Source organism: Aethalodelphis obliquidens, unplaced genomic scaffold (genome assembly GCF_003676395.1).
Source record: "Aethalodelphis obliquidens isolate GAN/ISIS:26980383/991018 unplaced genomic scaffold, ASM367639v1 scaffold79, whole genome shotgun sequence".
In the NCBI taxonomy this organism is placed as follows: Eukaryota; Metazoa; Chordata; class Mammalia; order Artiodactyla; family Delphinidae; genus Aethalodelphis; species Aethalodelphis obliquidens.
Window position 1 is genome coordinate 6,887,264 of NW_020838023.1, and position 72,089 is coordinate 6,959,352.

The following is a 72,089-nucleotide window of genomic DNA, read 5'->3' on the forward strand; positions in this document are numbered from 1 at the left end:
GAAAAGAATATGAAAAAGAATATATATGTATAACTGAGTCACTTGTCTGTATAGCAGAAATTAACACAATGTTGTAAATCTACTATACTTCAATAAAATATTAAAAAAAGTGATATGCAAAAACAACAAAAATAATTTTCTTCTCTTGATTCTCCAAGTCTTTCTAGCTACTATATTAATGCTCTGTTGATCTTCACAGCAAAACTTCTTTAAAAATTTCTATACGTTTATCCCACATATTCATCTCTCAATTATTTTTCATATCATTCTAATGTAGTTTTCATTTCACCACTATTTAAAAAATCTTCTCTTGTAAAGGTCACCAACTATCTCTGTTTCCAAACCTAATGACACTTTTCAATCTACAGTTTATTCAACTTCTCAGTAGTTTTCAACACAGCTGACTCTTCCCTCCTTGAAACATTGTCTTCTTGCTTATGAGACTTTTAGTCCATCTACCTCACCGGTCATTCCTTCCCAGCCTCTGCAGCAGACTCCTCCACTTATGTCACAATCCCAGGCATTCTTTCCAATTTTCATTCTCTCTCTAGGTATCCTCATAGCCTTGGCTATAAGCTATATTTTAACATTCCGAAAATGTGTACGTCTTCTGCCCAGACCATTCCTCTCATATCCAGACTCATGTAACCAACTATCTGCTTGGTATGTCCCTGTAGATGTCTAAGAGGCAACTCAAAGTTGACAAGGCCAAACAGAACTATTGATTTTTGTCCCTACCCAAATCCTCTTTTTTCTCCAGCCTTCCCAGGTAAATGGCTCTACCATCTGCTTAGATACTCAGATCATCTTTGACCTTGATTTCTCTTTTCCTGTCACCTACCAGACACATGCTAATAATCAATAAATCCTGTCAACACAACCTCTAAATTATATCTTGCATCTACCCCCTCCTTTTCATTTCCACTGTGTAGCTCTCATCCAAGTCACCACCTCACTTAACTAAATTATTGCAATTACCTCTCCGCATCTCCCTTCTGCACCCCTGCCCCTCTACCTTCTCTCTACACAGAATTGAAAGTCATCTTTCTGATATGTGAATTACATCACGTTGCTCATCCACTTTAAAGCCTCCTATGGCATCCCATTGCCCTTGGGTTAAAATGCAAACGGCCTCCCACAGTCTGCAACATCTTGCAAGACCTGCTCTGTTCTCATTTCATGCGTTCTTTTCCCTTTGATCACCACCTCCCAGCCACAGCCACTTTCTTTCAGGTCCTCAATTATAGCAAGCTCTTTCTGACATCAAGGCCCTTACATATGCAGTCTTCTCTACTAGGGACATTCTTTCTCTGGCAATTCAGTGTTTGTCTTGAACTTGAGGCCCTCCATGGACCAGACCCAAAAGAACCTTCTACCCGTGACATTTACTTTCTAACCCAGCTTAGCTCCTATTACTAGTCATATTATCTACCTATTATAGATAAAGCTTCATAAGTTATCTACTTATTGTTTATTTCTTGTCTCTCTGCATTCCATGAGGTCAGGATCATACCTGTCTTGTTCAGCATTGTATGCACAACGTCTTGCACAATACCTGATGCATAGCGGATGGTTAATAAATGAATGTCTGCTCATTTCTTTTTTTAAAAAAGGTAAGTCTTAGAATGTTAAATTTGACAAAGACTATTAGAGATACTACATATCATCCAATTCCTTCATTTTGCAGATAAATAAACTGAACCCCAGAGTGTTGTTAATGAAGTGAATAAAGTCATTACTTAAATAGGACTACATAGGACTAGAATCCAGTTCTTTCATTTCCAGCCCAGGGCTGTTGTTTCTACATCACAGAGGGCAAGGCCAAGATCATGGGAGTAATCCTTGTTCTATATTTTATTCCTTTTTCTTTATTAAAGTTAATGTTTTTAACCTTTCAATAAGTTCCCAGAGGACGGGGACAGTCCTTTTAATTTGCCTGACGCAGCAAAAAGGGAGATAGCTGCATAAACTTTTCCAGACATTTTGTTTATAGCCCTTAAGTTGGTATCCAATAGAATTTAAATTGAATTTAACCTATTTTTAATATTTCAAACCATAGTTGGTTCATGTTTTCCATATAAAATCTGCAGTTCTGTCTTCGCATTCTGCATTTCCATCGTCTTTTTCCACCGTCAAGTGGTCTGGCTCTCCCATGAGTGTGGCAGCCAGATGACAAGTGCTCTTCCAAATAACCTCAGGAGCGCTTTCGCCTTCTGCACCAGGGTCAGGCAGCCAGCTCGGGGAGTGGAAAGAGCAGGGCTTAGAAAGCGGCGCCCCACTTTACAATCCTGGCTCTGCCACTAATTCCCCTGTGTCACTCTGGACAATTTGCTTAAACAGCCTGGTCAAGGCCCCCTGATTTGTAGAATGGAGGATTCAGAATCAAATCTTCCCTAAGTTTCCAGCCAGCTCTAACCTATGTGTAATTTTCTATCTGTATTTCCACACATAAAATAAAACTTTGCACCATACGATTAATTCATCTCATCTGCTTCCCTCTCTCCTATTTATATCTCATTTATTTTCTTCCTTTATAATGTGACCTTCTTAAGGAATCTTAGGATTCCTAAAAATCTCAGGAATCCTTAGAACCTAAGGGTTCTAAGATTCTAATCTTAAGGAATCTTCTCAAACTCCAGATCACTCCTAAGAATGTTCAATTGCTTTTCACAGTTTGCTTCAGTTTCCTTAAGTTGATGCCCTGAGCAAGAAAATGCTTGATGCATCATGGGAATTCATCACCCAATAGGCAGCCTCGGAACATGCTCCTGGCACCACTGAGGTCAGGCTTTCTCCTCAGGAATTGCAATGTCTGCATATTTCTGGAAAATGCCTAAGAAAATTTCCAAACCCCTGTAATCTATTCTTCCACTGCTGAGGGCAGACATACACTCAAAAGTCCAAGAAGGATGAACACTTTTCCCTAAACTATTCCACTCCCTGCTTAAACTGATACTAAAATTACATAATCATCCTCCTTACCTATGCCAGGACCACTCTATAGACAGGCTGCCATTCGTTCTCTCAGTCATTTACATATTTAACAATTTTTTTCCATAATTACTATGTGCCAAGCATTGTGTTAAGTACTGGGGACACAGACATGGATAAAACACTAATCAATGCCCTCAGAAAACTTGGTCTCCTGGCAATGCTGGATAGGTAAATATGTAAGTTCAAGGTAATAACTACTACAATGTCCTTTTACAGACTCCATGGCTATTTTGAATGATGTACTGGGGGGTCAGTGGGTCTGGATGGCATCATGGTATTTTCAGTACCCAAAAGCTATAAAAGACTTAATCCGGCTGTGTGTTTTGTGCAAATTATCAATACAAGAAGGGTGTAAGATAGGAAGGTGAGGGAGTGGTGATTTCTTCCTTATGGTACTGGGGAGTCTTTGAAGATGCTAACCATATTTGGACAGAGTCCAAGACCCCACAGTCTTATTTTAAAGTGTCAGGCCAATGGCACAAATTCTATCCAGTAGAGCTTTACTGAAAAGCTACTGCCTGCTCTTCTCATATTAACTCTTGAAGTCCTGCTGGAATAGATTCATGCTTTTCCATAGTGGAAATTCTCATCAAATCCAGAGGAGTTCCACTGCTTGGTAGTCCAGCTCCCAAAAGGAGCCAGAGAGATGGGGTACCACACCAGGTCTTCCCACCAACTGACACAACGTTGCATGACACCACTGAGAGTTTGTGTGAAATTATCATCTCCGTAGGTAATTTGGGAAAGGAGGCTGTTTTTGGTAGAGTTTATATTTCAGTCTACAATGCTTTCCAGTTGCCTTCGTTCTTTTTTTTTTAATAAATTTATTTATTTTATTTATTTATTTTTGGCTGTTTTGGATCATTGTTGCTGCACGCGGCTTTCTCTAGTTGCGGCGAGTGGGGGCTGCTCTTCGTTGTGGTGTGTGGACTTCTCATTGCGGTGGCTTCTCTTGTTGCGGAGCATGGGCTCTAGGTGCACCGGCTTCAGTAGTTGTGACATGTGGGCTCTAGAGCACAGGGTCAGTAGTTGTGGCGCACGGGCTTAGTTATTCTGCGGCATGTGGGATCTTCCCAGATCAGGTATCAGACCCGTGTCCCCTACATTGGCAGGCAGATTCTTCACAATTGCGCCACCAGGGAAGTCCCTCATTCTTTCACTATAGTACAGAGCCAAAAGGTATGCTAAACTTTGGGATAACAATAAGAGTAACACAATTAACATTTGTTGAGCATTTACTATGTGCAAAACATGGTTTTTAGTTCTTCAAGTGCCTCTTCTCCTTTAACCCTCCCAACATCCCTATGAGGTAGGTACTAACATAATCATCCTCACTTTTCAGATAAAAATCTGAGGCATAAAGAGAAGTTAAATAATTTGCTTTATGTGCACAGCTATAAAGTGGTAATGCTGAGATTTTAACTGGAAGTCCATCTAGTCATAGCTTGCATGTTTGCCTGCTAAGCTAAATTGCATCAAATTTTTTTTAAATGTATATTCCTGAGATATCAATTACTGTAGATGCTAACAAATTTGATACATAATGGTTATGTTAAAAAATGGAATTTAAAAAAATGAACAAAACAGAAATTTCGGATGAAATCTAATGATGAAATAGATTTCAAATATGCTGTATTTTACTGTTAGCTACGGAGTTTTTCCTATCCCAGCGCTCTGCAGCCCACTCCTATGGGTATGAATATACTTTTCCTTGCTCTTAGAAGAAGAAAAAAACTTTCGATGAGACAGAGTAAATGAATCAAATCTAAGTGCCTCATCCAGTTTTTCCATCTCAAACATCATTTCTTGCTCTGTTCCAATGAGCTGGTTATTTGGGGAGGCAGGTCTATTGAAGTTAGTTCCAGGACTTCCATCCCACTTTTCCAACTGCTTAGAATGCCCTCCACGGCTATGTGAATCACGACTGGTAAGTTCCATTTCTGGCAGCAACACCTCTGAACCAACATGTGAGGGTTGCTTAATTTGAAGATTAATAGAATTGGGCAGTTAGATGGGTGGCGGTATCAGAGTCAACATGTACACTAATCCTGTCTAGATTGACACAAGAGTTTAACTAGCTTGCATGCAACATCTTTTAGGAAGGGAATGAATAGTGATAACCTTAGGGCAACCAATCACAGAAACTGAGTTCCCCACGATAAAAGATAAGAACCCTAAGCTCTCATGATCAATGACACTCGCTCCCGCTGTAGTGGTCCATGGTCTCTTCACACCCTCCTAACATTTGAAGGTTTAACCTCTGGATGGAAACTCTGGACCTCAAAGCAACTGTATATCTTGTTCTTGGTTCTATCCAGACTATCAATCTATCCAGCCACTGGAGAGAGAAACGGAGTACGTTTACATCTACAAGACTATTAAAGAATCATCACAGCCATCCGTCTAGAGCTTTAGGCACTGAGACATTTTACTCCTACAGAAGGATGTGTGTGTGTGTGTGTGTGCGTGTGTGTGTGTGTGTGTGTGTGTGTGTGTGTGAGATATGTGTATTGTTAGAGAATTTTGGCTTAAACTGAATTAATTTTATATTGAATATGGTTATCCACTTGAATATAAATATAATGTAAATGATTTGAAATGGCTACCTGTGTTTGGTTTTTGCTTATTGTATCAAAGACAGCAGTCAATACAAAATGATTCACTGAAGGGCTTAGACTGCCTGTAGCTTTTCCATTCACCCATCTCCTTTCTGCCTGTTCATTTACGCTACTTTTTCCAAGCCCATTCTTTAGCATTTACGCTTACAGTTTATTCCACATTCAAGGTTTTCTGCACTTGTTTAAATTTTATAATTATGTTGCATGGGAATTTCTAGCTTGCCCTTTCAGAGCACAAGGCAGACATTTTATTGAATATTTACTGAAGGAATAGATACTGGCCAAATGTTCAGTGAGTTGAGTGAGAGATTGACCGAATGCTTAGAATGAAGAGAACACAACCACAAAACTTTGACGTGTGTCGATAAAATTGAACTCAACATTCAGCACATGCAAAACAAATACATGAATGTAACCTAATGTTATAAAGGCCCATTAACTTGTACATTTCAAATTTTAAAATTACATAGTAGGATAAGAGGAGATTGGCTCTTCCCAACTTGTAGATGAGAAACACGAAGCAGAATGCAATGATTTGACTGAGCTTTTTTCCACTTAATTTCATTGCCTGTTAAAAATGACGGAAAAAAAATAAATGACGGAAACATTAGTGGAACAACTTGGTGCTGATTCACTCAAAAACTCATCCTCAAGCCATTGTGATTTCTCATTTCTCTTTTGGATCAAGTATTTTTGTGTCTGCAAGTGAAGCAGAAGTGTAAAAGCAATTAAGAAAGACGGAGACTACTGCAAGTCTGGATCAGAGAGAATTTTTTCACCCTGACTTGCAAGGGAAACTCATTATTCCTTGATGAGGTGCTTTCCTTTGTTTCAAGCTTCAAATTTAACACTTACAAAAAAAAAAAGAAAGAAAACGGTTTGGGGTATAAAATAATATTTCACACAGTATTAAAGTTGAGAGATGAGAAAGGAGACAAAAAATTAATATTTATTGTTACTTAATAGAGGTTTTTAAAAGTTCAGAATCAACATTTTGAAAGACTGACTTCTAAGTTACAGAAAATAAATGGAAAAGATTGGGGTGCTGTTGCCAGGCCCAAGCTACTCAAACGCTAGGCAAACTGACACTGCAAGTTGCTGACTAGTATGGTTTTTGACTGCTATGGGTATTCGTGTTCTCACCCAGAGCACAGGGGTATGAGAAATCTATATAAAAGTCAATAAGTTTTAACCTCCTGTGGTAGACACAATAATGACCCCCAAATGTGTCTATGTCACAATCCTTAGGACCTGAGAACATGTTACTTTGTATAACAAAAGGGACTTTGCAGGTTTTTTTTTTAATTGAAGTATAGTTTATTTACAATGTTGTGTTCCTTTCAGATGTATAACAAAGTGATTCATATATATATATATATATATATATATATGTCTGAATATATATATATATTCTTTCCATATTCTTTTCCATTATAGATTATTACAAAATATTCTATATAGTTCCCTGTGCTATACAGTAGGTCATTGTTGTTTATATTTCTTTGTTTTAACTGACAATTTTTTTTTTTTTTGCGGTACACTGGCCTCTCACTGTTGTGGCGTCTCTCGTTGCGGAGCACAGGCTCCGGACGTGCAGGCTCAGTGGCCATGGCTCACGGGCCCAGCCGCTCCGCGGCATGTGGGATCCTCCCGGACCGGGGCATGAACCCGTGTCCCCTGCATCGGCAGGCGGACTCTCAACCACTGCGCCACCAGGGAAGCCCAACTGACAATTTTTAAACTATTAAGAGGGAGTATTTTTTTCATATTCTTATTGGCCATTTCTCTTTCTTCTTTTTTGAAATGGCTGTTCATGATCTTTGTACATTTTTCTATTGATTTGTTTACATTTTTCATACTAGTTTATTGGAATCTCTCACAGGTTAACAATATTAACAGTCATATAATTTGCAAATATCAGTACAATTTGTTCTTTCCCTCCTTAGTTCATTAAGATTTTTAAATGGAAAATTTTTTTTCTTATTTGTGTGAGATTAAAATTTTGTTAAGTCTTTCTTTGGTGACGTATTTAGAAAATGTTGTTCCAAGGTCACGTATACATCCCTACCTATTTTCCTCCAAAATTTATTGGCTTTACTTTTTCATTTAAATGTTTTATCCACCTGGAATTCATTTTACCATATGATGATGTCAGCTAGAGATATAGCTCAATTTTTTCTCAATTGTTAGCCAGTTGTACCAATACCATTTACAGAATAAATCAAAAACTTCTTGTGATATAACATCATAGAATTCATGCAGTAAATATTTGAGTATTTCCCCCAGTGGTGGCGCCTCCTTCATTCTCATGTGCTCAGTATCCTCGTAACTTCTCTCTTCTCCTACTAGAAACTGCTCTCAGGAAACAGTCTCATAAACTCATTTTCAATACCATCTCCAAGTACTGAACACCCTCTAATAGGTCAGGCTCTGAGCTAGGCTTCTGAGGATACAGGACTGAACAGCCACAGACCTTATCTTCAAGAAGTCTGTAGTTTAATGGTGAGACACACAAATAGAAGCAGCAAGAGTTTTAAGGTGCAATAGTAATATTAAAATTTACAGCTATTTATCGAACGCTTACTGTATGCCTCTCTCTAAGCTAAGTACTTCACAATCATCTCATTTCACCCTCAGGACAATGTAGGGACTACACTGATTCTCATTTTCACCACCCACTCTCCCTTTACATGCGATTAGAGGAGCAAATGCTTCAGATGTTGGGATTGATGGACATGATGCCATTTTTAGTCCAAGCCAGTAGTCAGTTCTGAGAAAATATAAAACTGAGAAATTTGTTGACAAAAACAAGACGAGGGAAGAAATCTATAGGTCGTCTCTACAGTTGAGCCCCGGCTTTCGATGACCCGCAGAAGTTAACTGCATCCCCTAGACAACTACACAGCATTGTGGATTCTGTAGCGACCAGGAGACACTACAGATCCCACAAGTTGTGTCTTACTGTTGCTCAACCGGGCTTGCAGCTCCTCCAGGCCAGCAGCTTCTTTTTCAGTTACTCCGAGGCCAGTGCCAGGTATGTGTGCAGCTTCATGGCAAAGGGCACCAGCTCCTTCTATTTCACCAGCACTGCCAAGGTTGGAGGGAGTGAGGGACTGACTTATATTTTGATTTGTCATTCTGCTCCACTTCATGTCTAGCTCACATTCCTGACTGCCAGTCTTACTCACCTACGATGACTTGGGCCCAGATGCAGAGGCAATAGGCTTTCACTTCTTCGACAGCGCCTACAACCGTGTAAAATCAAATCCCCATCATAAATCGTTTATGCCATGTCACCCAAAGTGCTTCTGTTTCTCTGCTGGAACACTAACTGATACAATATGTTTGAATGTTACATAACAAATATGGGTTAGTGGTAGCCTCTGAGGAGGGAGGTGGGAGAATGAATTGGCTATAGTTGAACAAGGTCTTCAATGTTATTTATGGAATAAAATAAAAATGTGTGCACAATGTATTTGTTACAGCAAATTATATTATATATTATAAAATTGTGTGTATTATACTCAGTTATAAAATTGTATATGTTATAATAAATTATAAAATTGTAAATTAGGCTGATTGCTGAGTACACAACCTTTCTTCTTTTCGATTTCTTCATCTATAAAATAATAGGATTAAATTATATTTATGTGTCTTCTAGGTCTAAAAATTCTTGAGCTCCATCAGTACAATCTGTTGATTTATAATATGTCAGGAAATAAAATACCTGTTCTCAAATATTTGAAGACCATCATGGAAGATGGGGATCTGCTTTAAACTATGTTATTTTTGAGAGCAATGGGTTATATTCAATATGAGAAATACTTTGCCACCAATTAAAATTTCCCACCAAAAGAAGAAGATGACTTTGGGGTAATGTGTTCTCTCTTCCTGGAAAAATCCAGGCGAAAGACAGATCATTATTTATCACGGAAGCTACTGAAGAACTTACCATCATGGGAGAATGATCAAGCTGGATGGCCTCTAATATCTCCCTGAACTTGAACTGGCTAAGTTTTTTGCATAAATATTTTCCATTTAAACTATTAGCTTAGATGGTTACCAAAGAATAACCCCGGTCCAATTTTTTTTCAATCATAATGGATATAGCATTACAGTTTGTAATAGTTGATCAGGGCATACACAATTCCTTGCTTGTGAATTTGAACGTGGAGCCAGGAATAAATAGCACACAGTATGTGTAATGCAATCTTAAAAGTGTTTTATTGGAACAATTCTTAGACCTCATACAAGAAAATGAAAAAACAAGAAATGTAAATGAATGTGATGTCAGACTGATGAGGCAAGTCTCCAGAGATCCTTGGAAGTTCGAATGGATTTTAAAATTCATTATGATTGAATTATAAAATAAATGAAAACCAGCAGGGTTAAATATGAGGTTGATGAGAGCAGGAAAAGAAAGTTCTTTGGATACCCATGACAGTGAACAAGTTCATATTCACCTCCAGGACAAGGAGAGATTTTCTTTCAGTCTCTTCCTTGTCAGTGTTTACTAGTCACCAGGCACTGTGCTGGTCACTTGAAATACAAAGACCAAGAAAACACAGAATCAATCATTTAGAAGTTCGTGCTTTCAAAGCAGGGGCAGACGTATACAACTGAGCACTCATAATAATAATAATACTGTAATAGCTAAAGCCACTTGAGCATTAACCATGTGCCAGATACTTTTCTAAGCACTCTACTTAGATTAACTCATTTCATTCTCACACCAACCCTATGAGGTAGATACTGTTATAATACCTGTGTTACACATGCTGAAAGCGAGGCACAGACAGGTTTAGCAGCTTACTCAGGTCACATAGCTTCTTAGTGGCAGAGCCAAGATTCAAACCCAAGCAGTTGTAGATCAGAGTCTGTGCTACTGACAATACACCTTATTGCCTCTTTCAACATGGTGATATTTCAGGGCTAAGAAGTCTAGAGATTGCTACTTTAAAAATCTTTATGGTTATTCTTGTTGTTGTTTTAATAAGCTGTTGTTTAGTAGCTTTGAAAATAGAGATTTTCAGTACATAGCTGAAAGAAGATAGGGACGTCCCATACAATTTAGCACAGATTAAGGCATAGACATGTGTGTATCTGATAGTTCAGGTCTCAAGAAACATATTAATGGCAAAATTCATAGCTCATTTCAATTTTATACCTATTGAATAGCAACACTATACCAAGCATTGCTTGGGGAAGGGTGGAAGGATAAAAATAAGAGAAATTTCTTGACTTTAGGAAGCTTAAACTCTGATAGGTCAGATGAGCCAGTACACAAATAATTATAGTACAGAGCAGGTTGTGATAAGTGCCATGAAAGTGGTACAGAGTGTCAGAGAGGCTAAGAGGAAAGAAATTTTCATTCAGCAGAAGGATCAGGAAAGTCTTCCTGGAGGAGGTGACATCTTAAAGTCTCTTGTGTGCCAGGTAGGATCTTGGTAGGTGAGAATGAATAGAGGGTTAAAGGCCTTCTGACAAAGCAAACAGTTGAGTAAAAAATAGAGTAGAAACCCAAGATGTAGTCTTAGTAATGAATTAATCATGCTGATTGGTTGGAAAAAGTTGAAGATATGGATGAAAATGTGGGTTGGACCACTGTGGAATTTTTAGTACACAATTGACAGATACCTTTGAAATTAATTTAATTGAGTGGCATGACTGTTCGTTAAAACAGACAACCCCTCAGGAGTATTCAAACACGACTATCACCTCTAAATTATTACCTGACCTTTGGGATAACACATTTCAGTGACAGCAGCTCAAGATTTCATCTTTTGTTTTCCTTCAGCCTAACTCATATGTATTAAGCATTCACCGTCTACACTGCATCGTGGCTTCAGGCACTGCAGGAAGAAACGGCCCCATGCCAGAAAGACCAAAAGGTACAGCCACAGGGGCCGAGGATGAACCTGGGAAGCTCTAGGTTTCATCTTATTGTAAAATTTCTCAGTCAAATGCCAACTTAACAACCTATTCCCACTTTACATTAAAGGTTCTACCTATCTAAGTTTCTTTTTCTCTGAGAATCCAATGTTCTTCAGTTACCTTTATGGCCTTCTCTTGCCCTACAGTGTAGTGGTTGTTGTAATGGTGTAAGTAAAAGACGAAAAAACAAACCCAAACAAAGCAAAAGTAGGCTGTAGATGTAAAGGAAAGGTTGGTGTCAAATAATTTAAAAGGCAGATTCAACTGGTCTTGGACACCAATGGGAAATATTGGAAAGTGGGCAGGAAACAATCCAGTGTTCTTTCAAGGTTTCTAACTTAGATGAGCATGGTAGAATCATCCATTCTAAATAAGAGTTAATGTGTGGGCTTCCCTGGTGGTACAGTGGTTGAGAGTCCGCCTGCCGATGCAGGGGACACGGGTTCGTGCCCCGGTCCGGGAAGATCCCACATGCCGCGGAGCGGCTGGGCCGGTGAGCCATGGCCGCTGAGCCTGCACGTCCGAAGCCTGTGCTCCACAACGGGAGAGGCCACAACAGTGAGAGGCCCACGGATTTAATGTGGAAGCAACTTTGGAGTGGGAAGAAAAATACTGAGTTTTAGTTGAGGTCACAGTGACCTTGAGATATTTATGGAGCACCGAGGTATCTAAGAGACAGAAATATAAACAGACATAAATTGAGACATATAAATTGGGACGCTTTAGGTGAAACCTGAAATTATTGGCTTGGATCCAATCAACCAAGGAGAGTCTAACAATGAGATGGTCGAGATACAAATCCTGAGGAATATGAAAAATTGACAGCATTGCTACAAAAAGAGGTGTCTGAGAAGATTAAGAAGTGCATAAAGATGTAGGGAAAAAATAGAAAAGAGGAAGCCAGGGGAGGAGAAGAGTTTCAAGAAGAAGGAAAAGCAAACACTGCTGGATGCTTTGAAGCCTCCATCAGTAACGAATAAAAAGGATTTGTTGGGTTTTAGTAGTTCCAGGTTTTTCAGTGGCTTCTGCAAGAGAAGCTGCAGAGGAGCAGTGAAATGATGTTACCTTAGGTCCAGAAGAAAGGTGCAGGTAATAAATTGTAACTTCAAGTAGAGGCGATTCTTTCAAGAATTTTGGTTAAGAGAGGAGTTAAGGAGAGAACAGGAATAGTTCTAGCCGGGCATAGGATTCAGTTTACAGGAGAATAAATTGGAAGTAAAAATGCCTTTGTCTCTTTTTTTCCTTAAGTCTCTTGTTTGTAAAGTGCTTTTATCTGTGCTTATGAAGAGATTTCTGTAAAAATTTACGTGCGACTCAACAATCATCATTTCAATGAATGTGAATTAATATAAAATATCTTCTCACTGATTTCCATATAACTAAATTTACTGGAATCCTAAAATTACATTTACCTGTAATTAACATATTTTGAATTTATTTATTAATATGAAGTTTCTGTTCAGAGTATTGTTTAATTAAATATCAAGAAACAATAACAATAAACACAACTATAATTTTTTGAGCATTTACAACATGCCAGGCATTTTTCTAAGTGCATGTATTTTATTTATCTTTACCTCTCCTCCCAAGAATCCATGAGGTCGGGCCTGTTTTTTGTCTCCATTTCACAGAAGTACACAGGGAGGCTCCCTTCCCAACTTAGGAAGTAGCAGTTCTGGGTTCCAGCTCTGTGCCCATGCTTCTAATCATCACACCATCTTGCCTCTTGATCATAAATTGTAACTATCATTACACCTAAAGAGACATGTCAGGTGATAGCGTTTTGTTCTCTAGAGACTTCTGTCTTCACCAACTTTCAGGAGCTTATTTCTCCCTCTTGAATTCAGCTTGAACAATAAAAAAAGGGTAGCTAAGTCATTTGTGTAACTATACCAAAATTCAGACAAATTCAAACTTGGATATGTTTATCCCTCTGTTTAAGAAGTTTCCTTAGCTACTCCAGCTCACTCTCCACCTGGGAACTGAAGAGGGATCCTGGCATGAAGAGGTCATGGCCATCAGACCTTTGGGTAGGGTATGTAACTGGGAGATTTTAAAATGGGTTCTGATTGTCAAAATTAGAACTGAGGTCCAGGGGAAAAGCAAAATTTATTTCTCATGAAAACCATTCAAGACATTTATACAAAATACAAAAAATACTGTAAAGAAAAAAACTATTCACACTTGGGATCCAAATGTTAAGAATGTTTCAATAATAAGAATAAAACACAGGGGAAGCGACTTCTCTCTCAGCTCATATTAAATGGATGGGTCACAGTTTGTAGCATGATTGCACACATATTTTTTTTAATTTCCTTATTATGAGCTACACAGTTAGCAACACAAAATAATATAAATTTTAAAAATAAGTGAAAAAATATGAAGCCAAAATTCTTCAATGGAACTGAAAGAATATATAGAAAAACTGATGTATGGACATTATGATAGGAGAGGGGTTCAATGATTTTCTAAGCTCTTCATAATTCTAAATGTATAACATGTAAGAAATACAGGTATTCCTATCATCATCCACATATATGCTACTTCAAGTAATTCATAAACATGACATCAAATTAGCCTTGAACAAGTTCTAATCTATATACACATTAGTCTACGGCCATACCACCCTGAAGGTGCCCGATCTCATCTAAAAACACATTAGCTCTTTCATACGGAGCACGTAGAAATTAGTAAATGAAGAAAAACATTTAATATTTTAATTCAAAGAACAATATATCTGCTAGGCATGCCTTTTCACTAAAACCTTTGGAGACAAAGCTAAATTACTAACTGGGAAAAGGAAAATAACACTTGTTATAAGCCTTTAGGTTTCTTAATGTGCACTAAAAGTTTTACATACCTTGCCTCAGTATTCCTCACTACATTTCTCTCTCTGGAAGTTTCTAATTGCTCCCAATTTGAAAAGAGTTAAATAACTAGTCCAAGTTCACTGAGTTATCAAGTAGCAGAGCTGAGACTGGAACCCACTTCTGTCTGATTCCAAAATTTCTTCCACTTCAAATACGCCCTCTGTGAATAATAAGAACCATGGTCTCTCAAAATCTGGATAAAATGGAAAGGTAGAAATTAAATAATAAACATTAAATAGCAAAAAGTTGAACTCAGATTTAAAAGAAGTGGATAGTAATAGATTTCAGTAATGTTCTTTTTTTTGTGGTACGCGGGCCTCTCACTGTTGTGGCCTCTCCCATTGCGGAGCACAGGCTCCGGACGCGCAGGCTCAGCGGCCATGGCTCACGGACCCAGCCGCTCCGCGGCATGTGGGATCTTCCTGGAACGGGGCACGAACCAGTGTCCCCTGCATCGGCAGGCAGACTCTCAACCACTGCGCCACCAGGGAAGCCCGTAATGTTCTTATTTTACTTAAAAAGTGAAACAAGCCACAGAATAAAAACTAATGTGTATGCAGAAATACCATTTACCCAATGATAGCCCATGAGAACCACAGCATAATTATTAAGAGCTACTAATTTCCATATTAGTGATTCCAAGACCATATTAACTTCAGAGTTTGATTTATACTAGAAAAAAAATGAAATATATGTCATACCTAATGGCACAGCTTCCATTGATTATTACACTAGTGGAATTTCTGGGTAAAATTATTGAAAGAATAATTCTATTTCTGTCAATATATATTTAATGTAAGGTGGACAAAATTACATGCTCAGTGAAAATTGTGTATAAATTAAGATTGTATAATTCAAGCGGCAAAATCCCAACTTAAGCTAGTTTAGACTAAAAATGAAATGTGTAAGCTCACATAATGCAAAAGATCAGAAACAGTTTCAGGCAGAATGGATCCAGGGGCTCAAAAAATACCACCCAGAACTTCATTTTTAAGCCTCTCTCTGTTCTGTTCTGCTCTTCTTGATCTTCAGACTCCCCTTGAAGGCTCTCTCAGCTCTCCTTATAGAAACAATGGTTCCCACAGATACAGACTTCACGACCTCATCTCATATTATTATGGTGAAAAGTGATGGTCTCTAGTAGTTTCCACAGAGAAAAGACAAAAGCCCTAAATTGTTGCACATTTCATTAGCTCTGGTTGGACTTCCGCACTCCCTATGAGCAGGGGAATGAAATACAAGTATTGACATAAGCCTCCAGGGTTGCTACTCTATAACTGGGAGTAGACATCCCACTCAGAACACTTGGACTCAGAATGGGGGAGGGCTAATATCTCAAAGGAGAGCTCAGGATACAATTAAAATGGGAAAATGGTGTTTGGTGTCCTCCAAATTACAAATGTCCAGTGAAACTGAAAGATTTCCGGGCAAGACAATAACATGAACACAGAACAGAGGTAATCTCATAGACTGAAATAATACCCAATAACAACAATAAAATTAATAATTATATTGGGTAATAGGTACTGATTGACTACTAAGTCAAAAGCTGAGTGCTTTACATATTTGCTTGATTGAAACCTCACAACTACCTACGAGGTAGGTGTTATTAGTATACCTATATTTTACAGATGAGGACATTGAGGTCCAGAATATTTAAGTAATTTTTCCAATATAAAAAAAAGGATAGGGACTTCCCTGGTGGTGCAGTTGTTAAGAATCTGCCTGTCAATGCAGGGGACACGGGTTAGAGCCCTGGTCCGGGAAGATCTCACATGCTGCGGAGCAGCTAAGCCCATGCACCACAACTACTGAGCCTGCACTCTGGAGCCCACGTGCCACAACTACTGAGCCTGAGTGCCACAAGTACTGAAACCCACACGACTAGAGCCCATGCTCAGCAACAAGAGAAGCCACTGCAATGAGCAGCCCGTGTACCGCAAGGAGGAGTGGCCCCCGCTCATCCCAACTAGAAAAAGCCCACGTGCAGCAACGAAGACCCAACACAGCCAAAAATAAATAAATACATACATACATAAATAAATTTATTTTTAAAAAATAAAAAATAATTTTAAAAGGTTGAAAGCCTCCATCACCTCTGTCAACTATGGGAGGGAGCCAACTAGAGGACAGAAAATTTGAAGGAATATTGCTAGATATAACACTGATAAGGCTAGATTCATTCAAGAAGTATTCATTGAGTGTTTGCTACAAGTAGTTATTGGGTTGAGCACTAGAGGCACTGAGGTGAGTGATGAATGGAAGAAAATCCAACTTGTGACTCCAGCTGCAATCAGTGTGCCCAATCTAGACTTCTCCTAGTGCCTCAAACCCACCAAACTTTCCTTGCCTCAGGGCCTTTGTACATGCTGTTCTTTCTACTTTCTCTCCATCCATACGTGTCCTCTCTTCACATATCTCCTCATCCTTAACATGCATGGTCCATCACTGTATCATCTAATACCTAAACTCATTGTGCCTCTGTCAATTTGTAGATTAGTTCCCCCATAAATGGAAGGTTGATAATCTCAGATGGGCTCTCAATGCTACCTAGGGTTGTACTAAATCTCTCTAGTACTCAGTTTCTTGCTTTCTTCAATTGCAATTTCAAACCTTAGCAGTCTCCTCAAGTCTTTGACACTACCACCTTCTCTTACTGTCTCTCAGCAACCTACCTCATCTCCTTCTTCATGAAAAAATAAAACTATTAGACAGGAACTTCCTCATGTATATTCCTAACCCTAACCCTAGCGCCATCTGATGTGGCGGGTTCTCAGAATCTTATTTTTCTCATAAAACTTCCCCCTGAATCCAATTGAAAAAACTCAAATTGGACAACTGGATCATGCTCCTGAGAAATTAGAATTGAAACTAAAGAATTAAAAATTCAGTTACATGCTTCCTTTTGAATGGAGGAGATGTAGAAATGTGAGTAATGTGCTGTGACCATCTTCCACCCTAAGTATAGAAGCCAGTATGCAAGATAGAGAAGAAGGCAGAGAAAATTTAGAAACAGAGATGAGAAATAAAAATAAGTAAAAATAAGTCCCTTCTTGGTTTCAGGCCCTTTCTAAGTTTCAGCTATATGCCTTCATTTCCTTGGAGACATCCCTGTAATCGTATAATTAGGTTAGTTATGCTAGTTTTGGATGGTTTCTGTCACTTCTACTAAAAATCATAAATATAAAGCATTTACTTTGCAATTGTTTCTGAAACTTTTTTTTCCTCCCCATCTCCACTGCCAGATTCTGGTCCAAGCCATCATCATCTTTCAACTGGACAATAGCAAAGGCCTTCTAACTGGTCTCCCTACATGCCCTCTTGCTCCATCCGAACAATCCTCTAGTTGGATTAGATCATTTGACTCTACTACTTTAAATCTTTTAATGGCTTCCCTTTGTTAAAAAAGCCAAAGCTTAACATAGACTGCAGAGACCCACATTACTTAGTTCCTAACTGTATGGACAGCCTCATGCTGTAATAGTCTTCCCATTGTTCATTGCCCTTCAGCAGACCCTAGAACTCACCAAGTGCACTCTGCTTGAAGACTTTATCATTCTTCTCCCTCTGCCTGACATATCTTTTCACTCTTTCAACTGGCTAGGTCTACTCATCCTTCAGATTTTGCATTAAATGATGTTTAAAATTATAATAGTGTTTATTTTTTTAAGAGCTGCCTCCCTCTAATTAGACTGCAAGACTAATAGGCTACTGGCCATGTTTTCATCATCATTGTATTCACGGTATCTGGCACATGGTAAATAATCAATAAATGTTTGTTAAGTGAAGGTGTGAGTCAAGTATAAGTGGATATACTACCTACATACATAGGAATCCCAAAAGGAGACAATACTGAAGGAACAATAAAATGAATGAAAAATTAGAAGAAAAATTTACAGAGACGAGGTAACTTAACAGACAGAAAAGTTGCCTAAAAATATAAAACATAGGACTAATAGTTTGATATTTCATCCAGGCAGAGGGAAGAAAAAAACAACCTACCTTCCAGTGAAGAAAAATATGACTTGTCTCAGTAGTATTGTCTCTAAAAGCCAAGAGACAATGAATTAACACCTATAAATACCCAAGATACAGTAATCTCCAAATGACTATCTAATGAACCATGTGCTGTAGTGGTTATGATTGTAGGCTATGAAACAAAATTGCCCAGGTTCAAATTTTGACTCCTTCAGCAAGTTATTCAAGCTTTCTGTCCTTCAGTTATACCATCTTCAGAATGGAGATAATGACAAGAGCTTTCTCACAGAGGAGTTAAATGAGTCATTATATGGCTAGTGTTTGCAACAGCTCTACCTAGATGTAAGTATTATCTAAACTGAAAATTTTGTTACCCAAGAATTCTGGGTCCAGCCAAGTTGCTCTTCAGCTGTAAAGGACATCTTCATGTGCAAAGCTCCTCAGCAAGTATACAACTTACTTATCCCTCCTGGAAAACTAAAACATTAATCAAAGTGAAGAATGCAAAAAGAGGGAAGTCAAGGCTTAAAAAAAAGTAAGTCATCATTGAAACTATCATCAAAGACAATATGTAAGTAGTTATTTTATGATTATAGCTTAATGAAAATGTTATAATTTACTCTTATAATTAAAAAATATAATATAAAAATTTCAATAAACAAAACTTAGGATAAAAAAAGTATATTTCCAATCTTATTAGGATAAAATAAGAATAAAATAATAAAAAATAAATAATGTTCACTCTTTAGCTAAATAATTAGCATAAAATAGGCATTTTCATTTAAAGATAATGACATTTTCATTTAAAGATAATAAAAATGAGTTATTTACCCTCTAAGTCACTTGAGGAAAAAGCTGAGGTTAAAAACAAACAAAAAAAAGAAAAACAAGAAAGAGAAGAATAAAGCAAGATATCACAAATATTATAAAACATAAAACAAGATAAGAGAGACAGGAAAAATCTTGTCAGTTATGACAATAAACATAAATGTATGAATCTCACCTATTAAAATACAGAGTCTATGTATGTGTCAATGAGAATAATTAACAATAATACCACTATGGTGTGCTGTTTGAAATACAGAAGTATACACACCTGAAGAAAAACAACATAGGAAGTTTAAAAATCAATGAATTATCATGGATACATCAGAAAAACAAGAAGAAAAATAAAGTGGGAGTTGAAATATTTGGATTAGACAAAGCAGAATCCAAGAGAATATTATTTAAGGGTACAGTAGGAAATATTTTATATAGAATATATAAAAATTTATAATTTATTGTGAAAAATGTCATGTACTCTACACTTTTAATATGCTGAAAATGTCATAAATACACAAAGAATACACATAAATGAATTTCATAAAAAATATCAACATAATTTTTTGTCATAAAGTATGTGAAAAATTATTGATCTAAAAGAGTTTAATAATATCAGTATAATATTAATTATCATGTTAATAATGTTAATTAAATACATGTACATATGTACAACATTATAACCATGGAAAATGAGCTTTCTCAAATTCTATGAAACATTTACAAAAATTACAGTGACTTCTTTTAAACTTTGGAGAAATAAATGATTCACAAGCAAAATAAACTCTTCCAATACAAGTGAAAACAGGAGAGCTTTCTAATTCATTATTATAAACTAACATCAAATCCTAGCAAAGATTAAAAAGAAAAAACTATAAATTCATTTTACTTATGAATACGAATACACAAATCATAAAAAAAACTAACAAGTCAACTTAGCAGTTTACACCATAACAACCAACTCAGCCTTTTCTGAAAACACAAGGATGATTTCATATTTAAAAAATCAATTCATATAATATACAATATAAATAATTCAGTAAAAACCCTACACAATAAAATGTCAACAATTTATTCAGTAAAACTCAATAAACATTATTGGCTTTAAATGTTTTCTTCAAACCAATAGTTAACAGGACCCTTAAGGTAAAATGCTAGAGGAATTGCCATGAAAGTCAGGAAGGAAACAAGGACATCTGCTACTATCCCAACAATTAACATTATTTTGGAAGTTTGGGGCAATGTAGAAAAATAAATAAATAAATAAAGAGAAATGAGAAATAAAATGTCCAAAAAAATCAGATACAAATTATTAATATTTGTAACTAGTATAATTGTCTAAAACTGCAAGATAATTAAATGTATGAAAGCAATTAGAACTAATGATAAATTTCAGTAAAATAATCATATGTTAAATATATAACAAATAATGTTTTAGACAATATTGTCAAAACAGTGGCCACAACAAAATACTTTGAACAAATTTAACAAGCCCGAAGCAGTATTTATATGAAGAAAATGTTAACCTTACAAAAGGGACTTTAAAAAAATATTGTGTTCTTGGGTGAAGAAAACAACTACAACAACAATAAAAGTAATTAACTTTTTTTTTGAGTACTTCCCACAAGCCAGACTCTCCTAAACACTTATAAGTGTTACCTCATTTAATCCTCATGAAAATCCCTTGAGGCAGTTCAATAATTATTTCCACTTTAAAAATGAGTAAACACTTTTTTTCAAGTGCAAAAAAAAAACATTCACCAGAATAGATCATATTTTGAAGCATAAAACTCAAAACTTACTAACTTTGAAAGAATTCAAATTATACAACCAAGTATATTCTGAGACCAAAACAGAATTGAACTACAAATAAATAACAGAAAGCTATCTGGAAGATCCCCAGACATTTCAAAATGAAACAGCATACTTCTAAATAACTCATAGATCAAAGCAGGAGTCACAAGAAAATATTAGAAGATATTTTGGGACTTCCCTGGTGGTCCAGTGGTTAAGACTTTTCCTTCCAATGCAGTGGGTGTGGGTTCAATACCTGGCCAGGCAGCTAAGATCCCACATGCCTTGGGGCAAAAAACCAAAACATAAAACAAGTGATATTGTAACAAATTCAATAAAGACTTTAAAAATGGTCCACATCAAAAACAAATCTTAAGAAAATAAATTAGAAGATATTTTGAATTGAATGAAAATGAAAACACTATCTATCAAAATGTGCTAAACCAGTGCTTAGAGGAAAGTACATAGCATTAAATGCTTATGTTAAAAAATAAGAAATTTCTCAAATAAAAAATTTAGCTTCCACCTTAAGAAACTAGAAATTGTAGAGTAAGTTAAACCCAAAGCAAGCAGACAGAAAGAATAATAAAGAACAGAAATCAGTAAAATTGAAAACAGAAAAAAGAAAAGAGAAAATCAGTAAATCCAAAAGCTAGTTTTATGAAAGCATCAATAAAATTGATACACTTCAAGCCAGAATGATCAATAAATAAAGAGGGAAGAAACAAACTACCTACAACAGAAATGAAAGAGGAGACATTACTACAGATCCTAGAGAAGTTAAAAAGACAGTAAGGGAATATTATGAGCAACTTTGTTCCCACAAATTCAACAATTTAGATGAAATGGGTACGTTTCTTGAAAGAAACAAACTACCAAAAGTCTTTGAAGAAGAAATAAATAAGCTAAATATTCCTACCTCTAACTTTGAAAATTGAATTTGTAGTTTAAAATCTTCCCAAAAGAAAACTCCAAACCCAGATGGCTTCACTGCTGAGTTCTTACTGAACACTTATGGAAGAAATAATAATTTTACACAAATTCTTCCAGAAAATAGAGGAGCAGGGAATACTTCCCAACTCATTTTCTGAGGTCAGATTATCCTGATACAAAAACCATGAAAATACTTAAACTAGAAATAAGAAAAATACATATCAATATTTCTCGTGAATATAGTTGTGAAAATCCTCAACAAAAACTGGCAGATTGAATCCAGAAAAGTAGAACACTTCATGACCAGACAAGCCTTATCTCCAAATGCAAGGCTGATTCAACATTTGAAAATCAATCAATATAACTCACCATATCAATAGATTAAAGAAGAAAAATTGTATGATCATCTCAATAAATACCGAAAGGAAAAAAAACCAAACAGCCAACATAGAGAAAGCCCACTGACTGCAACTAAAAGTTTTACACAGAATACAAAAAGGAGCTACCTGAAGATTCTGAAAAGTAAACCATTTACATGACATTTTGGATAAGTCAAAGCCATAGGGACACAAAAAATGAGAGTTTGAGAGATCGGAGTTTGGTTTTCAGAGGCTGGAAGTGGAAGAAGGGGCTGACTATAAGGGAGCATGAAAGAATTTTTGAGTGTGAAAGAACCATTCTACAACCTGACTGCAGCAATGATTATGTAACTTTGGTCAAAGCATGTGAAATTATTCACTAAAAAGGGTAACTTTTACTTTGTATCAACGACACCCCAATAAACCTGACTTTTTAAAAATCTAATAAAAGATTTAGTATAGGAAATCAAGGTATAGACTTTCTGGAAAGTAGAACAAAAATACTAAGATGAAAAACAGGCTGTAAAGTGTTTTGAAAATTGGATCACTGGCCTAGGAGATTTTATGTTCCGCTTAAAAGTTTCCAAAGAAAACAGAGAAATGAAGGAAATGAAATTATCAGATAATACCCCCCCAATCCCTAAATTGAATGTATACAAAATGCCCAAATTACACCAAAAGGTACAAGGTAGTTAGATTGATAGAGAAATTAGATGATAGATAGATAGAGCAAGCAAGCACACCATGGTGAAATTTTAGCAACTTGAGGTTAAAAACAAGTTTCTAAAAACTTTCAGAGGGTAAAGATAACATACCACATACAAAAGGCTGGGAATCAAAATGTCACTAAATTTCTCAAGAGCAACACTGAAAGATGGACGACAATAGAGAACTGGCTTCAAAGTGCAGATATAGCATCATATGCCCAGTTTAATTACCAAGAATAAACGTGAAGCATAGGAATCTGTGTGGTTGTGATGTAAGAAAGTTAAACTCTCATCTTCCAGAGAAGAAAGTCAGTGGATAATATGAAAATTTGAACAAACAGCAGTATAAGCTGCATATTGGGGTATAGTATTGAAAGCACTTGTTGACCTTTTCAGACTAAGTGCAATTTTACTTCATAAAAATTAACTTTAGAAAGCCATAAGATTTTCAGTTGAAAGATTTGAATTTTTAAAAAATAATTACAATAACTACCTGAATGAAAAACCACAAAGGGAATACCTATGCATGAATTGATATAAGTTTTTAAAATTCTGTATATCAAAAATCACAAAATTAAATTTAAAGGTAAATGGCAAACTAGAGCATTTTTCATAGTAGATAGACAATATGTATTTGTCAACTTCAATATTGAAATTTCCTATGCATTTTGGGCAAAGTTCTTGATCTGTGTAGTACTGAAGGGATAACAGGGGATAAAGGGGGCAATTTCTTAACAGAACTAAAAGAATCCCACCTTTTTTAGCTGCAAAACTGAGATAATCAAAACAAAGTCCAATTTCTTCATCAGAGCCTTAGCGGTATCCAGAAAATAAGGAAAGTGCTGGATGCTGATAAGTAGAATTGGAAATGGGAAGACCCAGAAGCTTAGGAGCTACAGACCCTCTAAAAACACCTTAGCAACTGAAGGAAATCCTCCTTCCTTTTCTAATAAAGATGTTTTCTCTTTTACTTAAAGGCAGGCCTCATCCTGAGATTCTAACCTTGCCCAGGGTGTCCAGTTCTCCTCCTGCCCTAACCCTCCATTCCTCAGAAGAAGTCAAATGCAGAAGAAGGAGTTATAGATTTACAATTAGTAAAATAATTGCCAAGCTTTGGGAAAAATATGGGACCATATTTATGAGAATAAATGTTGATGGTATTCAATTAAGGAGGAAGAAAATATCATTTTAGATCAGGCTGAATTTATGGTTATGGTTGAACTTATCAGAGATTCTGAATTTAATGCTCTCACTTAGGTATCTGGGGGCGAGTAATGAACACCTAGACTCAAGGCTGGGCTGTACTAGACAAGGTGAAATTTCTTGGTACAAGAAAAAGGAAGAAATTGTAAGACAGAGAAAACAGGAATGCAGGAATGCACTTATTATATGTTACCACTCACCAACCTCTAACCAAGGAGTCAAACCTCTGTCACTAAGAAGCTAAATCATTAATTTAGGGAGTCATGATGGGCTTTTTTTTTAAATGAAAGAAACTAAACAGCAAATATCTGAACATAAGGCATGTAGTAAAGACACTTATTTTATGAAATTTCGTTCCAACTATACAGTGTGTATATATATTTATATACACATGCATTTATTATATGAACATGCAAATATGTGTATATTTACATACATATGTATATATATACATACATTTATATGTATATGTGTATATATATGAACATGCATTTATGCATATTTGTTATGCATATTTGTTTATGTTTAAAATTTCAATGTTTCTTACTGAGTGTCATGGTCAAAAATATTCGAGACCAATGTTCTAGCTGGTTAGAGATGACCTGGTACACACAGGCTAGCAGCAGCAATAAGGGATTCTTCTGAAAGCTCAGCTTCACACTGGAGAGTCCTAAAAGACAATGGAGAAGGAAAGAAGTTTCAATAGAGACATCTTGTTGTCCCTTTAACCTGGGGGAAAGATTACTTGAAGGAAGGAACTTTAGCAATTCATAATTAGTGACATGAGGAGGACAAAGTGACCAGGACTGGGTAACAACAAAAAAAGTGAGTTCCAGTGTTGGCTGGAATGAGTGATCCCAATCAACAAAAAGGAAAGAGGTCTGCTAGTGAGGGAAGAAAGGCAGAGTACATGGGAAGGGAAGAATATGAATGACCCTTCCTCACGTGACCAGCAAATTCAGCGGTAAAAGCTAGTGAGAGAACCAGGCATGTAGAACCACTAAAAGCACTGAAGGTTTCGGTCACTCTCTAACAAATCACTCCAACCACTCAAGGTACTGGCTTTCTGGAAATTGCCCAACATTTATCTCACTATCATACACTGCTAGCAGAAAAGCAAATGGATACACTCCCGGAAAGAAAATTGGAAACTTGTATGCAAACTCATAAATTATGCAAACCATTGCTTTGATAATTCTACTTCTACTAACCTCAAAGAAAAAAAATCAAAGCTATTCACAGGATACGATAAGAAAAAAAGAAAACTAGCCCTGATTACAGATAACTGTTGCTACTAACTAGGTTGTGAGTTTCCTCTGCTGTGAATTTCACAGAAGATCAGCATCTGATGAGGACTCTCCATGACAAGACCACTTGATAATCATGTGTGATGGAAATAAAAATAAAGACACTGTGCAACCCCCAAAATAACCGAGCTTCCCCCTGACGCAGATAACACGAGCAGCCATCACTTATTCCGCAAAAACAATTCTATTTGTGCCTTGTTCATCCCTCCTCTGCCATAAAGGTTATTAAGATACCAATGACGGAATTACCTTCGCTTTCTTCTGGCACCCAATCCAAATATATCCCTGTTCGTGCAATTTCTTGCTGATAGCTAGAGAAATGATGATAGATAGATAGATGATAGATAAGCAGATACATAGATACATAGATAGATTTTTTTAAAACCCAATTTTTTAAGAACCCGATTTCTTTGAATTGTCCTCAAAATCATCTAATGCAAGCCCAAATCTTATAATAAGCCTCCCCTAATTTCTTTCTGAGATGCCCCATGGTTCCCTATACAGTGTGTTACATGCTAGTACCATTCAAGATGCAGAAAAGAGAAGTTAATTCATTGAAATGGGTGCCTTGGGGTGTTAGGGCTTAATTCTCTCACAGAACCCTGTTGAAAAGGGCTGCAGGGCTTTGCATGTATCATCTTATTTAGCCTAACAACAATCCTAGAAAAGAAGAACAATTATTATCATTCCTGTCTTACAGACAGAGAAAGAAACTGAGGCACAGACTGGCCAGGTAGACTAAGATCTAAGGATCTGAACCCAGGTAGAGATGTTTCATCATAGAAGTTATCTGGCTTCCACCAAAATGCTATTACAAGTTACTTAGTTATCTAGGGTCAAAACCTGGTATCATACTTATACGGTCACTAGACTGAGCTTCCACAGCCAGCCAGAGCTCCACTGAAGGCCAATCATCTCTTACCTCCAAATTCCTCTTTCCCTTCCCATTGCCACTCCACTAGTTCAAGTCCTCAATATCATCCTTGAACTACTGCAAAAATGTCTTAACTGCAGTACTTACCTCTGGTCACCTCCTCCTATAATCAAACATAAACTCTCAAAGAACAATGTTCCTAAATATTGGGCTGGCAAAAAGTTCATTCGGGTTTCTCCATAACACCTTACAAAAAAAACCAAACAAAATTTTTGGCCAACCCATATATCCCTGTTCATGCAATTTCCTGCTGATAAGTAGAGAAATGATCGATCGATAGATAGATAGATAGATATTTTAAAAAACTAAACTCTAGAATTTGTCATTTATATTTTTCTAAGAGTTGGCAACTGTGGTCCACTTTTCCAAACTTATTTTCCATGAGCTCCCTCTGTTTCAGATAAATTAAATCACTCTTCATTTCCTGAACAAGTCCTGAATTTTCCCATCCTTATGCCTTTGTTCCACTGTTTCTGTTCAGCCTACATATCCAGGTTTCAAAATCTTATCCATGTTTTATCCAACTTAATGTCATACAGTCTTCAAGGCAACATAGTTTAGTAAAAAGACAAACAATGAACATGGAATTATAGATTTTCCAAACACTTTTTCTTTGGCCTCCATTACACCCATGTTCTCACAGCAAAGAAATGAATTTCATCATCCTTTATGCTCCTATGTTACTTTGCCTATGTTTATTTACAGGAATTACCACATTCTGCCTTATGCCTTAGCTATTTTTTTCTACTTCGTTTTTCTACTAGATTATAAAGTTCTTGAAAAGGCAAGACATCTTATTCATCTTTGATTCATGCCGTGAAGTATAAAATAATTATCAATTCATGAATTGGATATTATGAATATTCACATTGTCAAATGCAGCACTGTTCTGTGGTCCTGCCTCTCCTAAAAGTCTATGTTTTCTTGCTTAGATTTCAGAGATTCAGTAGGAGTCTGCCTAAGTTTTTTAATACTCTGAGATAGCATTTGGGAATAGGGACTCACCCAAAAAAGAATCTAAATTTTTTTCCTTTCTCCAGGAGCAATCATTTGAAGCTATTCAGAGCTTTGCCTGTATTCAAGTGATACTACTTCCCTTCTCCTTCTTCACTTGGACACCAGGTTTTATGAGTTGGGTCCACCATCACCCAATATACAGCACTCCTGAGGCTTAGCTAACACGATGTCCTGCCCATATGTATGTGCCTTTGTTTCTGACACCAATTCCTGATCTAAAGGATTCTAGTCCATGAAGCAGAACTTGTTTCATTCTACCCAGCTATTACAAGCCATAGAGAAGTCACACAGAAAGAACTCCTGGTGGCCACTTTCTTCAGCTGGGCACAGGGAAGGGCAGGGCTAGTGCCAGGGGATTGAGAATGTGGTATGTAAATTGGTAGACTTGATAGACTCCATTCCAGCTCAAAAAACTTTTAAAATAATTATTTAATTCTCCAAGAAGCTCACTTCCCTAGAAGGAGTTCATTTAGCAGTGGGAGAAAATAACTTATTTCTCAAATTTCTAGGTAAGTTATAGTTTGAATTTTTTACTTAAACTCCTACATTTGGGGGTTTTTTTTAATAAGAAATGCATTAAAAAATAAATTTTAAAAATGTGGGCAATAGGAAGATGTTTCCAAAGAGGATAACATTAAATACTAAGTATATAACGTTCCCATCAGTGTTCCTTCTCTGACCCTCATTTTTTCTAGAAAAGGAAGACGTCAAGAGCTTTGTCAGAAAAGCAAGAGGGTTTGGTTGAAATTAGCCACATCACTGGACACCACGTAGGGCTGACCTGCCTAACATATAATCGGAATTACCTTGTGTTCTACCAACTCTCTGGGGTCCCAGCAAAGGGACCTATGAAGGAAATTCAGAAAAGAGCAACAAAATTAAGGAGTTGAGAGGCTGATTTAGGAGGCACATTATGAGAATTAAGTATCATGTGGCTCGGCTGAACAATGGCTGAAAGAAGACATGGCGAATGGCCGTGAGCTTACAGAGAATGTGATCACCGAGGAAAGGAGAGAGATGGAGTTGTCCTGGGGTTGATAACACCATAGTCACTGCTTCTTATTGGTTTCATTTTGAAGATGGGATTCTGTGCTTTCTATTTCTCTTTCCTGCTACAGAAGCCACTGCCAATATATTTTAAATCTTTTATAATAATGAAAAAGATAAAACAACAACAATGGAAACCCTTGTAAAAGTTTGCCTTTATAAAACGTAGGAAGTTCTCTAAATGTATTCTCTAAAGGTAGGAGCATTGACTGATAAGTCATAAGAATATAAATCCATTAACAGTCCATCTGAGATAGAGAAGGAGAAATGCATCTCTGGTACCACATCTAGGGTAAAGGAAAGGGTAGAGAGAAAGAAGGGAAAGGGGAAAAGTGAATCCACCACAGTACTTGCACCTTCTAACCCAGTGGAGTCTCCATCTTCGTTGGTTGCCAAGACCAGTAACTCATGAAAAGTCTCTATTACGGGGGCCCCTAACTTCCCCAGAGACCTCAACTGACACATGGTTTATTTCACACAGGAGATCACCAGCCTGTGTGCTATCCTTTAGACTCTGAGTGTGCAGAAAGACTAAGAGAAGGTGCATGTCATGGGCAGATGGGTGATGGCTGATAGGACCCACTTAGCCTCTACTGCCGCAGAGGAACAAACAGCCTCCAGTTCTTTCTTACCTCATTGTATGCAAAGCGGTGACAAGAGACAAAACTTCAAGTGAGGTTTGCAGTATCTCAAAAGGTCCAAAAACAACTGATCCATCCTTGAAATAGGTGTTGGGGGTATTATGGAGAATATGACCTGCTCCCTGCCATCAAGGGCTCCCAGGCAGGAGAGGGAGGCAGACACAGAAATAAGCTCATCATTATTCTTCAGTGAGTTAAGAGATAAAAGAGAAAAGCAAGGACTGCTGGGCATTCAGAGAGAATGAAATCTATCCCAGCGGAGAGGATTCAAGAGACCGTGTCCTGGAGGTGGCAAAGCAGGACCTGACATGATTGTCATCAGATGTCTTCATTTTCAATTTCCAATTGTTTTAATGTGGAGGTCCTTATCCTTTATAGCAGATGACAGAGTGGACATTCCTTCTGGGGTGACAAGGTCATAACGTAAGAGGTTTGGAGAACTTAAGGATGACACTTCCCTCAAACATTAGAAGCTGGTCCGTGGTGGGACAGACTGAGAAGCTGACACACAGAGAAGCAATAAAGATAGATAGAGGGATGGAGCCTTCATGGCTCCGAGGCCCTGATCTCAGTTGCCTCTGAGTCCTAGCGGCACCATTCCCACATCATTATTATGTGAAATACCACAGCCTCTGTCCGATAAAGTCGTCTTTCTGGAACCAGCTCCAGTTTGGTTTTTATCACTTTCAGCAGTCAAGAGACCTGAACGGCAGCACACGTTCGCAGTGACCTGACATCTTCCTTGTCCTAAAGTTGCATTTCTCCTCTCATCCTCCCCTTCTCCAACAAAAGTCAGCCCAACCTCCATGCTGCCAATTTCTCCTTGTTCTGTCAATTCATACAGTGAAAACTTGGCCTATAGTCTTGCCTCTCCAACAGTTGTGCTCCTAGCTGTCCCATATCAAGGTTTCCAAAGGCCAGCTCCCATTTCCAAGTACAATGAAGTGCTGTCTACCAAGAGCTTTCACCAGAAAATCCAACTGAGTGGATTGAGGGTTGGGTCCAAGAATCTATATTTTTCATATACAATGCAATATTACTCAACCTTAAAAAAGAATGAAATACTGCCATTTGCAGCAACATGGATGGACCTAGAGATTATCATATTAAGTAAGTCAGAGAATGACAAATGTCACATGATATCACTTACATATGGAACTTAAAAATGATATAAATGAACTTATTTACAAAACAGAAATAGATTCACAGACATAGAAAACAAACTTATGGTTACCATAGAGGATAGATAGCAGGGGGTGGGGAGATGGAGATAAATTAGGAGTTTGGGATGAGCATATACACACTAGTATGTATAAAATAGGTAAACAATAGGGACCTACTGTGTAGCACAGGGAACTATACTCAATATCTTGTCATAACCTATAATGGAAAATAATAACCCATATATATAACTGAATCACTTTGCTGTACACTTGAAACTAACACAACATTGTAAATTAACTATACTTCAATTTTTTAAAAACTCATTAAAAAAAGAATCTATATTTTTCAAAAATACACCCTGGTTGATTCTGACGTGCAGGCAGGTGGAAGCATCACTAGACCAGATGACCCATGGGGCCCATCAATTTGAAGAATGTATTGAGTGTCCTCGACATGGCACAAATTAATCCTTCAATCTGTCACCAAGATTTACTGCTCCGTCTGCTTTTCCTCAAAGAAAGCAGAATTCATGTAGGCTCGGAATTATGTAACAGCAGTTTTCAGCTGCTCAGAGAACTATACTGAAGGGCTTGGGATGACTGCATGCGGGGAAGCAGGCGTGGCAGGGGCAGACCCGGGCCCTTACGTAAGCTGCCTTTGGTTTCTTCACACCGGAGCTGGACGACCTAGAGGAAATTTGTTTCCTTTTAAAGCCTAGAGTTCCTTCCCAAGTCTGTATAATTTTTCTGAAAAGTGTCTTTCCAACACGACTACCCCCAAAGGAGCTGGACATAGTTATCCCTGAGGCAGAAGCGAAGTTGAAGTACAGGGGAGACATTTTGTTTTAAACCATCAAGCGGTGTCAACTCTGGAGCAGTCAAACTGCTCTCCTCCTCAGGAGAGATGACAAGCGTTTCACGGCAGTCATTTTTGAAAGTAGGTGCCGGGTGGGAGAGGAATTTGAGTTGCTGGAGCGTCCGCTCAGTAAAGCAAGTACCTCCCGCAGTCCTCCCTTAATTCGCTGAGGTTTTGACAGGGGCTGAGCTGAAGGGGCCTTATAAATTCTCACAGGCTCTTGTATTCTGACATGTGCTGTTTCACAGGAGGCGTGACACCACTGGTGTTTCAAGGTTTGTCTCTACCAGGAAGAAAGTTTTTATGTACCTTGGGCTCTTGTATTTTTATTTCATTATGTTTTACTTGTATTTCTACCAAACCTGCAGAATCGGCGGGGCTTGGAATGGTTAAAGTCAAAAGGACTTTTTGTCTTTCGGTAAACAGCATCGTCCCCCATCCTCACTTTAAGATTTCTTCTACTTTCTGCTCCCCCCGCCCCGTCCCCAGCCACCACTTTCTCCCTTCTCTTTCTCCTTTCCTCCCTCTCTCCCCTCCCCCTCTCTCAACACTCTCAAAGCGTGCCCTAAACGGTGACAAACTTGCATGTGCTTCCTTTATGACTAAACCCCTGGGCCTCTAGCCAACCCCTCACAGATGGTCCCAAACATCGGACACCCCTTTAGGGGCACCCCACGTTTGCAACCCAGCTGGGAACGGCCAGGGTGGAGGAGAAGCGTGACGGGGAGTGGCGGTGTCTTAGTCCTGGGGGAAAGCGAAGCAGCTTCCAGGAGGAAACAGGCGTTTCCTTCCCACGCGCTCGGCGAAGCCCTGGGTCCTGGCCCTGGGCCTCCACCCAGCCCCTCCCGGCGCCCTGGGAAAAGCCAGTCGCTACACACAGGCACATGCAGGCCCCGGAGCCGCGCCCTAAGGAGAGCAGCACCCACGGCCAATTGCTATGGCAACTCCGGGGCTCGTTCCATTCCCCACCCCGCCGATCCCCCCGCCTCCTGCCTGAGCTGCAGCCAACCGGCTTGTGCGCGTCCCAGGAGCGCGCTATAAAACCTGCGCGGTGGCGCCGGGCAGGGGCGAGCCCGACCAGGAGCAGCGCGCGCAGAGCCAATCTCCGACCTGGAAAGCCCTGTGAAAGCGGCAGGAAAACGCCTGAACATGCAGAGTGCGCAGAGCCTGCGACTCGGTCCACCCAATCAGTGCCGCTGCCTGGCTTTCCTCCTGCTCCTCCATCTCCTGGGACAGGTGAGTGGCGCACTCATCAGGTGCCTCTGGTTACTTTGCCTTTCTTGGGCGGCCCCTGCTCGGTCCCGGGGTTGCTCTGCCTTCCAGGGTCCCTGCTAAGAAGTTTCTCGTGATCTCGCCCGCCCCCAGGTCCTTGCGACTCCGCGCTGCCCCTCCTCGTGCCCGGCTCCGTGCCCCAAGAAGCCGCCGACCTGCGCCCCCGGGGTGAGAGCCGTGCTGGACGACTGCTCCTGCTGCCTGGTGTGCGCCCGCCAGCGCGGCGAGAGCTGCTCCGTGATGCTGCCCTGCGAGGAGAGCCGCGGTCTCTTCTGCGACCGCAGAGCGGACCCCAGCGCCCAAACTGGCATCTGCATGGGTAACCCTGCCCCCTCCTCCGCTTGACCTCCTGTCCCTCAGCTAGCGGAGCTGCCCGCTCTTTCCTCTCTCCTTCCCCCCAACTCCCGAGAGGGTGATGAGCAAATACTAACAGTGATGCCGTGGGTGATGTTTATGGAGCGCTGTGTGCCGGGGATGGTCTGGGGGCGCGTGGGGCTTTGCGGAGCGCCAGAAGCCAGAAGGGAAACCTGCCCGCGGAGGTGAGAAGCATTTGCCTCCCTAGAGAAGAATCTAGATAGACAGGGAGCAGAGCAGAGTTAAGGGCCAGTGAAGTCATTTCCTTTGGAAGTTTCCAGGGTACGCTCGGGGGGTGATGGAATCTTGGGCTTACTTACAGGCTCACACTTCCCCCAACTGTAGCCAGGCTGGTTTGTTTTCACACCTGTAATTGTCCTGTTTGAGCCAAAGCAGCCACTGCTCTCCTGGGATGACTATGCAACCCCTGTCTGGGCCGTGAGTAAAATAAAAATGCAGGCAACCAGCCAATCCAGGATGGTGAAACTTAATCAACTGGGGATCAATTTCCCACACGGTGCACCATTTAGTTGGAGACCTGTCCCTGCCTCCCTGGATAAGAGGGCTTGGAATAGGCTTTTAGTTTCTTCTCTAAACGAGCAATGATTTATCGTGCTGGAATGCCAAGGAATCCTGATGCCCTTCCCAGTTTGACCAGTTAACCTGTTTGGAGGCTTATGAAGAGCACTTTTTTCTTTTTAATTCTGAGCTTCTGGAGTAGGAGAATCTAAGGAGGTTCTTGCGAAACGACACTATCATTGGGAACAACAGCTGAGGGCCCTGGGGAATGTCACTTCACGGCTCTGCCCATCTTTCCTCGTGCGTAAAATGAGTGGCGGGACTGGGTGGTCTTGAGTGTTTCTTCTTGCACTGGGAGGCCTCCATGAGGACATCTCTCTGCTGGTGGTGCATCAGCAACCAGATGGCCTCAACTAGGAAAAGAATGATTTGGGGCTTGGAATATGTGCTGTGGCTCTTATATAGCCTCTTCGATGCACCGTGTTCTTGATTTTCTCTCCCCTTCCCTCTCTGCTCTGCTTCCCCAACATTCTAGCGATAGAAGGAGACAATTGTGTGTTCGATGGAGTCATCTACCAAAGTGGAGAGACCTTCCAGCCTAGCTGCAAATACCAGTGCGCCTGCCAAGATGGGCAGGTTGGTTGTGTGCCCCGCTGTGAAGAGGACCTGCTACTGCCCCAGCCTGACTGCCCAGCTCCGAGAAAAGTTAAAGTGCCTGGGGAGTGCTGTGAAAAGTGGATCTGTGACTCCAATGAGACGGGGACATTAGGGGACCTCCAAACCCTTCCAGGTGAGAAATTCAACATACCTGAAAATGATCACAGCACAGGACTAAGTGCATGCAGGAAGCATGTATGCTCTTTGGGATCTGCAGTGAGAAACTGGCTTCAGCTTCTGGTCATTCAGTCGTGGAGTCCAGCTTGCCCACTGAGATCAGACACATCACGTGTTGGAATCCCAGACAAGTTACTGAAGTACACACAGCCTCTTCTGAAGAAGAATCACATCCAGTGGTTCTGTTGAGCCATAGGGATGAGTTTTCTTATTACACGACTGCCATTTATATTTTAGTCTGTCCCACTTGACCCTTGTTAACACTGCAAAGATGTGCTTTGGCAACTTTATGCAAAACATGTAATCGATAGAGCTTCTGTACTTGTGGCAAGTGTCAACTCCATGGGAACACCATTTAAGCCATTTGCAAAGGGCCTGGTGATGACTCTTTCTTTTCTGGACTCTGTCAACTACCTGTGCACTCTTAAGACCAGCTTCCCTAAAGAATGCCATCCCTGGACAGGTGTCACAGAGAAATGCCACCTTTCCAGGTGCTGCAGGAAGGATCAAGTGATACTTTAGGATCTTTGTTTTGCTTTTCCTTTTGTTTTGGCTTATAAAGGAAGTGATATTTTTTGAAAAGCAAACATTCAAGATCCAGTAGAGAATATTTTAGAAGCCATTAATCAGCCGGATTATTTATACTGGCAGTACACAGAACTTCACAGTTTTTCTGAAGTCAGAAATTCTCAGCCATGCTTACAGATAGGAAAACTGCCATGTAAGAGAGGAGATGTGCCCTAGGCCATGCATATTAAATGTTGAGACAGAACTGTCTGTCATCAAAGTCCCAGTGACTATATCCTACAACCCAAATAACCAATTCTACCTCCCTAAGGCAGAGCATTACCTCCATCACTATTCTGAGTTGGTTGGTTCTACTTACTCATCCAATTACAATTTTTTCATTATCCTTTCTCTGGACAAAATCACACATTGAAAACATTACGGTTTATGGAATGGCTTTTGATGCTATACTGTGCTATATTCTTAGAACTACTACGCTTCTCAAAGACAGGTCCTCCTAAACTTCTTATGAACAAATCGGACAGTCATTCCACAAAGATTTCTTGAAGGCCGACCATGTGCCAGGCATTGTGCTACCTGTTAGGGGTTTATAAATACAGAGATCCAGGTCTGCCCCCTGAGAACACCTGAGTTGCACAGGTACCGAACTGGATGAGACGCTCTTCCTAATGATGGTTGAAAGGACCACTTTGCCATCCCCACATTTTACGCAATAACACTGTCCCTATTTCAACATCCTGTAGCCTACAGGACCGAAGCCACTCTAGGAGTTGCAGTCTCCGACTCAGGTATCAACTGCATTGAGCAGACCACAGAGTGGAGTGCGTGTTCCAAGAGTTGTGGCATGGGTTTTTCCACCCGGGTCACCAACAGGAATCCACATTGCGAGATGGTGAAGCAGACCCGGCTCTGCGTGGTGCGACCCTGTGACCAAGAGAACAAGCAGCCGGCAGATAAGGTATGAGCCTGGGAGGAGCCCCCACCACAGAGGGGCCTTGCCTCGTTGGGGCCTGTGTTTTATTTTTTGTTGTTGTTTTTGTTTTTCTTATAAGGCAAGGAATAGTGACTTTATTCGGAAAGCCAGCAGACCGAGAAGATGGCGGACTAGTGTCCCCAAAAACCATCTTAATGGGGTCTGGATGTCAGTTTATTTTATAGAACAGAGAGGGGGAGGAGGTGAGGAAATAAAGTAAAAAGACCATTGATTTTGCAAAATATCTCCTGGCTTGGCCAGCATCAGGGAGGGGATGTGTTACTTTCTTCTTTTCTGCAGGCATTCACAGGTGGGCAGGGTCAGATTGTCTCCCTGTGAGCTGAACAAAGGCACTTTAGTTTAACATTCAGGCAGCAGCAGGGCAGGGTTCCCTGAGGCAGTCCATTATGTATGATTATAAAAACAAAAGCAACAAAAAGCAAAGCTTAAAGTAAAAGAAACAGATCCAACATGGAGTCAGATTTTGCTCTTCCCTGTAACAATTCCCCACTGTCTTGTCCATTCCACACTCCTGTGGAAAAGGGGGCAATGACCATTCTAACTGCTTCTTCCTGTGTCTTGTCAGATGGATCTTTCTGAGAATGTCCACCATTGGTGCCAGTTGTTCCAAATGTTGAGATTTGTCTTCTTTTGTTCCTCTTCAGAAAGTGTTTACTTTACACCTGTAGACTTAAAAAATATTCACAACCTAAAAGTTGAGAGTTATGTTTTATTCGGGAGGGGGGCCTGGGCTTTAGAAGGTCACTGTGAAGCTGACTTCAAGGTCAGCTCTAATGAAGGAGTTTACCTTCTTTTATTTTCTCTTTAATGTATTGAAATATCCGCAGCAACTCACAGCAGATGAAGAGGGAGGGGCCAGACCTCTACAGTAATGTCCCCGGTTGAGAAAAGTCTGGCAAATCTCATTTCATCCTGGAAAAAACTGGCTACTCAGTGGTCAAACATGATTTATTTTAGAGAGGTCATTTCTGAAGCTCACAGGGAGACACAGTCTGAAGGAAGTAACAGAGTAGGGACCACATCTGCCTTCCTCATCCCTCAGTCCCCCACATCCTACCTGGGATGTACTGTGTGCTTGATAAACAACTGTTGATGAATAAATGAATGGATGTCTGGGAATTATTTTCTGTATTTCAAAAAGCCTAGTATGACTAGTACACTTGCCAGCATAAGGCTATCTGTGCCAAATAAAATAGCACATTTCTTTCCTTTTTTGCTGGAATGATATCAACTCAGTGTGTTAATGCTGAGTACAAGGCATGCAGATCAGAAGCTCTGATTGGTTCCTGATGACATCACAAGCCTTGTTAGCAGAGCCCTAGGTCAGATAAATGCAGTACCCAAATCGAACTAGTATATGGACCCTTGTACAAACCTAAGGCCAAAATAAAACAGTTCCTAACAATGAAAGATTTACATATCTCTCCACTGAGGCAATATCATCTCACGCTTAAGGGTGCAACTCTGGAGCCAGACAGCCTGGCTTTAAATCTTGGCTTCCCACATGAACTAGCTATGGGATCTTGGGTGATTTTCTTAACCTTTAAGCCTCAGTTCTTTCCCCCATATAACAGAGACATTAACAATACCTACCTCAGAGTTGTCATGAGGATTAAATAGAATGAATTTGTGAAGTGCTGGGCATAGATTACTCTGTTAATATAAATATCATTACCTAATATTAAGCATCATTTCTATTTATTGATAAAATAAGAGTCTCTAGTGGTTGCATTGTTATATGGCTACTTAGCTGTGTGACTTTTTGAGGTCCATTCTAACTTTATGCTTCTTCCACCAATTTAGAAAGAGCCCCTAGAAACACCTTCTTCTCTGTGTCTGTCCTTCCCTCTCTCTCTCTCTTTCTCTCTCTCTCTCTCTCACACACACACACACACACACACACAGATATTGCAGACCTTGTACCCTTTTGTGGATATTGGCAAAAATATACACTAAACATTAAATATTAAAAAGGAAAAAACAAGAAGCCTTTAAATATTGTCAAGTACACAGTAACTTGCTTATTAAATAAGCCATTTCCATGTCATGACTTTAAAATTTTGCTTTTTCTATTGTTTCTTTTTCTAAAATTCATATTTTTCTTGTACCTTGCACCAAGTTTGATATTGGGAGATATTATATTTAAGACATTTATTTATAGTATATATATATATGTATTTCATTAAGGGGCCAGAAATTTGTTTGGAATCTAGGGAAATGCCAGCCAAATAATCATTACTTCCTTATCACCAAAAGGTTCTTAAATGTGAGATGGTGCTTCTTAAAGCGTGATTCCCCAGACCAGCAGCATCATCTAAGAACTTGTTAGAAATGGAAATTATGGGGGCGCACATCAAACCTACTGAATCAGAAACTCTGGGTGTAAGGCCCAACAATGTGTGTTTTAACAAACCCTCTAGATGATTCTGATGTACTCTTATTAAAGTTTGAGAGCTACCAATTTTAGAGAATTCCAAGTCTCATCACTCCACAAGCTGTGGATTACAACTAGGAAGGTGAAAAGCAGTGGAAAATTGTGACAAATTAGGTGAAGAAATCTAGGTGGGAAATTAACATATCATCAATGTCTTACTGAATTATCAATATCGGGGTTCCTCTTCAACTCTTACCAATGGAATGTTGAATAAATTCTCCACTTACCGTGCCTTCATGGAAACTAACCTTAAATCCCACTGCCTTAGACTTTCCTGAGTCACAGTGTAATAGAAGGAACGGGCTTTGTGTCAGACAAATTCAGGTTCTAGATGTTTTCTGATCACTTTGGCCTCTGAGACTACGTTTACTCATCTATAAAACTTGGACAGTTGCTCTTTATGTGAATAACTGCTCCTTGTATGAGTGAATGTTCCTAATAAGGTTAAGTAAGTTAATGTCTGAAAAATATTTGAAACATTAGTAGGCTTGCAGTGATGCCATATTTATTCCATTTCTCTTTATAACACCTAAGAATGTATTGGGCTAATAACAACGCCAAAGCCTATTTACAGTGGTTTGAAAAAATAGGTTTCTTTATCATACATATGCTTTCATCTTCATGCTTATGCCACATGGTCAAAAGATGGTTATATACAATTAGGCACGATTTCCACATTCTAGATAGGAAGGCAAATGAATGCAGGAAGCGATTAAGAACTGTACCCATCTGAAGGGCAAAGGATTTCCCAGGATCCCTTGGTTTATGTATCACTGGCCAGAACTTGGCCACAAGGCCATTGCAAGCTCCCAGATATTCTGGGGAAGAATATACTTGTAGTGGACCACATTACTCAAACAAAATTAACATTCTGTTAGCAAAGAAGAAAGAGCAACAGATTTTGGGTAGGCAACTAGCAAGTTATTCCATATGCCTAGACTGATCCCTTGGAGGAATGATGGCCGTTTCATGCATCACTCCTTTTCTTCTTTCTTAGAAAGGGAAAAAGTGTCTCCGCACTACCAAGTCACTCAAAGCCATCCACCTGCAGTTTGAGAACTGCACGAGCCTATACACCTACAAGCCCAGGTTCTGCGGTGTCTGCAGCGATGGCCGGTGCTGTACCCCACACAACACCAAAACCATCCAGGTGGAGTTCCAGTGCTCCCCAGGCCAGACCCTCAAGAAACCAGTGATGGTCATCGGGACCTGCACCTGTCACAACAACTGTCCTCATAACAATGCGTCTTTCCTCCAAGACTTAAAGCCAAACACCAGCAGAGGAGAAATGTAATGTGTCCCCTAAGAAGCCCACCTACAGAGGCAACCTGTAGCCACCCACTATCAAATGACTATAAGAAAAATTACAAAGAATTATTATCCACATCTGCGTCCCATGTATTTTCTGTGGTCATATGAGGTCAGTTATGTCTGTTTTTTTTCATGAAAGATATGATTAACTGTAAACTTGGAATCAAGGTAAGCTCAGGATAGTGCTTAGGGATGACATTCTTTTGTGCTGTTTACTACACATGAAAATTTCTGTAAACTTCAGAAATCAGATACATGTCTTACTGTGTAGACTGTATCCCATTACACTCATTTTGTTATACGCTAGTGAAATTTCAAGAAAAGGTCACAGTAATGAATGACAACGGTGAAATCTAAGGTCATACTGAGGGTGTCATCATACAAATATTTCACCATAGATTGAGATTTGACCTAAGGGTTCTCTGTGGAGCGCTCATTTTGAGTAGCTCAACTCTGAACTTCAAATTCCGAGATCCGAGGAAACATATAGCTCGTCAACTCGAAATCTAGAGATTATTAGTTTTTGTGTACATAGAAAACAAGCTGTATCTACAGTAATGGAATGCTTATTAATTAAGTGCACTGGTGTCATAAATTGGCTCCGTTTCAGACAAGTTGACTCCTTTCCAAAAGAAAGAAGCTAAACAGAAAACTCTCCCTTATACGTAGATGACCAGCCTCTACCAGCCCTCAGACATTTGTATGTGTCTGGAGGCTGCTGGGGATCACTAGTTTTTTAATTCAGAAGAAACAGAACATATCAGCAGGGCTCCTCTCGCCTTACTGATGAATAAACTGAGGCCCAAAGCACCTGATTACAACCCTCGATGACTTTCAAGTGTGCTGGTAGTGGAATTTTGAAAAAGAAGAACAAAATCGACAAGACTGCAGTGACAAGATACCACAAACTCTATGGGAGTTTAGAATTATTGTACAGATCCCCAAACTTATCCTTGGGCCTTAGTTATGCAAACTCATGAACAAGATATATGTGTCTACATACATGTATCTAACTTGTCAGGCTATAAGATAGGTTGCAAACTTAAAATGTATACATTCTTCTCATGTCACCTTATGTGTTCAGCTTTTCTCCTTTGAAGTATTTATATAAATATAAATTATACATTTTTAAAATATTCCTTTTACTTTCTCTGTTTGTCAGACATTACTAAATAAACATGATCTTATCAGTGTGTGACTCTGCTGTTATTTTTGTGCTTCTGAGTTGTTTATTGAAAATATAAATTAAAATTTACAAATTAAATATTGAAAGCAAAGTGGTCATCTTTAGTTGCGCTTAAAACTTCTTATCAGAAGGAAAACAAAAGACAGCTCTTAATTCAGTGATCTCTATTGCCAAGGCCTCAGGTATTCTCCACACTTTCTACTCAATCCAATATCTGGATCCCTGATGTTTTTTTCTGGACAACCTGCAAGACACCTCCACATGTTAAAAATTTCGTCTTTATTCCTGTCCTGCCCCTAGGTTCTTCAGAACCTTTCTTTTTTTTTTTAGATTCTATATATATGTGTTAGCATATGGTGTTTGTTTTACTCTTTCTGACTTATTTCACACTGTATGACAGACTCTAAGTCCATCTACCTCACTACAAATAAGTCAATTTCGTTTCTTTTTATGGCTGAGTAATATTCCATTGTATATATGTGCCACGTCTTCTTTATCCATTCATCTGATGGACATTTAGGTTGTTTCCAACTCCAGACTATTGTAAACAGAGCTGCAATGAACATTGTGGTACATGACTCTTTTTGAATTATGGTTTTCTCAGGGTATATGCCCAGTAGTGGGATTGCTGGGTCCTATGGTAGTTCTATTTTTAGTTTTTTAAGGAACCTCCATACTGTTCTCCATAATGGCTGTATCAATTTACATTCCCACCAACAGTGCAAGAGGGTTCCCTTTTCTCCACACCCTCTCCAGCATTTATTGTTTGTATATTTTTTGATGATGGCCATTCTGACTGGTGTGAGGTGATACCTCATTGTAGTTTCGATTTGCATTTCTCTGATGATTAGTGATGCTGAGCATCCTTTCATGTGTCTGTTGGCAATCTGTATATCTTCTTTGGAGAAATGTCTATTTAGGTCTTCTGCCCATTTTTGGATTGGGTTGTTTGTTTTTCTGATATTGAGCTTCGTGAGCTGCTTGTAAATTTTGGAGATTAATCCTTTGTCAGTTGCTTTGTTTGCAAATATTTTCTCCCATTCTGAGGGTTGTCTTTTCATCTTGTTTATGGTTTCCTTTGCTGTGCAAAAGCTTTTAAGTTTCATTAGGTCCCATTTGTTTATTTTTGTTTTTATTTCCATTTCTCTAGGAGATGGGTCAAACAGGGTCTTGCTGTGATTTATGTCATAGAGTGTTCTACCTATGTTTTCCTCTAAGAGTTTTATAGGGTCTGGCCTTACATTTAGGTCTTTAATCCATTTTGAGTTTATTTTTGTGTATGGTTTTAGGGAGTGTTCTAATTTCATTCTTTTACATGTAGCTGTCCAGTTTTCCCAGCACCACTTATTGAAGAGGCTGTCTTTTCTGCATTGTATATTCTTGCCTCCTTTATCAAAGATAAGGTGACCATATGTGCGTGGGTTTATCTCTGGGCTTTCTATCCTGTTCCATTGATCTATATTTCTGTTTTTGTGCCAGTACCATACTGTCTTGATTACTCTAGCTTTGTAGTATAGTCTGAAGTTTGATAGGGAGTGCATTGAACCTGTAGATTGCTTTGGGTAGTAGTATAGTCATTTTCACAATGTTGATTCTTCCAATCCAAGAGCATGGTATATCTCTCCATCTGTTTGTATCATATTTAATTTCTATTATCAGTGTCTTATAGTTTTCTGCATACAGGTCTTTTGTCTCCTTAGGTAGGTTTATTCCTAGGTATTTTATTCTTTTTGTTGCAATGGTAAATGGGAGTGTTTCCTTAATTTCTCTTTCAGATTTTTCATCATTAGTTATTTTACAATTATTCTTTAAAAATCCCATTGCTCTGAGCATCTTGAGGCCAGTACCTTAGTCTTCTTTGTATCTGCCCCAGTACCTGGAACACAATAGGACCTCACTCTAAATCTACTGAATGAATGGATGGACAGATGGATAAGTGAATGAATCAATGAGTTATGCATTGACAAAAGATAAAATGTTTTTCAAAATAGATGTTAGGCTTTTAAACTATCTTTTTCAGTATCACTATCACTATGATTTTCTTTACCTCTCACTTAGAGACCTCCCCACTCTGTAACATCCGCAAAAACACACACATGCATTCCTGAAATTATAATTTCAGCCAGTTGAAAAAATGTGATCTGATCTACAAATATTTGTTAAATCCAGAACGTTCTAGTAATACAGCAAGGAAAGTTATACTTACCGAGCAGAGTTTAGGGCTGCAGACAGTGCAGGCTTGGGAGTTATCCAAACCTGGGTTGCATATGGGACCTATTCTTTCCCAGCTGTGGGATATTGAAAAATTTGGATACACCCTCTGAGCCTCAGTTTCCACACCTGTAAGGTGAAACCATAATATTGAGAGAATAGTCAATCACCCTAGTTTGTCCTGGACTGAGATGGTCCCTGAGACTCAGGACTTTCAGTCGTAAAATCAGGACAGTCCCAGGCAAACTGGGATGAACTGGTCACCCTAAGTATCAACTACATATTGTTGTAACATTATACACGTTCATAAGCACTTGACCATGCCAGGCACCTAGTAGGCCAGCAAATGACAGCTGTTAATATGATAAGTATCCAGTAAAGACAAGCACTGCCCCTTAGTCTTTGCATGTCATGTTCAGAGGCAGACATTACTGACCTCATTTTTACAGGAAAAGACATAGTGACTAAAAGAAGTTAATGACCTATTAAGGACACAGTAAATGAAGGAGCTGGGATTCAAACTCAGAGTCTGCCTGAGCTCAGAGCCAAAGTTCTTTCTTTTCTACGGCGCCGCAGCCACTGAGGCCAAGTATATTTTCAGCAACCAAAACAATTCCAACAGTTTTCATTTTTGTGCTGTTTTCCCAAACTATAAATGTTCTCTTTTAGAAACTGCATTGCAAAGTAGTGAGATTGTTGAGATCATTCTGTGAATGTGAAATTTTGAAAGCACTTAATTGCTGTTTAGTGATAAGGCACGCTTCACTGAAAATTATTGGAGGATTTTTCTTTTCTTTTACCACACAAGGATTCAGTTCAACAATGCAGCAAGGACATCTTTAAGCAAGGAAATAACTTTGTCACATGCCTATCTGTGCTTGATGAGATTATCAGTAAAGCTTTTGCTGGAGATTTCTGGGCAGTATTAGACTTCTCTCCCAGGGTCTTCCTTGTAAGTACACGTTGTCATGCTTCTGAATGGGTTTCACTCCAAAATGCTCAACATCACAAGTCAAATCATCAAAACAGTATGTCCTTTTGGCCCTGTGCTATCGAGCTTAGTTTGAAGATTCATTTTTGTTGGAAGTATATTCATCTTAACCACACCGCATGGTTCTTGCAGGCAGTGCTATGCTGTCTCGACCACGGAGGGTTCACCAAATTCAATTACCACTTCAGTAACACTGCTGGCACATGCTGAACTCTGAATAATGAAGAATTCTCTGCAGCCAACCTGCTGAGGACTGTGAATTACTGCTACATTGAGCCAGCTGTTCCAGGGATAATCAGAAGGTTCAAAGGGTAAGGATGGCAATGCTGTACAATTCTTACTAAAGGATATGTGTCTTTCTCTTTAGGACAAGAAAATGAAGGTCTGAATTTCAACCCAGGAAGCTCTACAAAAGAGTATGCAGTTCCATGCAAATGGCAGAGTTTCACAGAATGAACAGCCCACCAGTACTGTTGGGCTGGAAGGTGCTTGGAAATAAATGTTTTATAATCCAAGAAGAGGATGTTGCTTGGACTTATATTTTATTAGCAAAATAAGAGAAGCAAGATCTGTTTGTAGCATTGATTCAGAAGTCTGGAAGAGGTTATAAAGTTCTTTGCTTGGGTTAAATAACGATCAGTATGCTCCACGCTGACCCAAATTTGTCCTGCTAAAGCAAGGCCACCCACAAGATCCTTGGAAGACCTTTGCCAGAGAAGATCCCAGTACATGCAAGTTCTAGTTCCTCTGCAAGTTCAGCAGTGAGAATCTTCCCCAATACTACAGAGCATCTCAGTGCCCAGGGAAAAGGATAAAAACGACAAGGGTCCTGTTGAGTGTGCCCTGTCTTCTCTCCAAACTCCATATCCTCATTCAGAAATATACTTCAGGACTTCCCCGGTGGCGCAGTGGTTGAGAGTCCGCCTGCCGATGCGGCGGGACACGGGTTCGTGCCCCGGTCTGGGTAGATCCCACATGCCGCGGAGCGGCTGGGCCCGTGAGCCATGGCTTGCTGAGCCTGCGCGTCCGGAGCCTGTGCTCCGCAACGGGAGAGGCCACAACAGCGATAGGCCCGTGTACCGCAAAAAATATACTTCAAGGTCACCTTCTCTAAGAAGTCTTGTCAATTGCACCCTTAAGCCCCTAACAGAACTGGCCACTCCCTCCTTTGTGCCTAAATGTTCCTTGTAGCAATTCTATCATAAATGCTAAAATACCCTACATCTGTTATTTGTTTTCATGTTTTTCTCCCATTAGACTCTAAGCTCCATGAGGGCAGGGACGTTGTTTGGTTTTCTTGCCACTGCTTCACACCGTGCTTCTCAACTTTTCCATCACCTTACTCTAAACAGCAGAGCATAATAAACAACTACAACAGAAATCTAGCGTTCCAAGCCAAAGTTTCTATGGCATGCCACATTTTTCTCTTAAAAATTCAGGTAAACCTTGACTTCTTTTTAATCCATCCATGTTTGTTTAAATATAGAAATAACATTTAAAATTTCTAATTGGCTAGCTTATTCAACTTTTCCCACCTAAATCTTCAAGCAAAACTGATGCTGCAGAAAGGTGTTTACACTGAAGCCTCTCATATTTCCTTGCATACTTCACATAGTCAGATTAGCAGTAATAAGTACAATTCCAAATTCTATCTCATTTTAGGAGCCATCAATCGTAAGAGGTACTATTAATTTATACATCAAAAAGAAATAAAAAATTCTTCCAGTTGACCTGGACACACCATCAATTATAAGTACAAAAGTCTCACTTTCAGAAGTACAAAAGTGTTATTAAATGTTCCTTTTAGAATAACATTTAGGAAGAAGATAAAGAAGGAGAAGATGGTGGAGAAGAGAAAGAACTAACATTTATCCAGCTTATTAGGTACCAGGCAACATGCAAAGTGTTTTACAGAGTTTGCCTCATTCACTTCAGTCCATATAAAAAAACCTATGTGGTTGGTACTATTATATCTCAAAATTACAGATGAGGAAAACAAAGCTGTAGGAAGACAAACAGCTTGCACAGGATCATAAATCTATTATGTAGTAAAGCCTGGATCCAAATCCTCACATTCTGCATCTAGAATTTGTGCATTTAATCCCTCTGCCTTACTGTCTGTATCCTGGGTTATGTGTACTTATGTTGGAGAAGCAAGTAGTTGATCCTCAAGAAAGTCAAATGGTAGAATAAGCTGCTACTAAACCCTGAAGGATTTGTGCTCCGGACACTGGTGATCACCTAAGGAATTTCCCTAACAGGTGGCATTGTGAGTACATGCAGTTCTTTGCCAAGCAAAATCATTGGCTTTGGGTAACAACTCTGAGACCAAGAGCTGTTAGGAACATGGTCTTGAGCTTCTCACCAGTCACTGAGATTAAGGCAAGTGTTGCTTCTTTTGGGCATTCATTAATTAAGGAATTCAACAAATATGTACTGATCACCTACCATATTCCAAGTCATGTGCAGTCACTGGGAACAAAACAATGAAAAAGACAAGTATAGTCCTTACCCTCAGGAAGCTTATAGTCTGGTGGGTTGTTTGAGTTTTTCCTTAGACCTCGATTCCTCAGACTAAACTATTTACCCTTTTTAGCCTTTCCTCTTCTGCTCACTATTTTAACTATTCTCATGGGACAGGGCTCCCTAGCTCAGCCCCACTTTTGGGGACCCCCTACATCCCAAAGAAGGTCCAGAGAAAATAAGCTCCCTATACCTGAGTCAGAAACAGTTCAGACCTCTGTTCTTATGTAAGCCGGTTCCTCATCTGAAACCACCTTAGATGTCAATATCTCATCTGAAGATGAGCTACTTACAGAGGTCCCTTTGCAGTGACCATGAAAAAGAGGAGTCTTTTGTGCCTACTAAACAAATACCTGGAAGATTTCAGAAGTACATAGAGAGGTAGGGGTTTCAGAGGTCTCCCTGTGAGTCCTCATTCACTAAGAGAATGATTTAGCCCCCAAGCCTATGTTCATTGGTTTATTCAGAGGGATCATGGGGTGCTCTTTTTCTCTTGGGCAGAATGGCTCAAGTTCTATTGTGTCCATACCCTTCTTGTTGCTATATTATGTACCTGGAATGTCCTCCTCCCATTAGCTTCACCTTTTGAAATCTTGTCTATCATTCAAGATACCACTACAAGATGCTATCTACTAAGATTTATCCAATCCCCACCATGCCTCTTCAACCAAGACAAAAATATAGTAGCAGAACATGTTCGAAAACACTGAACTTGGAGTCAGAAAACCAAGCATGTACTCATTGCTTGGCTTCTGGACTTCTATGCCCACAAAATGAGGATGTTGAATTCAGCAGCTCCTGCGGTCCCATCCATCTTGATAATTATGAAGTACTTACTATGTGCCATGCACTCATAAATTTCATCTTTATAACCTTATTTTTCCTCACAACAACCCTAAAAGATGAGCAATGTTACCCTATTTTACAGATGAGACTGGTAAGGATTCAAACTCAGGGGCACCTGGCTGTAGAGACCAGACGCCTTGTAGCATCACTTACCATCATTTCCCAAGAGCTTCGGTGCCCTTCCTCCTCCTTTTCTCTTTTATTATAATGAGGATTCTAAAGGTTGAACTCATTGCAATAGAAGCAATTATGTTTTTCTGGATTGGAAAATAACCACCATAGCCTTTAGATTTATTCTGGTCTCTCTAGGCACTGTGGTGATGAAATAAGCAATGAAGATATTAATTAAAACTGTATCTATACATCCCTCAATGTGGTAGAGAGATTAAAAAAAATCAAACAGGAAACCAGCTATTAAAACTATATCCTACCAATCAAAGAATTTGACTTTTTTATGGGACCACTTGATTTGTCGGGTCGGAATAAGATACCAAGGTGTATCTATAAATGCAAAGCTTTGTAGACAGATTCATTGAATTGGTCAGAACATTTTTTGAAATGGGTCTACACTTTAAGACATTTGAACATAAATTCAAATTTTTCCTCATCCAGATGTTTGACATTTGACAAAGCCCATTGGGCATTCTAGTTCCAACCCTCTGGATGACTGACGGAGCAACGAGCAGGAAAAGCCAATGTTTGTCACCGTGTAGACACTTTCCTATAAAGCTTCAGTGTGCTGCAAACTGAGGAGGACATGTTATAGCTAAGTTTTTAAAACTTTGACCATATGCAAAAATGATGAAGCAATATGAGTCATTTAGCTAAATGAATAAATGACCACTGGCAGATAAGACTGTTATCTTGGATTTGGATATGTTTCTGTGTTTTGCAGAAGATGATGTCAGATATTTTTTATTGAAGTATAGTTGATTTACACTGCTATGTTAGTTTCTGGTGTACAGCAGAGTGAGTCAGACATATAGATACAGATATAGATTCTTTTTCATTATAGGTTATTACAAGATATTGAATATAGTTCTCTGTGCTACACAGTAGGACATTGTTGTTTTTCTATTTTATGTATAGTAGTGTGTATCTGTTAACCTCAACTCCTAATTTATCCTTCCCCCACACCTTCCCCTTTGGTAACCATAAGTTTATTTTCTATGTCTGTGAGTCTGTTTTGTTAATAAGTTCACTTTTATCATAAGATTCCACATATAAGTGATATGTGATATTTGTCTTTGTTTGAATTACTTCACTTAGTATGATAATCTCTAAGTCCATCCATGTTGTTGCAAATGGCATTACTTCATTCTTTTTTATGGCTAATTCCATTACAGATGTGTACCACATCTTCTTTATCCATTCATCTGTCTATGGACACTTAGCTTGCTTCCGTGTCTTGGCTATTGTAAATTGTGCTGCTATGAACATTGGGGTGCATGTATCTTTTCAACTTAGAGTTTTCATCCTTTTTGGATATATGCCGAAGAGCAGGATTTCTGGATCACATGGTAACTCTATTTTTAGTTTTTTAAGGAACCTTCTTACCGTTCTCCATAGTGGCTGAATCCATGTATATCCCCACCAACAGTGTAGGAGTGTTCCCTTTGCTCCACACCCTCTCCATCATTTATTGTTTGCAGATTTTTTGATGATGGCCATTCTGACTGGTGTGAGGTGATACCTCAATGTAGTTTTGATTTGCATTTCTCTAATAATTAGTGATATTGAGCATCTTTTCATGTGCCTGTTGGCTATCTGTATGTCTTCTTTGAAGAAATGTCTATTTAGATCTTCTGCCCATTTTTTGTTTGGATTGTTTGTTTTTCTTCATATTGAGCTGTATGAGCTGTTTGTACATTTTGGAAATTAAGCCCTTGTCAGTCACATCATTTGCAATTATTTTCTCCTATTCCGTAGGTTGTCTTTTCGTTTTTCAAAAGTTTTTGAATGTAACCCCTGTTGTATGTATTCTTTGTGGTGATAAGAAGGTGAAGCGTTCCATGATCAATGCCTCTCTCAATCCTGATTCAACTTAACAAGACAATATTTACTAAGTAAGTGGAGTACATAAGGGCATTCTCGTGAAGATGATATGCAAAACACCCCACAATTTTGATGTCTGGAATCTCCAAATTTAGTTCCATGAAGACATGGTACATCATTATGTGAGAAATAATTCATCTAACATTTTCTGAGCACTTATGAAACTCACACTGCAAGATCCTTCTTTTCGACCACAGGAGATATTTATTGCTAGCTTATGGAGGGTACATAATCCAATTTTATTTTCTCTCCAGCCTGGTAGGAACTGTTCTGCTGCTATTTCCAGACTCTGGGTCTCTGACCGGCTGCCATCATCCCAATAATTGTAATAGCTTTATTTGGTCATCTACAGTGGGGTAAGGGATAAGATAGGAGAAATCTGTTCTCCCAATTATATCACCACAAGAGTCCACAAGGTGAGTGGGAGACTAATACCTTCTCTTTCCTGAGAGCCACCTTACCTCTCTTCCTCATGCCAAATATCTACTGGACTATTATGGGAGCATATAAAGGGATAGGTAGGGTAGATCTCAAAACAACAGTACAGGGTAATAGGAGGAAAGATGAACTTTGTCCAACTTATGCATTCCTTTGTGCCTCACTAGCAAAGGAAATTCCTGAAAGAAGTGTGCTCCAAATGAATTCTCTATATTTCCTTAGCATTCTCTTTTTTATTTTTTCACAGCTCTCTCTCAAATCCTCTACTCCAACGTCCAATCTGATCTCTCAGCTAATTCTACCCCTTCCCAGTAAAGTTCCTCCATCTCTATTTAACTTCGACAAACTCAAGTGCCTGAGATATTAGCCTGAGGCTAACGAAGGCTCTTCTCTACTTTTTCCTTTTTGACTTATGATGACAGGGCGGGATCAGAGTCCTGTGAATGAGGCAAAAAACGAATGTTCTGAGTTTCATTTTCCGTCATTAAGGGGTTCCACTGATGTCCTCATGAATTTACCTGAAAAAGGAGAGTACCTTGTGGGCAAGGACTGATTTTGCCTCAAAAACAAAACAAATCAAAACCAAAAAAAAAAAAAAAAAACCAGGTGTATTGTGATATCATGAAAAATGGTATGTCTCCTTTCAGCATGGCTTTAACCTCACCCTTTGTGGAAACAATGACCCTAGAATTGTTAAGGGAGGAGACTTTGACTCTTTCTTAGATCCAATTTATACTCCAGCATCTTAATGGAGTAGCTCCAGGTGTAATTAGATTGATTTCCATTCCAAATAACCTTACACGCATTATCTCGTTCAATACTCATAACTACCCACTGAGGTACTGGGTTGTTGCCCATTTTACTTGTGAAGTTCCCTTAGAGTGCTAGCACTCTCACATTTGCATTAATGAGTCTGGCATTTGGGAGAAAAATATGCAGTCTATAAACTCAAATGAAATAACGTGTAATAAGTTCATTTGAACCATCAGTCATGTTTCCCACAAATGATGTAAGCCTTTAATTGCCTAACTTTTCCAAGGGAATAGTAAAGCATCCTACAGGTTTTGTGGCTTTCAGTCTTTTCTAGATAGTTCTTAAGCAGTATCCATTAGAGAACTTGCAGAAGACAATCTTCACTAAGTGTACATCACCCCATCATCATAGACTGGGAGTTTCCTATTTCTCCGTATTGCAAGGCATAGCAAAATATGCTATAAGACACACTTTTATAGACTTTATAAATCATAACTCATTATGCAGATGACAGACCTACCCAAGAATGACTGAAAAAAAATGAGGGCGAGATTTCTATTCTTCATAAATCATGCTTCATTCCAATGTATTCTATATCAGAGAAGGATAGCATTCTATTTGGATGAGCTCATCTAAACATGTCAAACTCTTTTCACAAAGATTAATTAAAATATGTCAGCTATGTTGGTGGCAAAGCCATCTTGTTTAAAATCTTCAAGAAGTAATATACAAAGCAGGATTACAACTGTTCAATCTTTAGCATGACATGCATAAAATCAATATTTCAAGCTCTTTTGGGAGTTACAGCCCAACATGTTGCTTATGAATCGTCATAATGACCTCACCCAGCCCCTCCTGTCCAGTGGGAAATAGGATTACCCAGCATTCAAGGAGTGACTGAAAGACTAGGCAGTTCCTAGGAATTGTGGATAGGCTGATGGTTTTCTAGAAGACAAATGTCAGATGTACAAGTTTCCTAGATGCCATGCCATAATCAGTCCCAGCCGCTCCAAACTCAGAGAGCCAAACTCAGTCACTGGAAAGGCTTTGAGGACAGCAGAGCAGGGGTATAATCAAAGCCCATCCCGAAAGACTTCTCACTGTCCAAGAGTTCACAATAGCGGGACTTCTATATATTCCAGAAAGAAAGGGACCTCAAAATTTCTTTGGAGAGCTTTGTTTTTTGAGACCTTATCTTGTATCTCACTGAATGAAAGAAGTTCTTTTCTTGTTGATTGCTCTCTCTGGGCTTATCATCAATGTTTTAATTTCTATATTTTTTAACTTTGTGAAAAACTGAGGTTCTCCCTTGCGGTTTGGATGATCTAAGATTTCTACCATTTCTTGCACTGTGTTTTGAAACTTCAGCTCTCCTTGAGGATGCTTTAAGGATAATCTAAGGAAGATGTGGTTGGATTTACCAGCACAATGTTTTTTAGCTGGGATGATTTTGCTCCCCAACAGATGTTTGGTAACATCTGAGGACATTTTTGATCCTGACAGCTGGGGAGCCGCTACTGGCATCTAATGGATAGAGACCAGGGTTACTTCTAAACATCCTACAATGCACAACACAGCCCTCGCAACAAGGAATTATCCAGCCCAAGTTGCCAATGACACCACTGTGAAGAAGCCTTGCACTAGCATAATGGCAAAAGCTTAAGTTTAATCAGTGGAAACAGCTCAAGTTTAACCACAGATTAAATACTCTTTCCTACCATGTTTCAGGAGGCAAAGAAAATGGCAGGGCAATGATTCTAACGTTGACTAATAAGAAATCTCTGAAAAAAGATGTTGCACAAACCACTTTGGTGACAAGATAGGCAAGCCAGAAAAAATACGTGTGGCCTTATGGCTGGCCATTAGAACACAATTTGGAACAGTAAACTCCAGGGATAACTGGAAAAAAGAACTGATAACCAAAGAGATTTCCCTCTTGTGACATATTTTAGCTGACTTAAGGACCCTCAAAGTGTTAATTTCCAGAGAAACTGAAAGAGGAATTAAGATAAACATCATCTGTGAGTTGTTCTTAAGCCACGGTTGAAGAGAGTTCATGAGATATATTTTTCATTCATGTTCTGTCTCTCCCCTATGTGAGAAACATGGCAGGCACAATTGGCGCCTATATTATCCTTTGACCAATACTTTATCTCAGTTGCCTTAGCAACTGTCAATATTTGTCTGGTATGTCACAGCCCCAAGTTGGCTGATGTCTGAGTCAACATTTACTTTTAAAGTTTAGGGAAGAGCGACACCCAGTGGTCTAAATGAACTGAGCTGCAGAAAACCACCTCCTGCTTCATTTTACTTTCACTTGAGAATGTTTATTAACCTTTCAATCTGATCCTCTGTTAATGATCAGCAATACCCACAGTTAAAATTATGAAAACAGAGAAGAACAAGGGTTGGAACGCCTACTTTTTCTGTAAAGGAGCAAACAGCAAACATTTTAAGATTTGTGGGCCATATGGTCTCTGTTGCAACTTCTCAACTCTGCCATTATAGCACGAAAGCAGCATTAGACAATAGATAAACAAATGAGCATATCTGTATTGCAATAAAATTTTATTTACAAAAGGAAGCAGCAGACCAGATGTGTCCCACAGGCAATAGCTTGCCAACCTCTGCAAAAGAAAATAGAATCTATACGCTCTTTCAAGCTACACATGTAAATGCCCCTTCATGCTCCCGAATTTCCAGAGACCTGGAAGAATCGACATTCAGTCAATAAAATTTATATAACAACTATGTATTGTGTGTGTACTATGTTCCAGGCGCTGTTCTAAATACCAGCGTAACAACAAGGTACAAGACAGTTAAAAATCCCTGCCATATAGAGCTTATATTTACAGTCAGTAATATAGCATATAAATAAAGTGTCCTATGAGCCAAACAATAATAAGTGCTATGTGAAAATTTCAAAGTGGGAACCAGGACAGGAAATATTGAGTCAAGGAAATGTTACAGGTTGAACTGTGTTCCCCAGAAAGATATGTTGAAGTCCTAACCTGGTCCTTGTGAATGTGATCTTATTTGGAAATAGGGTCTTTGTAGATATAACCAAGTTAAGATGAAGTCATTTGGGTGAGTCCTAATCCAACATGACTGATGTCCTTGTAAGAAGGGGAAATGCCACGTGAAGACAGAGACACACCGGGAGGCCCCCAAATGCAACAGAGGAAGAGGTTGGAATGAGGCAGCTGCAAGCTAAAGAATGCTAAGGATTGCTGGCCACAACCAGAGCTAAGAAGAAGCAAGAAAGGATTCTACCCAGACTTTCAGAGGGAGCATGACCCTGAAGACAACTTGATGTCAGACATCTAGGCTCCAGAACTGTGATAGAGTAAACTTCTATTGTTTTCAGCCACACAGCTTGTAGTCAGTTGTTCCAGCAGCCCTAAGAAACTAATACAAGAAGGAAGGGAATTGCCTTTGGAGAAAGGATGGTAAGGAAAACTTCAAAGAGAAGGTGAAGGAGGGGGGGACAGTGAAAGTAATCCAAGTAGTGGAAACAGCAAGTGTTAAAACCCTGGGGCACATAAAGCAACTATACTCCAGTAAAAATTGATTAAAAAAAAAAAAAAGAAAGACCCTGGGGCAGGAGAGGTCACAAGGGTGCCCGTGCACCTGGGGCACAGTGAACAATGGGAAGAAAAGGAGGTGAGAACATCAGAAAGGTAAATGGAGCAGGTTGACGGCAGGCCTGTGGTCACTGCATGGAATTTGGATTTTATATTGAGTGGGATATGATATTAAAGGACTTTGAACAGAAGAGTGACATATAATGTGACTTATTTGTGAAAAGGATTGCTTTGACTATATTGAGAATATAGCCTATAGAAGCAAAGATGGAAGTAGGAAGGTCTGTGATGAGGCTACTGCAATCATCCAGGTGAGAGATACCTGTGGAAATGGTGGGGATGGTGAGAAGTATAAAACTTGTTGTTAGAACAAACAGGATCTGATGACATACTGGAGGTAAGAGCAACTGAAGGTCAAAGATAACATCAAGGTGTTTGCTTCCTACAAACTGTAGTTGGTACTTATGATGGAGAGGACTGGAATAAGAGCAAAATTTTGATGTGGGAGATGTCAAGTTTTCACTTTTGAATATGTTATGATTGGGATGCTATTAGACAGATAGTTGGATATATGAGTCTGTACTTCAAGGGAAAATTTTAGGATAAAGCTTTAAAGGTAGGTATAATTAGTAAATGAATGGTATTTAAAGTCATGAGACCAGAGATTAACAAGGGAATGAATACAGCTGGGGTAGAGAAGAAGCGAATTCAATTGATTGAGCCCTCAGGCACTGCAACCCTCACTACTTGGGGACATGAAGAGGAACAAGGTGAAAAAACTGAGAAGCTGCTAGAAAGATAATAGGAGAACCAGAATGTGAGATCCCAGAAGACAAGTGAAGAAAGAAAGATGTGATAAGATGTGTTAAATACTAGTAACTCCAGTACGATGAGCACTGAGAACTCATTTAGCTGGATTTCGTTGGATTTATCAATGTGGGGATCATAACCAATGTGAACATATAATTTATCATCCAAACCAAGACACTTTGAGAGCAAAAAAGCACTCCTGGAGAACAGGCAGAGGCCTGGACTATCTGTACAAACAGAGATGTGCCGTCATCCTAGTCACGGAAATATTGACAAGAGCAGTTTCATGGGTGTGATGGGTGATTGCCTGAATGGCTTGGGTTCAACAGAGAATGGGTGGATATGAATTAGAGACAGTGACTCCAGATAACATTTCAAGGCATTTGCAATAAAAGGAAATAAAAAGAATGATACAGGGTAAAGAGGCTTTTTCTTTGGTTTAATATGGTGGGTGTTATAGAATTTTTGTGTAGTGATGGAAATGATCTAGGGGAAAAAAAATTGTCTTAGTCAAGGGGTGGAGAGAAGAGAATTGCTGGAGCCATGGGTTCTAAGGCACAAACAGAAAAATTGGTGTTAGATATGCATATAGGTATTTTTTCCATAATAACAGGAGGCAAGGCAGAGAAAATAAGCACAGATTCAGGTAGATGGATAGATGGTATGATGGGATCTTGTAGAACTTCTCTCATTACTTAAACTTTCTTATCCTAATGAGTGTGAGGAGGGGGGAAGAAGGAAGAGGAGGAGATGGACATATAGTCGATGGAGTTGGATAATATAACAGGACCTGTGGACAGCACCAACACTGGCTGGATTGGAGAGGGCGTTGAGGCTGTGGTGGACTCCATGAACGACGTGTGGGAAAGCGCTGATTCCCTGAGGAAAATCTGAAATTGAAGTAATATTAAGTGAACATGGAATGTTGGCACAAGCTCAATAGACCATAGGTTCTGGTTCCAGCTTTTCCATTTATCGTCTGTGCTACTTTGAAGAAGTTCCTTAATGTCTTTGGGTCGCTGTACCTTCACACACAAAATGCAGATCATAATACCTACCTCACCATCTGTCCATGAGGACTGAATGAGACAGTGTGTGTAAACACAAGAAATAGTGTTTTCAGTTAGGTCTTTTGAATTTGAAAGATCGCCTAATTCTGTTGCTTCATAATGATAATAATAAATTAGGCGATCTTTTTGGGGGGGAGTAAAGTATTCTGCTATTAATAAAGAAATCACCAACAATATATCTAAGAATCATTGAAAAATATCATTAACTTGTGAAGTCCACCATGATTTATAATGTACTTACACATACGTTGCTTCATTAGATTCCCTGTAGGTGATCTTTTAGATTCGAGAGACCTTACTGAAAGCAGTATTTGATGTTATGATAATAACATCAATATGTGATTATTTCATAATCAAATTATGAAATTGTTATCATAACTATTATTATTATATTATTGTTATATTTCCAAAATATTAGGCCACTATCTATAGACTGAGTCTTTGACCTCAAATTCCAGTTAGTATCAGATAAATGTGTGAGAAAAGTTCATAAAACGTTTCCATTCTGTAGGAAAGCTGAATTTTTAAGTAAACATAGAATATAAGTTTTTATTATTCTGAGGCCAGTGTGAGGAAAATGACTGACATTTCTACCAAGATGTGTTCACATTTACGCCCGAGGGCTAAAGTATATGACCTCTAAGAGTCCTTCCAACTCTAAGCTTCTGTACTGACATCTACTCAGATTTCTTCAGATCAATGGCTTATCAGTTCTGCACAAATTACTCCCTGGATCCAGCACTGCTGTAACTCAAAGTCACCAGATCCTTCTTTTCTGCAAATACAAATTAAGTGACCTTTACATCTATAAATCAAAGTTTTTGTTCTTGACCTCTACATCTGCTGAATCCCTCACGTTCCCCCCAAATCCCCCCCTTAAGCATTTTGAGAATCCTATGAAGTAGAGGTTCATATATCCTCACATCCAGGCTGTTAACTACTGACACCATGTGCAAATCCTCTATAGTCTTTGTGTCTGTTTCATTTTCCTAAGTCTATACTTGTCCATAAAATTGCTTGGGGTAGGTTTTCCACTGTCATTGTCAACCTCCCTCCTAAGAAGGCCAACATAACATCCAAGGGAGCTGTCTTCGGAAGTTTCCAAAGCTGGCCAGCTGGGAAGTGTCAGAGGTGCTGAGTTCTAAGCAGAGGCAGAGAGAGAGGGGCCAAAATTGTAATCCCTTGACTCATTCATTCATTGGTTCAACATTAATGAGCACCTACTGTATACAGTAACAGAGCTTAGAGGTTAAGAGTGAGAACTTTGGTGTTAGACATACATGGGTTCAAATCCTACTCTGCCACTTACAAGCTTTGTGATCTTCGTCAAGTTCCTTATTCTCTCTGAGCCTCAGTTTACTCCTCTGAAAGAAGACTCATGATGGACCTCTCTCATGGGTTGCAGTGAGAATTAAATGAGGCAATACATGTCATGTTGAAACCTGGATCAAATATAGCAGCTTTTATCCTCACTTAGGTTCCAGCCTTTGGTTTGGCCCTGGGGACGCAAATTTGCATTACGTCCGCTGCAGTTGATTGCTTTAAGCACACCCAGCAGACCACTCAGATCAAAACAACCACGGAGGTCTGTGGGGAGATTTGAGAATCACTCTGGGCCAAGGTCTTTCCCGTTTGCCTTAAACCATTTCACACACTGTCTTCCAAAAGTCTTTGTCTTATTTGGCTTCATCCTTTGGCCTCTTCTCTTTGCCTAGGACACTCTCTGAGAATGGTGAAAATTTTTAATCCTCTCTTTTGTTCTCTTATTGTTAGTATTTCCAAAATCCAGTTTGAGTGTTCCCAAATCTGTCTCCCCATTGCCTTCACCCTGTTTCCCAACAAAAACAGCTCCTGCCTGAACTACTTCAAAAGCTTTCTAATGATCTTCCCATTTCCTCTCTAACCTTGCTCTACGTTTTCATAACAAAGCAATTGAATAATCCATTCCTCTGTCTACGCATCAGCTTCCCATGGTATTTTTAACAAAATCCAAACTAATTACCATAGGGTGGAGAAGATAACTTGCTTTCTACTGAAATCCATTCTCTCCTCCATAGCAACCGAGTTACAGCAGAGAAGCAGCTCCGGAGCCAGGGATGCCATCCTCCTTGTACTGAGGCAGGAGATAGGTGGGCCCCCTGAGACAAACAGTTGGAATTTGTTCTCTGCGGACCGACATTCCAAGATGAAAATAGCAGGACAATCGAGAGAGCAGGCTGGGCCCTGCTCAAATAGAAGATAAGAGACCACGTATTTTTCATTCTCTAAGTCAGGAGACCTCCCCGACTACACATGCACAGAAAAGCTCTTTGGAGATCAAAAAGGGAGGAGGTACCATCCCATAGTAAGTGATGCTAGCTACCCATAGGCCTCTTTGGTACAATCCATCTTGGCTAAGAGATGCACACGCACACATGGGAGGATCCTGAGATATACCAAATACGGACTCTGAACCAGGCAAATCAAAATGATTGGCCAAAGGAGACCCAGAAGAAATGCCCCATAAAAGTGATGCAAACTTTCACGAGGGGACGACTCACTCACTCTGAGCCTCCCATGGGTCTATCCACATGTACTGTATCTGCTTTCCTCCTAATGAACACTTTACTTGCTTCACTACTTTCCATCTTTGTGGGAATTCTTTTTCTGCAAAGCCGAAGAACCAGGGCCTTGTCACTGACCAGTGGTCTAGTGGCTAGGATTTGGTGCTCTCACTGCCACGACCTGACCTGCAGATATTGTAGTATCTGCATCTTAGAATATCCAGCCTATTTGTTGAATACCACCTCCATTCTGTTCTTCGAGCTGGCAGAAAATGGCCACTAGGGGGCATCACAGTTACGTATACTTTATACAATTTGAAGTGATTAACTTTAGGGCAAAGCTAGTTTTGAAAACAGAAAGCTCTTTATGCCTCACATTTGTTTAGCTCTGCATGATTTTTCAAAGAAAATTAACATGTAAACTTCCTACTCCTTATTTCTATTCTTCATACCACTCAGAAATCCTTCCACAAATGGTCATATTTGGAATATTTGCTAAGAAAACTCAACTCCCCACTTTCCCTCTACCCCCAGCAAATTCTTCATTAAACAAACACTATTTCCAAATCTCCAACTATGCGTAAACCACTTTGACAGAAAATATAGAAGATAGAAAATCTTCAACCAACAGTTACTAGGAGTCAGGCATTGTACTGGAGTGTACACAGGCACAGGAAAGTAGGAGGTGGTATATACTACTTACTGTTAGTATTTTATAACCTAAGTTTTTGATAACTAACTTCTGACATTTTAAAGAGGCAACATAACAGAAGAATAAATATGAAAATAAAGCAGCAACGAAGGAACTTGGAAACTGGTTTGAGTCCCTAGAGTTAGCTAGGCTTAAGAGAGAAGAAAGCCAATTTAGGAAGAGCTTATATAAAGAAACTTTTTTTAATTCTCAGACTACAGCAGAGAGAAAATGAGAGATCAATAACAGAAATTTTTGGATATTAACAAATAGATGAAAATTAAATAACACATGCTTTTTAAAATATTTTATTTTATTTATTTTTGGCTGTGTTGGGTCTTCGTTGCAATGCGCAGGCTTCTCATTTTGGTGGCTTCTCTTGTTGCGGAGCACAGGCTCTAGGCGTGTGGTCTTCAGTAACTGTGGCTCACAGGCTTAGTTAGTCTGCAACACGTGGGATCTTCCCGGACCAGGGCTCAAACCCGTGTCCCCTGCATTGGCAGGCAGATTCTTAACCACTGCACCACCAAGCAAGCCCTAAACAACACATTTTTAAATATCCAGTGGGTCAAAAAAGAAACCACAAAGGAAATCAGAAAAATACTTCAAGATGAACGAAAATGAAGACACAACATAGCAAAAATTGTGGGATGCACTAAAACAATGCCTAGAGGAAAATGTCCAGCTGTAAATGCCTACATTAAAAGAAAACAACAACAACTCATATCAAAACCCTAAATTTTACCTTAAGACACTGGAGAAAGAACTGCAAACAAAATTCAAATCAAGCAGAAAAAAAACCAATGAAGAGTAGAGTATAAATAATGAAATACAGAATAGATATAAGGGAATACAAACAACTGAAACTGACTCAAGAATAAATAGAAACCATTAACAGACTTACAACAAATAAAGATATTAAATTATTAATTAAAGGAAAAAAATCTACATTCAAAGAAAAGCTCAGGCCCAGATGACTTCACTGGGAAATTCTATAAAACATTCAAAGAAAAATTAACACCAATTTCAAGGAATCTCCAAAAATCTCCTAGAATTAATTTCAGTAAAGTTCTAGGATATAACATAAACATGCAAAAATCAATTTCATTTCTATATGCTAGCAATGAATACATGGAAACCAAAACTAAAAATGCAATGCTATTTACCATCTCTAGGAGAAAAAAATAAATACTAAGGTGTGAATCTAACAAAACATGTATAGAATCTATGTTATAAAATAAATGAAGGGACATATCATGTTCATGGATTGAAAGACTCAGCATAGTGAAGGTGTCAGTTCTCCCCAAACTGATACAAAGGCTTAATGTATTTGCTATCAAAATCCTAGCAAGATTTTTTTGTAGATATAGTCAACAGTACTCTAAAAGTTATATAGGGAGGCAAAGGAAATAGAGTAGCTAAAACAGTTTTTGAAAAACCAGAACATTATCAAGACTGTGTAGTACTGGCAGAGGAATAGACATATAAAAGTGATTTTTCACAAAGGTACAAAAGCAATTTAATGGGGGAAAGATAGCCTTTTTAACAATGGCACTGAACCAAGTGGACATCAGTGGACAAAAAATAAACCCCAACCCAAATCTCACACCTTACAAAAAAATTAACTCAAAACAGACCACAAACTAAGATGTAAATATAAAACTACAAAATTTTTCAAAAAATATAGGAGAACATGTTCAAGATCTAAGGCTAGACAAAGAGTTCTTAAACGTGACACTAAAAGTATGACCCACAAAAGGAAAAACCAATAAATTGAAACTTTTCAAAATTACAGACAATTTGCTCTGCAAAAGATCCTGACAAGAGGATAAAAAGACAAGCTATAGAGTGGGTAAAATATTAACAAACCACAAATCTGACAAAGAACTATTATCTGGAATATATAAAGAATTCTAAAAACTCAACATTAAAAAGCCAACAATTCAATCAGAAATTAGGCAAGAGATATGAAGAGATTTTTCACCAAAGAGAGCACACAGTTGGAAAATTAAGCACATGAAAAGATAGTCACCAACATTAACCCTAAGGGAAATTTAAATTAAAACCATAATGGGATATTGCTACACACCTATCAGAATCACTCATAAAAAGTAGTGACAACACCAAATGCCGAAAAGATGTGGAGAAATGATCACTTGTACGTTGCTGGTAGAAATGTGATATGGTACGGTAACTCTGTAAAATCAGGTGGAAATTTTTCTTAACAACTAAATAGGTAACAACCATACAACTCAGTAATTGCACTCCTATTCATTTATCCCAGAGTAATGAAAACATGCTCGTCTAGAAACCTGCACACAAATGTTTACAGATGCTTTATACATAAGAGAAACTGGAAACAACCAAGATGTCCTTTAACAAGTGCATGGTTAACACGCTCTGGTACATCCACACCATATATGATAAGCAGAATAATGGGCTCTCAAACACATCCATGCCCTAACTCCACAACAATATATGAATATGACAAGTGACTCTGCAGGTGTGGTTAAGGGTATGGGCTAATAGCCATGAAAGCATGTTCAACATCACTAACCAGCAGGAAATGCAACTTAAAACCACATGAGATAGTCTTTTAATTTTAGAATGGCTAAAATTAAAAACTTATAGCACAAAATGATGATAATGTGGAGGAACTGGAATGCTCATTCATCATCCCTAGTTAGCATGAAATTGTACAACCACTTTGGAAAAGATTTCAGTAGGGTTTTTTTGTTTGTTTGTTTGTTTTTTGCAGTACGCGGGCCTCTCACTGTTGCGGCCTTTCCCGTTGCGGAGTACAGGCTCCGGACGCACAGGCTCAGCGGCCATGGCTCACGGGCCCAGCCGCTCCGCGGCATGTGGGATCTTCCCGGACCGGGGCACGAACCCGAGTCCCCTGCATCGGCAGGCGGACTCTCAACCACTGCGCCACCAGGGAAGCCCTAGTAGGTTTTTTAAAAAAATAAACATACTCTTTCCTTATGATATGGCAACTCCACTTCTAGGTATCTAACCAAGATAACTAAAAACCTGTGTCCACAAAAAGGCTTGCATAAGAATTTCACTGCAGCCATATCTATAAGAGCCAAGCCTGGAAAGAATCCTAATATCTAGCAACAAGTAAATGAATAAATAAATTATGATTTATTTTTTCAATGGAATACTACTAAAAAATAATGAATTACTAGGGTGATGTAACTCCTAGGATGATGTTACTGTGGTGGTGGACACACAACTCTCTGCACTTTTTAAAACTCATAGGACTAGACCAACAAAGAGTGAATTTTACCATTCGCAAAATGTAAACACTCAACCAGGACAGCAGGGAGAAAGATTAAATGTAGACTATAACAAATGAATCTAAATTTATTACAAATTAATGACACAACCCAACTGGAGGGGATGGGGAAGAAATAAGCTGGCCTAAATATCTTTGTAAAAAAGTGTTTGGGGCTGGGAGGAATCACTTCTTGACACACCTGTAGAAAAAGAAAATGTTTTGACTATATACAGTACGGTTAAAGATAAAAACTGTATGCAAACTCTGTACTCTAATTGAAAATTTTGTTTCTTACAGGGGTATGGATAACTATTCTGAAATGACTTTACACATAGACTAGGATTGAACAATTTAGTAAATAAACTGTAGATTATGAGAACCAGGTTTCTCACTGTCAGAGAAAGAAGTTGCAAATTAACAAAGGGGAGATGTTAGAATGAACCCTGTGAGACTGCTGGATTGGAGTCAGAGACACCAACATGACCTCATGCTTCTTCTAATCTGTGTGTATATTAGACTCTGCATTTCTACCTATATTTATGTAAATACAGATTGATAGATACAGTAATAAATATAGTGATATGTGTATACATGGATTAGTAGAAATACATATATTTCCTAGATGTTAACATAAGGAGAAGCTGGATGTAATGTTTTGGCCAATTTTCAGTAAGTCTGAATTATTTCAAAATTTAAAAAATTTTAATAAATTATGTAAACTTTAAGTTATATTAGACTCACAGACATAGAGAATAAACTTGTGGTTGCTAAGGAGGAGGAGAGATGGGGGAGGGATCGAGTGGGAGTTTGGGGTTAACAGATGCAAACTCATATATAGAATGGATATACAACAAGGTCCTACTGTATAGCACAAGGAACTATATTCAATATCCTGTGATAAACCATAATGGAAAAGAATATTAAAAAAGAATGTATATATATATATGTTAACTGAAACACTTTGCTATAGAGCAGAAGCTAACACAACATTGTAAATCAACTATACTTCAACTTAAAAAATTGTTATATTAAAGACAGGAAAAGAATAATAATGAACTACTGACAGATGCAAAACTATGGATGGATCTCAGAAAAATTATGCTAAGCAAAAGAAACTAGACCTAAGAGTATATAACGTATGATTCTATTTACATCAACTCTTGAAAACAGGCAAAAGTAATGGTAATAGAAATTTTATCAGTGAGTGCCCCCGGATAGGGAGGAAATGACTGCAAAAGAATATAAGAGAACTTTCTGGGCTGGTAGAAATATCCCGTATCTTAACTGACGTTATGGCTACCTGGATGTTTACATTTCTAAAATCTCATCAAACTGCATTTTAAAGATGCATTTATTGTATGTAAATTATACCCCAGTTAAGTTGCTTTTTACAAAAGATTATAGAGTAGAAAAATGAATTGAAAACATTTATAAAATATATAAATGTTTTATAAACATTTATAAAATACACAAATGTTTTATAAAATATATGAGACATAAATAAAATAACACTAATTTGATCAAGGAAAAGACCCAAGAACAAGCTCAGGTCTGTTTAAAGCTTTGAAAATAAGCATATACTCCAGGTTGACCCTAAACTTCTGAGCACTAAGACTGGGAAATGTTCTAACTTTCCAGGAAACAAGGGTGAAAGCAGGCTGTCCCCACATCTCCAACTAGTCTTGGCCTCCATGTATGTCTGAGATTAATTGACAACTATTAAAGTACTAATAAACGATCAGTACACGTGGCACACGCACTGTGCAAGAGCTCACTTTGAAGTTCATGCCATTTCCTTCCTTTGCTTGGAAGCACCTGAGGCCAAATACCGCTGTGTTATCCAAAGAGCCTGTTAAACTGACCTGGGCAGTACATCCAAAGAGTTAATCCAAGCACACCCTGGTGTTGCCATCACCCACACCTCTAGCTCCAAACAAGTGTGCCCTGGGGAGCTGCTGAGTCCAGTAAGCCATTGACAGGGGAAAAAAATGGAAAAAAGACATGAAAAAAACTGACTTTGAGACCTTTTTCTCGGGTCATTATAGGAGTAGGGGTATGGGGAAGAGATGAATCTGACATGGAGAAAGGAGCCTGGATTTAGGTGTCAGAGGGGCCAGAAATCTGGAAAATGCATTCTTGGGAAGCTTATTTAAGCCATCTGGGGTTAAGTTTCCTCATCTAGAAAAAAATGAGCATATTCATGTCATAAGGTGAACCCACATTCCCTGCCTGGAAGTCCATTGAATATGACGAATCTAAGCAAAAGGCTAGGATTTTCACCTCTTAATTCATATGATGAATCTAAGAAAAGGCTAGGATTTTCATGCCTCCTAATTCATTCTGTGTTGAAACGGGTTTGATCTGCACATCTATCTCTGACTGATGGCTTCCTTTTTGTTTGCATTATTTATTCCACCATTTTTCAAAGTACTGCACTCTTGTTTGCATTAAACTTTTCCAGGAACTTATTAAAGTAGACAATTCTTAGAAGCTCTTGTAGACTTCCTGAAGAATCTCTGTTGGCGACAGAGAGGAATGTTCTTTTTAAAAATCTATTATTTTAGCAACAATGAGATATCACTACACAGCCATTAGAGTGGCCAAAATCCAGAACACAGACAACACCAAATGCTGACAAGCACATGGAGAACAGGAATTCCCATTCATTGTTGGTAGGAATGCAACATGGTACAATCACTATGGAAGACAGTTTGGTGATTTCTTACAAAAGTAAACATACTCTTGTCATACAATCCAGCAATCGTGCTCCTTGCTATTTACCCAAAGAAGTCGAAAACCTATGTCCACACAAAAACCTGCACATGGATGTTTATAGCAGTTTTATTTATAATTGCCAAGACTTGGAAGCAACCAAGATGTCCTTCTGTAGGTGAATGGATAAAGTGTGGTACATCCAGATGATGAAATATTATGCCGCTAAAAAGAAATGGGCTATCAAGCCATAAAAAGACATAGAGGTAACTTAAATATATATTACTGAGTGAAAGAAGGCAATCTGAAAAGGGTACATACTATATGATTATAACTATAGGACATTCTGGAAAAGGCAAAACTACGGAGGCAGTAAAAAGATTAGTAGTTGTCAAGGGTTGGAATGCGGAAAGGGATGAATAGGCAGAGGACAGAGAAATTTTAAGGTAGTGAAAATACTCTATATGATATCATAATGATGAATACATGTCATTATACATTTGTCCAAACCCATGGAATGTACAGCACCAAGAGTGAACCATAATGTAAACTATGAACCTTGGGTGATAATGATGTGTCTGTCAATGTAGGTTCATCTATTATAACAAATGTACCACTATGGTGGGGGATATTGATAATGGGGAAAACCGTGCATATGTGGGCACAGGAAGTAAATGGGAACTCTCTGTACCATCTCCTCAATCTTTCTGTGAACTGTAAACTGCCCTAAAAAATTATATATATATATATATATATATATATATATATATATATATAGTCTTTATTTTGGAATAATCACAAATTTACAGAAAAATACAGTGCAAAGAACTCTTTGATGAACCATTTAAGATTCAATTGCAAGCATGATGCTCCAACCTCCCAAGTGTCATGTCCTACAAACAAAGACATCTCCTACAAAGCCACAAAGCAACCATCAAAATCTGGAAGTTAGCACCAAGCCATACCTTCCATCAATCTTCAGGCTTCATTTAACTTTCATCGACTGTCCCAGTAATATTGCTGATCATAGTCACTTTGTCACTTATTTTAGATGGTGTCTTCTAGTTTTCTCTACTGCTAAGTAACTCTTTTCCCATTTATTTATTGAAATTAATAAATATTTGAGGGCAAAGTGGTTTGAAACGATGTAAATAATCCCATTCCTCACCAAACTTTCAATCTATTCATATATTTATTTATGTCTATATGAAATCTAGTTTTTTATTTTACACAAATGTATACATTACCACTTATTTATACAAATGTATACATTTCCACCTATTACTATCATTCCCATTTTCCCAAAAAGAGGCAATTCAAACTGGCTGCTCATTCCCTTTGACAAGTCTCCATCCTTCTTTGAGCATTCCCTTATTTCCTGGAGAAGATGTTCTGGGCTCCTGTTGCATTTTCCCTGCCCCAGACTTGGAATCAGCCATTTTTTCTGAGAAGCCCTGAGAGTTTTGGCACTTGTAGCAGTTGAAACTTTTTAGCATAAAAATCAACCAAAACAGAGCTCCTGAGCTACGTGAATGCCAGCTATAAAATATCAAGATGGAGGTTGATGAATCAGCTCTCAATCCTTCACCAGATCATGAGCTTCTCTGCTTTCTTCCTTTAGAGAATCCTGGCCACTTAGAAAAATGGGGCACAAAATTTACAGTTCATTTTGCAATTTAATTAAAGTAATAATGGCAGCCAAGGGGCACATGTACCGCTACACTTGCCAGGTTATCAGGAGCCAAGGACCACATCTCTAACTGCATTTATTGACTTTGTCTCTGCAAAAATTAGAACGTTCTTAGTATTCTTTTATTAAAAGGTATAAAAATTAACTTTCTGTAGATCCTGTTTGTTCTTGTTTTATAAGTCGCAGTCCCGTGTACAGAAATGTAAGAGTGGTGTCTGCCTTCCTGGTCCTTGTAAGCCACTCCCAGACACCACCACAACCAGAGAAATTGCCTGAAGATACCAGCAAACATGTCATGAGAACCAAAGAGGACAAGAACCAGAGGCTGAGAGAAAAGCACAAAGCAAGGTGACCAAAACACAAGAGGGACAATAGACTGAGGGTGAAACGTGGCACACGACCATCTGGTCACCCATCTTGCGCTGCTCTCCGTACCAATCATCCATCACTCTTCAGCAGCTGCGCTCCCCATTTGTATCAGCTCTTTTGTGTCGACACACAAGTATTTCTAAGCCTTTTTCATGTTTAAAAATTACTACTCCCTTTACCATATACAGTCCTTTCATTATCACCATTTACTTCTCATCCCCTTTATAACCAAACTAGTTTACAAAGGGTATTCAATACTCACTGTTTCCACGATTTCACCTCCATTGCCTTCTTCAATTTTCAGCCAGGTTCTTCCCCCACCATCCCTAACACTGCCATTGCCAAGATCAGCTATGACCATCCTAATGCTAAATTCGATAGACAAATATTTATCAACCTCTGTGTATCAGCCTTTTCAACAGCATTTGGCTGTGTACCCCACTTCCTCCCTGAGTCTCTGTAGTCCGTTAGCAGAGTATCACTCCCCTGGTTTTCCTACTACCTCTATGGCTGCTTCTTTTAGATGTCTCCACTTTGACCCACCATCCCCAGCTGAGGTGTTCACTAGGGTCCAACCCTCCATCTTCGGGGTGATCACACGCACTCACTCCCCTGCCTTTATTAATAAATGGAGCCGAGAAACCCAAAGCTACACACCTGCCAGGAGCTCCGGTCCAAAACTAAACTGCTTAGCTTCCAAGTCAAAACCTACTCCTCCTCCTGCACCCCTCCCCTTCTTTTGGGCACCATCAACTCAGTCCCCCAAGCCAGAAGGTTGGGAGACTTTCTGGACTCATTACTCTCTCTTACTTTCCTCATCAAGTCCCATTGAAACTAACTCCTATACCTCCTAAATATTGCTCGAATCTCTCGTATATTTCTGTTGCCACTGGTATGATTCAAACACTCATTACTTCTCACTCAAACGCTGAAAGAGCCTCTACAGAAACACCAGACTTACCCTGCTTTTGTCCTTTTTCCATCAGCAGAGTCTTTCTACACCTCAAGTCGGATGATGTTAATCCTCTGCTTAAATTTACTCAAAAGCAACCTAATGCTGCAGAACGAAAAGCAAAATCCTTAGCAGGACGTTCAAGGCTCTTTGTGATCTGGCACCAACTTGCTTCATTCCTCAGCACTTCTTAGATGTGTGCAGTGCTTCAGTCCCTCTCAATAACTTCCAGTTACCCCAGCAAATTCTGCTTCATGCACATCCCTGCCTCTGGACATGTAGACTCCTTAGCCAAGCACTCACCCTCTTCTACACATCCCTCGAACAGCCAGTACTGAGCAGACACAATTCACACACGTCACCCCCTCCAGAAAGCCTATTCTGACTTCCCTTATCTAGACTAGTGCCTTGCCTCTGCTTGCAAAGCCTGCAGACCTCCCCTGTCTTAACACCCACCAAATTGCTTTACGGTCACTCTTTCTCTTATCTGTCTCTCCTTGGAAGTCACACAGTAACTTCCCACAAGCTGTATCCAACCTCTATGTGTCTTTTATTTTTACCCAAACAATGCTTTAAAATAACACTTTAGTTGACAAAAAAAAAAAAAAACTGGAGATAGGAATTCTGGATTTCTGGTATCTCTTGAAACATCAGGCCATACTGTTTCATCCTCCTGCAGAGCAAGAACTTTCTGGAATTGACTTGTGGATGGCCCTTTAAAAGAGGAATTGCTCTGCAAAATATACCACAGTCCCCATGTGGACTTCTTCCCTCACTGACCTCACCTGCCTGGTCCCCGTGTGGGCATTTGACTTTGTAGCTTCCCTCCCAAACAGACTGCGTGCTCCCTAAGAAGAGGGACGGTATTTTGTCTAGTTTTCTATCCTTAGCGCACCTTCATAATTTCACTTTGTTTGCTCCCACTTGGTAGGCCCAACAGAGCACTCTGCATTCAGTGGGTACTAACAGACGTTGTTGATCCCTTCAACCACAACTCCATGAGGTGACCAAGATGGTGGGGCCTGGGCCTCTGTACAGGCCGGCCAAGTGGGAAAGAGGGTGGAGCTGGGACGTTTTGGAGGACCGTAAAGTAGAAAGTTGGTAAGCTAACGCATTCCTGCCACTGTGGCTCTGGGCATCCTGCTCTGGTAACATTGGGTATTTGGTGAATGAAAGGTTGGCCCACAGTTTCTAAACACAATCCGGAGAAGGACAATACATCTCACGTCCCCCATTCCAAGGAGACGACATTTTTCTTTCTCTTTGGAGAACAGACCAAAATGCAAGATCAGTTTCCTCAAAGATTTGAAGTCTTTTTTGTAACTGTTTCATACTGAATCTGTAACAGCTGTCTGTCTTCTTCCATTGCCAAGTTGGTCTGTATTATTGAAGCAATACTCAAGGCTGTGGCTTTCTGGGAGAGAAAAGAACTCCGAAGAATAATAGAATAGCAGTTGAAGGGGAACAAACGTTATTTCAAAAGGGTTCCACAGGGCTTCCCTGGCAGCTCAGTGGTTGAGAGTCCGCCTGCCGATGCAGGGGACACGGGCTCGTGCCCCGGTCCGGGAAGATCCCACGGATGCCGCGGAGCGGCTGGGCCCGTGAGCCATGGCCGCTGAACCTGCGCTTCCAGAGCCTGTGCTCCGCAACGGGAGAGGCCACAACAGTGAGAGGCCCGCGTACCAGAAAAAAAAAAAAAAAAAAAGCGTTCCACATCACCAACCGCACAGTCCAGGTGAGCATGTGGCTCTCTGGACCAGCCCTGGCATGAACAAGCCAGCATCCCTTCTTATTTGTCAAAGGGGATGCTCCCTAAATCTTGAGCTAAAGATGCCTGAAGACTTGATTCTAAAATGCAGACTGCACCTTGTCCCTTTTTCCTTGGTCATCTGGTCCAAGGAAGAACTTATGTTTATACTTTTAATTTTTTCCCATACCCAATGCACACACACACATACACACACTTACACAGTCCTCCTTCTTTCCCTGGCTGAGAACATTGAGAGTTCTAGATTTATGCCCTATCCTTGCAGAGTTATCTTTCATTCCTTATTTTCCTTATGAGGTTTTGAATAAATACAGCAGTTATTTCCATTTCTAGGGAGTATTGTATTAATCACATAAGCTTTGAGGTCAAAGAGAACCGTGTTCATATCGTGGTGCCAACACTTCCTGGGTGATCTAAGTCAAATCACTTAAATCCACATCCTAAATGACTTACAATACATCAGTTTGGTAGGATACTGGGCATTAGACAGAATAGCTATGAGAATTATGAAATACAAAAATAATTACAATGCTATATGAACACTGAATTTCTTCCATTATTAGTAAAACTAGCATTCGTGGTATGATTTTCAGTTTATAGAATTCTTTACACATATATTATCTAAATAAGATTAAAAAAATAATACCTCATAATGACCTTAATAGAATGATATTATCATAAGTCTTATTTTACAGATCAAGAAACCCAGACTGCCAACTGTTAGGTAACTTGCCAAGGGTCATACACTTAGTAAATAACAGAATTAAAACTTACTTTCTGGAACCCATATGATAGCTTTCATTTTAAGATAGTTCTAAAAGTCAGAAAATAATATAGCATCATTACAGAAAGTTTAGAAGTTTCAGAGAAATTATCTCAAGTTCTGCACTCTTAAAAACAATAAATGGTAGTTTCTCCCTCTTACCTCCCCCCCACCCATCTTATTTCACGGAGTAGAAAGCAATTCTGCTATTCTCCCACCATTGCCTAACAACCCCGCTATTGGTAAATTTATACCACCTTTCTGAACCATTCTCTTTCTTCTGGACATCAACCCCAGGATTTTATCTCATTTTCATTAGGGAATAAATCTTTATTGGAGTAAGTGATGATAATGTGATGAGAGATGAATAAATGCTGTGTAATTCTGGCTCCTGATTTCTTCATTACCTCATTATCTGCCCAGATATCACCATCTACAGATCAACAGGTTTTACATTTGTCCTTTTTTTCTAATTTTATTGAGCTATGTGCCATTGCACTGTAGTTACGCACATACAAGACTATTACTCCTTAAACTAAGTTCTCATTTGGAGCTGCTCCATTTTGGAGCAGCAGAAAACTCAGAGCCACAGAGTCTGGCAAATTTGAGTATTACACTTGCTAATATTGTGACATGGGCAAGTCAGCTAATAGCTGTGATCTTCAGTTTGCATATGCAGATTGGGGGGTGATTATAAGTAATATTTGATCCTCATGGGCCAATTTAAAGTTATATTCAATGATAGACCTTCTGTATCCTGAATAAATCTCAAGATTAATGTGACCCAGTCTCAACTAAATGTGGCAATCAAAGAAAGAGTTCAGTTATAACAATCATTACTAAAATAATTCAGTGTATTACTTTTATCCCTTAGGAAACATTTAGTCAATAATGCAGGGCAAAACTTTTTTAAATCCCTTTTTTCTTCTTTTCCATTCTCCCACCTTATAGCTGTTCCAAAAGAGATGTCCCCGTCCTTCTCTCTCTCTCGTTCTGTCATTTTGCCAGATTTTTTTTTCTTTCATGTGTGTCTCTCTCAGCTCTTTGATATGTAGATTGTCCTAGCTTCACTGATATTTTCCTTTTTTTTTTAAACATCTTTATTGGAGTATAATTGCTTTACAGTGGTGTGTTAGTTTCTGCTGTATAACAAAGTGAATCAGCCATGCATATACATATATCCCCATATTTCCTCCATCTTGCATCTCCCTCCCACCCTCCCTATCTCACCCCTCTAGGTGGACACAAAGCACCGAGCTGGAGCTGATCTCCCTGTGCTATGCGGCTGCTTCCCACTAGCTATCTATTTTACATTTGGTAGAGTATATATGTCCATGCCACTCTCACTTCATCCCAGCTTACCCTTCTCACTCCCCATGTCCTCAAGTCCATTCTCTACATCTGCGTCTTTATTCCTGTCCTGCCCCTAGG

At 39.1% G+C, this 72,089-nt stretch overlaps 1 protein-coding gene and 1 long non-coding RNA gene across 2 annotated transcripts in view; one reads left to right on the plus strand and one right to left on the minus strand.

The window, feature by feature from the left end:
- The first annotated feature begins 32,235 nt into the window (after positions 1–32,235).
- CCN3 (cellular communication network factor 3) lies at positions 32,236–40,615 on the plus strand. Its single transcript, XM_027092529.1, has 5 exons — positions 32,236–32,410; positions 32,540–32,765; positions 33,855–34,109; positions 35,425–35,639; positions 39,107–40,615. The coding sequence occupies exons 1-5, from the start codon at positions 32,324–32,326 to the stop codon at positions 39,401–39,403; spliced, it is 1,080 nt and encodes a 359-aa protein (XP_026948330.1). The 5' UTR covers positions 32,236–32,323; the 3' UTR covers positions 39,404–40,615.
- A 21,430-nt stretch (positions 40,616–62,045) lies between these two features.
- LOC113612584 (uncharacterized) overlaps positions 62,046–72,089 on the minus strand; it is a 13,076-nt gene continuing 3,032 nt past the window's right edge. Inside the window, exons 2-3 of the long non-coding RNA XR_003429884.1 lie at positions 64,267–64,356; positions 62,046–62,603 (exon numbers count right to left, since the gene is read on the minus strand). This is a non-coding gene — a long non-coding RNA (uncharacterized LOC113612584). The remainder of the gene's footprint in view (positions 62,604–64,266; positions 64,357–72,089) is intronic.

What these genes read in the sequence shown, in the direction of transcription:
- CCN3 (XM_027092529.1), top strand. Translation starts at nt 32,324, where the DNA reads ATGCAGAGTGCGCAGAGCCTGCGACTCGGTCCACCCAATCAGTGCCGC. An exon ending in CCAAACTGGCATCTGCATGG is followed by an intron (nt 32,766 to 33,854) that starts GTAACCCTGCCC and finishes CCAACATTCTAG; the next exon opens with CGATAGAAGGAGACAATTGT. An exon ending in GGACCTCCAAACCCTTCCAG is followed by an intron (nt 34,110 to 35,424) that starts GTGAGAAATTCA and finishes AACATCCTGTAG; the next exon opens with CCTACAGGACCGAAGCCACT.